Source organism: Theropithecus gelada, chromosome 12 (genome assembly GCF_003255815.1).
Source record: "Theropithecus gelada isolate Dixy chromosome 12, Tgel_1.0, whole genome shotgun sequence".
Taxonomy (NCBI): domain Eukaryota; kingdom Metazoa; phylum Chordata; class Mammalia; order Primates; family Cercopithecidae; genus Theropithecus; species Theropithecus gelada.
The window spans coordinates 10,365,730-10,437,818 of NC_037680.1; the positions used below are offsets into that span (position 1 = coordinate 10,365,730).

At 38.3% G+C, this 72,089-nt stretch overlaps 1 protein-coding gene across 3 annotated transcripts; it reads left to right on the forward strand.

Annotated features, from left to right (window-relative positions):
- The first annotated feature begins 1,210 nt into the window (after positions 1–1,210).
- Positions 1,211–44,484, forward strand: SLC35F5 (solute carrier family 35 member F5). 3 transcript variants are annotated; one of them, XR_003122131.1, is made up of 17 exons: positions 1,337–2,170; positions 2,481–2,568; positions 2,718–2,859; positions 7,038–7,181; positions 11,259–11,321; positions 13,786–13,867; positions 14,717–14,904; positions 22,066–22,147; positions 23,250–23,337; positions 25,108–25,172; positions 27,268–27,372; positions 31,537–31,696; positions 33,882–33,972; positions 37,814–37,968; positions 39,121–39,214; positions 42,103–42,140; positions 42,257–44,484. XR_003122131.1 is itself a non-coding variant. In XM_025404609.1 (16 exons), the coding sequence occupies exons 1-15, from the start codon at positions 1,617–1,619 to the stop codon at positions 39,194–39,196; spliced, it is 1,569 nt and encodes a 522-aa protein (XP_025260394.1). In that variant the 5' UTR covers positions 1,211–1,616; the 3' UTR covers positions 39,197–39,214; positions 42,103–44,484. The 3 variants fall into 3 exon arrangements, 2 of the variants coding, with proteins under 2 accessions (XP_025260394.1, XP_025260395.1); XM_025404609.1 differs by having other exon boundaries at positions 1,211–1,656; positions 42,103–44,484; XM_025404610.1 differs by lacking the exon at positions 39,121–39,214 and having other exon boundaries at positions 1,352–1,656; positions 42,103–44,484.
- Positions 44,485–72,089: the final 27,605 nt, after the last annotated feature.

The window sequence follows — 72,089 nt, forward strand, 5'->3', positions numbered from 1 at the left end:
AATATGATTAATGTCTGCAACGAAATTTCCCCTAAGTAGTCATACCAAGTAGTTGGTTAAGGTTTTTTTTTTTTTTTGCTTGCACAATACGTTTCTGAATGATTTATTAGAGGTGTTTGATGCTTATAGTTTATTTGAAACTGATTCGATCAATTAAAATGCTCATTGGCATTGTTTTATTAGTCGCTAGAATATGCATTCAACTTCACTGAAACAAGACTTAAAAGGTAAGAGGTACACTAAATCGTGACTATAAGAGTAAGAGAACTTAATTTCTTCACACCATCTGAACAAGATGTTAAATTACAGAACCCTTTAGTCTTGTTTTTGTCTTCTAGATAGAAATCAGGATGCTGGACAAACCTTTCCCATGGAATAGTCAAAATATTTAAGGAACAAGTCTATATACAGTTTAATAATCGCCAACATTTGGCAGGGCGTGGTGGCTCACGCCTATAATTCCAGCACTTCGGGAGCTCGAGGCGGGCGGATCACTTAAAACCAGGAGTAGGAGACCAGCTTGGCCAACATGGCGAAACCCCGTCTCTACTGAAAAATATAAAAATTAGCCTGGCATTGGTGGCTTGCGCCTCTAATCCCGGATACATTGGAAGCTGAGGCTGGAGAATCGCTTGACCCCGGGAAGCAGAGGTTGCAGTGAGCTGTGATTGTGCCACTGCACTCCAGCCTGGGTGGCAGAGTGAGACACTGTCTCAAAACAAACAAACAAAAAATTGCTAACATTTGTGAGGTTCTTATTATGTGCCATGAATGGATCTAAGCCCTTCACATTTGTAAACTCATGCAATCCTGGCATATACACAAAAAACAAATGTGGCAGGTACTATCATCATGTCCATTTTGTAGATAAAGAAACCGAGGGCCAGAGAAGTTGAAGTAGCTTGCCCTAGGATGTAGTTTGTAACTCCTAGAGCTGAGATCTTGTTTATATACAAAAGGTTTCAAGAATCAAAAGTACTCTAAGCCACTTTGCGTTTCGGCTGTCGAGAAAGGGATATCCAAAGTTTCAGGTTCGCAGTTTGTGAAACGGAGCTGCCAGCTTTCGTTCTAAGGCGGGCGGAGGTTTGGCACTCCCTCGTCCAACGCTCTGCCCTAGACACCCACGCTCGCTTTCCTCTTCTTCCTCCACCTCGCCCTACTTCCCTTCTTCCTATCTTCGCTCTTCTTTCGCCTCGCCGCCGTGTATCCTCGTTCGCTGCGGAGCGCCTCGCATTACTTCCCTAGCCTCTGCCACGCCACGCTGGATACGCGCCCACTCGCAGTCCGCCGTCGCGCCTCTGTGACGTGTCGCCGCTTTCGCCGGGGGGTGGGGGGGGCGAGGCTGCGCGGAGGGCAAGCCGGGGGCGGGGCCGGGGCCAGAGCAGAACCCCGGGTCTCCGCGGCCATCGCTGACTGAGCTGTCCCTTCCCCTCAACCGCTCCACGCCCTCCTGGGCCGAGTGGAGTTGGGTGGTGTCAGCAGCCTCTCCCTGAGGGGCACCGCGGCTTCAGGAGCTGGGCCTCCAGTGCGGCGCGATGTCAGGCACCGTGACAGCTCTGTGAGTCCGAGGCCGCGGCCGTGGCGCTGGGCGGCTGCGGGGCCTGGCCGGTCCGCTCATGGTGCCGCCACGACGCCATCGCGGGGCAGGAAGGCCAGGTAGGCAGGCAGGGAAGGGCCCCGACATCACCGGAGCCCAAACCGGGACGGAGTGCCCACCAACAGCACCACCTCCTGCCCTTGGTGGCAGCCGGAGCGCCTTGACCGAAACCGTGACGGTCTCCAGGGGCGGAGGGACGGGAGCTGACAGGGGCGCCCGAGCCCTGCGCCCACCCCTGGCAATTGAGGAAGCCGTGCGTGCGCCCTCGCCTCGGCTCGCCGGGGAGGCGTCACTGCCTTAACTGTCTTCCCCGCTCCAAAACAGAAGGAGGATTCCTTTTCCCAGCTGTTTCTTTTGAAATGACTGGATGTTTTGACAGAGGTGGGTGGGGGAGCGTGGAGAATCCTTTTCTTTTACCACTTGAGGATATTGGAGAGGTGCCTTCAAGATCCACAACAAATCACTTACTCTCGGATAACCAAATTCCACTCCAGGAGATCAGGGACAGAAAAGATACTTTTAGAAACAGTGTCTAGACGCTGTCCCCGGGGATGGATTCCTCTGGGTGGAGAGGTGAATGGAGTTCTGTGTTTGTGAAATTCAGAGAAGCTATTTTCTAGTAGTTAACTATTCTTAAATGTGCCGTATGTTGTATATTACTCCCCCTCGCTGCCCGCCCGGTATCGCGTATCTCTCTAAGGATAATCTGAAGCGTACAGTGGATACCATGAAAGTACTGAGAAAGGTGGCAAGTATGTTTAACACATTTTGGTCCTTTTCTTTGATTTGCTTTCAGTTTGAAGGCGAAGAGTAAAAAACGATGTGATGAATCTTACCTTGAGTTACTGACGTTTTCATAGCATAATTTCATGGTTGTTTTTAGGGGTGCTGAGTTCTTCACCTTTCAGACTGAGATCTGCCAAGTTTTCCGGCATTGCTCTTGAGGATCTCAGAAAGGCTCTTAAGACCAGGTAGGTTCCACATGCTTATCCACTATGTAACTTTCACACTGAACATTAGCTAACACATGTCAGATGTGTCTGTTATACTAATTTTCTGATTTTTAATGGTTATTTTTCTAAAATCATCTCTAATGTGATCTGTATTTTCTAAAAAACAGACTGCAAATGGTGTGTGTGTTTATCATGAACCGAATGAATTCCCAGAACAGTGGTTTCACTCAGCGCAGGCGAATGGCTCTTGGGATTGTTATTCTGCTGCTTGTTGATGTGATATGGGTTGCTTCCTCCGAACTTACTTCGGTACGTACCTTCGGTCCAGGAATGATGTTACATTACAGCCACGATGTTACTGTTAACCTGTAGTAACTCTAGCCATTACAGTCTCCTGCTTTCTCAAAGCAGTATCTTAAATACTATCGAATTTTTAAAAAATATCGAATGATTGCCACTTGAAGTTAAAACTGAAAGGATGATCTTTTTTATTGTTTCATACAGTTTTCTTGCATCTTTTAGGGAGGGTTACTTAGAGAGACTATGCATATTTTCTTATATTTGAAAGTGTTACTTTTGGCTTTTTTTCTAAATTCAAATTCTTTCTGTGAATATAATTTTCTAGTGAAATAACTATCAGGATGCAACACAATGTCACCATTTACTAGAAAGTTCAGCTTGCTTTTGGACAAATGAGTAAAAATAATGAGTTTTCATGTGTAGGTCACTGTTATGCCCATGAGTGGTTGCATCCACATTTATGCTTGCTGACTCAAACCTTATTATGAGGTGCTTGGTATACCTCATAATTTTCCTTCAGTTAAGTTGTATCTTTACAATTTCCTTCAGTTAAATTGTATCTTTATTGATGACCTATTGGTAGTAATGTGGCATTTTGAATTTGCAAGCTAGTTTTTCTTTCTACTTGTATACTTTATTCTGCTTGGTTAATGATCCCTGTAAAAAGCAACTTTTATTTTCAGAAGTCTGCATTTCAACTTCTATGTTGCAATTTTAAGGCGAATATACAGCAGGAAACTGGCATTTATAAAATGAATTTAACTTTCAAAAGAAGCAGTTTAATACTCAGGTCTTCTCATATTGTAGCTAAGTAAATATTGACATTGGCATTGTATTCTATGAGTATATAAGTTTTTTTTTTTTTTTGAGATGGAATCTTGCTCTGTTGCCCAGGCTGGAGTGCAATGGCGCGATCTCGGCTCACTGCAACCTCCGCCTCCGGGGTTCAAGCGATTCTCCTGCCCCAACCCCCTGAATAGCTGGGATTACAGGCGTGCCCCACCACGCCAGGCTAATTTTTGTATTTTTAGTAGAGACGGGGTTTCACCATGTTGGTCAGTCTGGTCTCGAACTCCTGACCTCGTGATCCGCCCGTCTTGGCCTCCCAAAGTGCTGGGATTACAGGTGTGAGCCACCGCACCCGGCCAAGTATATAAGTTTTTATACTTTTTGGAGTTAGTCTCTGGAATCTAATAGGCCATATATTTTTCGCTTTAAAACTCTTCTATAACTTTCTTTTAGATGAACATTTTGTACTTTTACCTCAAAGAAATGTCTTTGATATTGACAGGGAACTAAATCTATCTTTTAAATTTTATTTTCATTTAAAATAAATAGTTTGTTTTTATTTATCAGTTAATAAAATTTAGGAACAAATAGCACCTGGTTAAGTTATAATTTAACCATATCTAAGCAAAGTAGAAAAGAAAAAATGTGTTGTTTGTGGTAATCATTTCACAATGTATACATATATCAAAACACCACGTTGTAAAAAGTACATATATTTGGTATTTGTCAGTTGTACTTTAATGAAACTGGAGAAAAAAACTCAACTTATCTTTATTGTTTTAAAGTAAAATATTTTAGTAAGAGGATATTTTATAATCTCATTATTCAAGAGTATATGTAATGTCTCTACTTCTTCAACCAGATATGCTCATTAAACTTTGGAGATAGGGCCGGCTGTGGTGGCTCATGCCTGTAATCCCAACACTTAGGGAGGATGAGGTGGGTGGATCACCTGAGGTCAGGAGTTCGAGACCAGCCTGGTCAACATGGTAAAACCCAGTCTCTACTAAAAATACAAAACTTAGCTGGGTGTGGTGGTGGGTGCCTGTAATCCCCGTTTCTCAGGAGGCTGAGGCAGGAGAATCGCTTGAACCTGGGAGGCAGAGGTTGCCGTGAGCCGAGATTACGCCATTGCACTCCAGCTTGGGCAACAAAAGTGAAACTCCTTCTCAAAAAAGAAAAAGAAAAAGCAAACTTTGGAGATAAAGTGTGTATTTCAAAAATAAAATCAGTCTTTTTATTATGGATATTTTCTAACGTATACAAAGTAGAATATTATAATGAATCTCCTTGTGTTCATTACTTACCTTTAGCAGTTAACCAAATTTGCCAACCTTATCAACCTCTCCTCAAAACTTTTTTTCCTGGAGCATTTTAAAGCATATTTTAAAGCATATGTCACATGTCATTTCAGCCACAATTTCTTTCCTATATACTTGAAACTGAAAAGGACTTTTAATTTTCTTAAACATAATCACTATGCCATTAACATAGTTAACAAAATTAACTGTAATTCCTTAAGATCATCTGACATCCAGTTCATGTTCAGTTTTCTCCAGTCTAGTTTTCTGCAGTGTTGTCAAGGACTTTTTTTTCCCGTTAAGTTTGTTAGGATCTAAACAAAGATCACGCGTTGCATTTATGATATCTTTTAAGTCACTTTATTCCTTAACTGTATCTTCCCTCCTTTTTTTTTTTTTTTTTTTATCATTAATTTGTTGGAGAAACTGGGTCATTTTTCCTATTGGGTGTATCACACATTCTGGATTTAGCTGATTGTTTCCTTGGGGTATCATTTAACTTGTTATTTTTCTCTTTATTTCTTGTAAAGTGGTAGTTAGGTATAAAGTCGATTTGGGTTTAGTTTTCAGGAAAGAATACTTTAGGGGTACTGAGTACTTCCTGTAACATTCCAGCATGAGATTAATGACTGCAAGTCTCAATTTAGATGATGCCATTTAAGTACTATAAAGTTCCTCATCACCTTTTAGGTAATAGTTGAATATCCACGTTTAAGTTGTCTAGATAAAGTATTTCATTAGGGGTTGCAAAATGGTGATTTTTTTTTTTTTTTTAGTTATTCCCTCTGTATTTATTAGCTGGAATTCTTTAAGTCTTTTTAATATGGCCTTATTAATCTTTTTTTTTTTTTTTTTTGAGATGGAGTTTTGCTCTTGTCACCTAGGCTGGAGTGCAATGGTGCGATCTTGGCTCACTGCAACCTCTGCCTCCCAGGTTCAAGCAATTCTCCTGCCTCAGCCTTCCGAGTAGCTGGGATTATAGGCACCTGCCACCATGCCCAGCTAATTTTTGTATTTTTAGTAGAGACTGGGTTTTACCATGTTGGCCGGGCTGGTCTTGAACTCCTGACTTCAAATGATCTACCCATGTTGGCTTCCTAAAGTGCTGGGATTATAGGTGTGAGCCACTGTGCCTGGCCAGAGCCATTGTTTCTTTTAGTGTCAAATGGCGTGGACCACCGTTTACATCGTAGAGTTGCACTTTCCTCCTGGATTATCATTTTTTTCTATGCCTTTTTAGTGGCTATAACTAGGAATTTTCTTAGGATATAAAAAATTGTGAGTTTATATTCACGATACACTAAAAACAAACAAACAGAAAACACCAGTCTCCCTTGGGAAACGTCCATAACGTTGAAATTTGTCAGTTTCCTTTTGGTGCTCCCATGGTATCCTAAACCCCTCTCTTGTTACTTGGCACAGTATGCTTATTGTCTTCACATATATGTCTCCTCTATTAGATGTTAAGCTCCCCAAGGGCAGGATAACTTCCCTTATTTCTCTCTTTTTTTTCTTTATGAAATAGGGTCTTGCTCTGTTGCCCAGGCTGGAGTGCAGTGCCTTGATCATGGCTCACTGCAGCCTCAACCTTTGTGAACTCAAGGGATCCTCCTGCTTCAGCCTCCCAAGTAGCTGGGACTACAGGCGCATGCCACCTCGCCTGGCTAATTTTTCTATTTTGTTGCAGAGACAGAGTTTTGTCATGTGGCCCAGGCTGGTCTTGAAATTCTGGGCTCAAGCAATCCGCCTGTCTTGGTCTCCCCAAGTGCTGGGATTATTGGCGTGAGCCACCATGCCTGGCCCTGTCTTATTTTTCTTTAGCTCCTAGTATAGGCACTGTTTCATAGTAGGTTTCAATGAATGTTAAACCAAACTTATTTTAGCAGGTTGTTGCTGCTTTGTTTGGTGATATCTTTTTGTATGCAAGGTAAATACAGTATTCAGAAATGAATCTAAAATATTTTTGTAATCCCTTTGACTTCTTCTTTCCAAGTGAACTTCTGAAGAGTTAAAAATCATGTAGTGACTTTATTTTGGAGACGAGTAATAAGGTTTAAGATCATCTCAAAGTTGTCTGTGTAACTTTTTCCTCTGCAGTACGTTTTTACCCAGTACAACAAACCGTTCTTCAGCACCTTTGCAAAAACATCTATGTTTGTTTTGTACCTTTTGGGCTTTATTATTTGGAAACCATGGAGACAACAGTGTACAAGAGGACTTCGCGGAAAGCATGCTGCTTTTGTAAGTTTTTAATTTTAAGTGTCTGTTGGGAAGGGGGTATACGTATGTTTTTTCAAAGTTTAAAGACATATTAGTTTCTTTAAGGAGAATCATATTTTAAGTTGTTCAGTTAAGTGAGTGAAGATGATATAAGGAAACCTGCTCTTGTCCAGAATTTTAAATGTATTCTTCTAATCAAGTAGTATCAGAATATTTTGTGAGAACTCTTACTCCATGATGTTTTCTGAGTTGTTAAAAATTGTTGAATTAGTCCAAATCAATTAATGTGGCGATGAAGATGAAACTAAGGAATAAGAAGAATGTCAAGAGTCTTTGCAGATTGGATGAGTATCCTCTAATTGTTAGGTGGATTCTGGAAACAAAACAATTCAAAGTTTTATGTATTAAAATGAAAATCTCATATTTGCAGACATATTTTAGATGTTTGGCTAATCAAACTATATTCTTTGATTGAAGTAATATAACATGCTCATTCATAGTGTTGAAAGAAATATGAGTTTATATAATGATATATCTTCTTTATAGAAGTAGAAATTTTGAATTATTGAGAATGAAGAATTATAAAACTGTTTCTTATATTAATCCTTTTAAAAAATTCTTTATTATGTTAAAATATATATAATGTGAAATATACCATTTTAACTATTTTTAAATGTATACTAGTGGCATTAAGTGCATTTTCTTTGCTGTACAACCATCAGCTCCAGAATTTTTTATCATCCTAGACAGAAAGTCTGTACACAGACTTAAAAATAACCCCTATTCATTCTTCCCTCCAAACCCTAGTAACCACTATATTATTTTCTGTCTCTATTAATCTTTTCCTTTCATGTGTATTATTTTTTGTGGGTTAAAATAGTATTGTTTGTTTCTTGTCTTATCTAATAAGTACATTCTTTTTAAAATTACTGATTTATTTTTAGAGACAGGGTCTCACTTTGTTGCCCAGGCTGGAGTGCAGTGGTTTAATCATAGTTTGCTATAACCTTGAACTCCTGGGGTCAAGCAATCCACTTGCCTCAGTCTCTCTAGCTGAGTACATAGCCACGCAATACCACACCCCACTAATTTTTGTATTTTTTGTAGAGACAGTGTCTCACTATGTTGCTCAGGCTGGTCTCAAAGTCTGGCCTCAGGCAGTCCACTGTCTTGGCCTCCCAAAGTGCTGGGGTTACAGGCCTGAGCCACTGCACCCTGCAGTCAGGGGCTTTCAATAATTGTATTTTAAAGCTGGGCTTGGTGGCTCATACCTGTAATCCCAGCACATTGGAAGGCCAAGGCAGGCAGATCTCTTGAGCCTCAGGAGTTCAAGACCTGCCTGGGCCATAGTAGCTCATGCCTCTTATCCTAGCACTTTTGGAGGCTGAGGTGGGCGAATCATGAGGTCAGGAGATTGAGACCATCCTGGCCAACATGGTGAAACCCCGTCTCTACTAAAAATACAAAAATTACCTGGGCATGGTGGCATGCTCCTGTAGTCACAGCTACTCAGGAGGCTGAGGCAGGAGAATTGCTTGGACTCGTGAGTCAGAGGTTGCAGTGAGCTGAGATCACGCCACTGCACTCCAGCCTAGTGACAGAGCGAAACTCCGTCTCTAAATAAATAAATAAATAACATTAAATTTTTTTTAAAATTTAGGTGAAGCCTGCAAATGTATACTTATGTGCACACACAAATTTAACTTACCAAAAATATAAGTACATATTTCTTTACTTTGCAAAAGTAATACATATACATTGTAGCAATTATATATACATCATAATATCACATGTAGGGATAAATTGTATGTGTATTAGCGTAGGTATATTGTTGAAAATTTAGAAAATACAGAGAAACAAGAAGAAGAAAATAAATTCTACCATTCAAGGAATAACCACTGATAATATTTTGACATATATCCTACCATTCTTTTCATGTGTGTATTTTTTATTTTTTACAAAAATGGAATTGGGCCTGGTGCGGTGGCTCATGCCTATTATTCCAGCACTTGAGGAAGCTGAGGTGGGTGGATCACTTGTGGCCAGGAGTTTGAGACCGGCCTGGCTAACATGTGAAACTCTGTCTCTACTAAAAATACAAAAAATTAGCCAGTAATGGCAGTGCATTCCTATAATCCCAGCTAGTTGTGAGGCTGAGGCGCGAGAATTGCTTGAAGTCGGGAGGTGAAGGTTACAGCGAGCAGAGATTGTGCCACTGCACTCCTGTCTGGGTGACAGAGTGAGACTGTCTCAAAAAAAATAAAAATGAAAATGGAATTGTTTCTTTTTAAGGTTTATCCATGTTGTAGTGTTTCTGTACTTCATTCATTTTTTGTTGTTGTTGTTGAGACAGAGTCGCCACTCTTGCCCAGGCTGGAGTGCAGTGGCGTGATCTCGGCTCACTGCAACCTCTGCCTCCTGGGTTCAAGTGATTCTCATGCCTCAGCCTCCTGAGTAGCTGGGATTACACGCGCCCACCACCATGCCTGGCTAAGTTTTGTATTTGTATTAGAGACGGGGTTTCACCATGTTGGTCAGGCTGGTCTTGAACTCCTGACCTCAAGCAATCCACCCACCTCGGCCTCCCAGAGTGCTGGGACTACAGCCGTGAGCCACTGCATCCGGCCAAGTAATGTCATTTTTAAAGCTTTTAATTATTATTGCTAAATTACTGTCTGTAATGGTTGCATTAATTCTTATCTCTGTTAGCAGTATATAATTAAACCCTTGTTAAACACTCATTAAATCTCATGATTGAACCCTTACCAACATCCCAACATTTGGCAACTTGACAGGTGAGCAATGATGATAGCTTGTTTAATGTGCATGTGTTTGGTTACTTTCTCATATATTTTTTGGAAAGTAGAACTCTTGTGTTTGTTGTCTGCATCTTATTTTTCTACAATGACTCCCTTTTTGTTATTGATCTTTTAGGGTTCTTTTACAGCATGGAGCTCTAGTGTTTGAATCTTATTCTATCACTTGCCAACTTTTGACCTTGTGCAAGTTTTTTAACCTCTTCAGACTTTCAGCAGAGATAATGATAGACTAGCTATGGATATGAAATGGAATCATACTTATATAGCATTAGCGCAGTGATTCTCAAAGTGTGGTCCAAACCTTGAAATTCATTCAGGGTTTTTTTCTTTTTTCTTTTTGAGACGGAATCTTGCTCTGTGGCCCAGATTGGAGTGCAGTGGCGTGATCTCGGCTCACTGCAACCTCTGCGTCCTAAGCGATTCCCCTGCCTCAGCCTCTTGAGTAGCTGGGATTACAGGCACACGCCACTGTGCCCAGCTAATTTTTGCATTTTTTAGTAGAGATGGGGTTTCACCATGTTGGCCAGGCTGGTCTCAAACTCCTGACCTCAAGTGATCCACCCACCTCAGCCTCCCATAGAGCTGGGATTACAGGTGTGAGCCACCACGCTTGGCCTCATTCAGAGGTTTTTGAGGTCAAAACTAATTTCATCATAATACTGAGATACTGAGATGTTTCTTCCCTTTTTTTTTTTTTGAGATATAGTCTTGCCGCCCAGGCTGGAGTGCAGTGGCACGATCTTGGCTCACTGCAACCTCCACCTTCAGAGTTGAAGTCATTCTCCTGTCTCAGCCTCCTGAGTAGCTGAGATTACAGGCACGTGCCAACACCCTTAGCTAATATTTTTGTATTTTTAGTAGAGACAGGGTTTCACCATGTTGGTCAGGCTGGTCTTGAACTCCTGACCTCAGATGATCCACCAGCCTTGGCCTGTTACTTGCCTTTTTAACTAACCCATCCCTCCTTTCCCTACTTACCTGAAATATTATAGTAGTGTTGTGAAAAGGGCATAAGCTTTTGTTTTAGACTAACTTGGGTTTTAATCCTGACTGTCAGGATTAAAAATCTCTCAGCCTCAAATTTTTCATCCATAAAATGAAGATAATACCTACCTCACAATGGTGAATATGTGGCATTAGCTGCTATTATTGTTAGTAACAGTTATACTCTTGTAGGTTGATTCTGGATTTTTGCTTCTATTTATTTGAGTCATGTCTGACTAGTCCTACAGTGTAATATAAATTGAATTGGATTTTATACCTTGTTATCTGTATTTAGTTTGCAGATGCTGAAGGTTACTTTGCTGCTTGCACAACAGATACAACTATGAACAGTTCTTTGGTAAGTCCTTCTTTTTTTGTCAGGAATGGAGAGGTGGGGTTGAGCCATGGTAGGAAAAACTGAAACAGTTTTGATGTTAGCAAAGCTATGTTACAACATAGATATGGCTCAATATTGGGTGCCCATCATGAGGATTGTAATTTGGTACTTTTTTTCTCCTTAGGGATACCTGGGGCCTAGAGGTAAGCAATTTAGCTGCCTCTGAAGAGAGAGGGGAAGGGGAAACTGGTTCAGGAGTGAAAATAATAAAGGACAATCCTTTGTTACTAACCAACTTTTTTACTTCATGCACGTTATTATTATCATTTAGAAACACATATTTTTGACACTGAGACTATATAGGCAAATTGTTTGTGTATTCCACAAATTTTTTACAGTGACAAATATGTGTTAAACACTTGTTCTAGGCTCTGAAGATACAGCTTTGTTCTAGTGTGTGAGTGTGTGTGTATTTGCGAGGGGACAGGTAATAAGCAAGTAAAGTAATTGACGTAGTCAGTTATTTTAAGCATTTGTAATCTAGTTGGAGAGGTAGTATATAAAAATCTGTTTTTTTTAAGATGATCACTCAGGCACCTCTTCTTTTATTTTTTATTTTTAGATTTCTTTAGAGACAGGGTCTTGCTCTGTTGCCTGGGATGGAGTACAGTGGCAGTGTTATGGCTCATTGTAACTTTGAACTGCTGGGCTTAAACGATCCCCTTGTCTCAGCCTCCTAAATACAAGCATACTCCACCACTAGCTTTTGATTTTTATTTTTTAGAAACATGGTCTTGCTGTGTTGCTCAGGGTGGCATCTCTGTAAAATGTATTTTTAATGATACTTGTTTTCTTTCCAAACATGGCATTTTATCTGAGAAAAATTATAATTACTCTAAAATTTAAAAGCAATTTGTGAAGCACTGGCTTGGTGACCTTACTCCCAGCACAGTTTTCTTGTTTGCCTCTCTGTTTTTTAGTGTAGGCTACAGTGGCATGCAGAGTAGGTTAATAGGTACTATGAAGAATTTTTTTTTCCTGGGATTTTAAGCATCAATAACATAATTTAGTATCATTTGTCTCTATCAGTACAGAAGACAGAGTTGAGATGACAGCCTGCTCTTCTGACTACTCTTGTACTAATTCTTGCTATTATCTGTAAGATGGATATGTCAAATTGCTCTAGGCCAGATGCTATAGTGAAAACTTCAGTATAACAAAGAGATTATGTCTATTTCCAAACCTACTGTCCCTTCATTTACTGAATATATACATTTTTTTATTAGTAGAGCTCTATACCAGGAGTTAAAAGAGAAATCAAAGAAATAAAAAAAATTCTGTTAATTTTGAACAATTAGCCTAGTTGGAGATTTGTACCTTAAATATAGATCATCTGAAGAACATTTGTAAAAACAGTTGAGGAATTTATAACTACCTGAAAATATGGACCTTTGGAGCATGGTTAGACAAACCTGGCTTTAATTCTTTTGTCTACTACCTGATTACTTTATATCTCAGCTTTATTCTCTAAAATTATTAATATTATTATTATTGTTTTGAGATGGAGTCTCGGTCTGTCACCCAGGCTGGAGTGCAGTGGCAGAATCTCAGCTCACTGCAGTCTCCGCCTCCTGGTTTCAAGCGATTCTCCTGCCTCCACCTCATGAGTAGCTGGGATTACAGGCACACACCACCACGCTCAGCTAATTTTTGTATTTTAGTAGAGATGGGGTTTCACCATGTTGGCCAGGCTGCTCTCGAACTCCTGACCTCAAGTGATCTGCCCGCCTCAGCCTCCCGAAGTTCTGAGATTACAGGCATGAACCACTGCACCGGCCATATTCTATAAAATTATTGTGAGGACTAATGAGAAATATATGTTTAACTGCTCTAGAGTTGGTACTCAATACATAGTAAGAACTGGTAAGTAGTAGCTATTTTGTGTAAAGGTCTTCAAGAATTTTAGTTAATATAAGAGGAGACAATTTAGTAAATATTAAATACATACTATATACCTGGTTATCAGTTTGTTATCTGCCTTCCCTATTAGACTGCATGATCACTGAGGAAGAGACTGCTTTTATTCACCCTTATATCCCCAGGACGTAGAACAGCATCTGACCTAGTAGGAGCTCAATAAGCATTTGTTAAATGAATGAAAAGGAATGAGACATAATCTGTTAGCTGAGATAGAATCTGTTAGCTAAGAAAGAGATATGTTTTTATGACATTTAAATATTAGATATCATAATATGCCAATGCTGTTATATTACGTTTCTAAACTGTAAACTGGATTCTTTTCTGTCATTGTACCTGTATGGATCTGTTGAGTTTCCTTTTTTAAGTCTTGAAAATTGCTGTTTAAACTTGGTGGTGAACAACCATGTTTTAGATGGTATTTGTGTTTACGTACCATCCGTTTAAATTTTAACTAGTATATTAGCTTTTATATTTGTTGTTTATTTTTTTTTCTGTTATATTCCAGAGTGATCCTCTGTATGTTCCTGTGAAATTCCATGATCTTCCAAGTGAAAAACCTGAGAGCACAAACATTGATACTGAAAAAAGTAAGCAAAACTTAGAAATGGGTAGAAAGTTTAGCTTTATCCAAGCCACTTCAGAACTTAGTGATGATGTGGGTTGACTGAAACACCCAGCAATTCTGCTCCATGTGGTGTTGTCTCAGCCTAAAGTCTTCTAGAAGTTTGACTGGATTGTGAATCTAATATAGTATAATCATTTTTGTATTATTTCAACTGGAAATATCTTCTGAATACCAGAGATCTCTATGGTTTCATCATATATATGTATACACACATATACACACACGCATCACACGCATATACATATATATATATATACTTTTTTAAACAAATAATATCCTCTTAAATATGCCCTCAAAGAGCCTAATAGCAAATTATAAGAATTTTGCTGCTTCTGTGAATTTAGTGAAGAATGCCACCTTTAACATAAGGTGCAGTATTTATCCTTAATTTCCCTTGCAAGGAATGGACCTATAGAGAATTGTTCTGTGTGCTTGCCCAGGAAACGAATTCTCATAAATTGGATATGCATGAGGAAAAATCCAAATAAAGTTTTACTAGAAATACTAAAATAGTAATCAGCTAAAATCCTGAAATAGGCAGTTGTGTATATACAGTACACAATTGCAGAAACCTTGTTCGAATATTGGTTTCATTTTAAACCTTTTACAACATTTTTGTAGATGAAAACATTTTTCCTTTTAGCTCTTTTAAGTGAACAAAGTTGTCTCAGGTAATGATATACCTCTGGTTTACTTTGACTGTCTTACTCTGATCATAGATGAACTTATACGTTTATCAGTAAATTAAAACTTGTGACTTTTGTTGGAGAGGAATTATTTAGTTATTTCGTATTGTGCTTTTCCTTTTAAGCCCCCAAAAAGTCTCGTGTGAGGTTCAGTAATATCATGGAGATTCGACAGCTTCCGTCAAGCCATGCATTGGAAGCAAAGTTGTCTCGAATGTCATATCCTGTGAAAGAACAAGAATCCATACTGAAAACTGTGGGGAAACTTACTGCAACTCAAGTAGCAAAAATTAGCTTTTTTTTTTGCTTTGTGGTAGGTCTTTTTATGATATGTTTGCATATGGTATTTGAAACTTGAATTTTAAGACAGTATATATACCAACAATATAGGATGGAAGTGTGAGACAATTAGGTTGTTTAATCATGACTTTAAACTCTGCTATTTGAGACCTGTAGGAAGTTAGGGTATCAAAATTAGTAAATGCTTGATATAACTCAAAGAGTTAGCATTCCATAAGTCCTATAACACTTCAGCTATTTATATATATGCACAAACTTTTGAACACGCACAGTTTGGGAAGTTCTTCAGAATTTAGCATTGCCTCATGGTCAAAATTATGAATAGAGTTATTTTCCACTGTGATGTATGTATATACAAAGGTTAGTAAATATCCAGATAAGAGTTTACTGTATGCATTGATTTTTTTCAAATAAGTGTTTTGCAGTTTTATATTCAAATAAATGAGGTTAAGTATTATTTTGTCAAGTACTCAGTATATTTCTACAGAATTTCTGGTTGTATTATTTATAGTTTCTTACTTTTTTAAGATAGAAACTGAAAAATGTGCTTAAGATTTCACATAGAATAATGATGGAGTAAATAAAGTATTGTTATTTTGGGCTAAGCTGGGATTAGAGACTTGTCTGAGTTAGTGAGAACTCTAACATGTAGAATTTAAAAAATGAATTTCTGTGCTATTTTATGTATACATCATTGGAAGTGGCCTAATCCAAGGTTTTTTCATATGAGCCTTTAAGATTCAAATTTATACCGAGCATCTTAAAACCCTAAATAATGAAATGCTAATGTCAATGTTATTAGCCTGATTATAAAATTTTTTTAATGTCATGATTTTGCCTTTCATACTCAAATAGCCCATTTTTCTCCATTCCCTGGCTCTACTAATAACACTACTCTTTATAGCAGATTTAAAGGTATGTGCAGATAATAGCCTTTTTAAGAATTAATTTTTGAAATTATAATAAAGTATACATAAAATACACCATTTTGATCATTTTTTCTTTTTTTTAAACGGAGTTTTGCTCTTGTTGCCCAGGCTGGGGTGCAATGGCGCGATCTCGGCTCACCACAACCTCTGCCTCCTGGGTTCAAGCAATTCTCCTGCCTCACCGCCCCGAGTTGCTGGGATTACAGGCATGCGCCACTACAGCCAGCTAATTTTGTGTTTTTGGTAGAGACGGGGTTTCTCCATGTTGGTCAGGCTGGTCTCAAACTCCCGACCTCAGGTAATGTCGCCTGCCTCAGCCTCCTGAAGTGTTGGGATTACAGGCATAAGCCACCGCTCCCGGCCCTGATCATTTTTAAGTGTACAGTTAGTGGCATAAAGTACACTCACATTGTTGTGCAACCATCACCCCATCCATCCACAGAATTTTTTCATCTTATAAAACTGAAACTATCCGTTAAACAATAACTCTTCTTTCCCACCACCCACAGCCCCTGGCAACCTCTATTCTATTTCTGTTTCTATGGATTTGACTACTCATAAGTACCTCATGTTGAGTGGAATCATACAGCATTTGTCTTTTTGAGACTGGTTTATTTCATTTAGCATAATGTCCTCCGGGTTCATCCAGGTTGTAACTTGTGTCAGAATTTCCTTTCTTTTGAAGGCAGAATAATATTTCATTGTACAGATAGACCATCTTTTGTTTATTCATTATTCTGTCAATAGATGCTTGGGTCACTTAGACCATAAATTGTCTTTGAAAAATAGCACCTTAAAATACATGATGAAAGCAGAAAGCTAACAGATAGTTTCAGTTTTATAAGATGAAAAAATCTGGCCAGGTGCGGCAGCTCATGTCCATAATCCCAGCACTTTAGGAGGCTGAGGTGGGGAATCACGAGGTGAAGAGATCAAGACCATCCTGGCCAACATGGTGAAACCCCGTCTCTACTAAAAATACAAAAATTAGCTGGGCGTGGTGGTGCACGCCTGTAGTCTCAGCTACTCAGGAGGCTGAGGCAGGAGAATCGCTTGAACCCAGGAGGCAGAGGTTGCAGTGAGCTGAGATTGCCCCACTGCACTCCAGCCTGGGTGACTGAGCAAGACTGTCTCAAAAAAAAAGAGAAAAAAATTCTGTGGATGGATGGGGTGATGGTTGCACAACAATGTGAATGCACTTTATGCCACTAACTGTACACTTAAAAATGATCCAAATGGTATATTTTATGTATATTATAATTTCAAAAAATAATTTTTAAAAATGCTATTATCTGCACCTACCTTTAAATTTGCTATAAAGGCTAGTGTTGTTACATAACAATTTACATAATACATTTCTCTCAGAGTTTTAAGTTAGGAAAAAGTTTGCTTTTTCCAAGGAAGGGAGATAGTTCCTTTTAACAGACAATGAGCTATGTAACTCAGGTTTTCCTATTGCCTCCCTGCCTTTTTGCCTACAGATGAGTTGTATGCTCGCCTGAAGTAGCTTTCTTCCTTTAAACTGAAGTTTCTGATATAATCATCACGTTCCACAGCCAGCTCCCACTGCATTACCCATTTAATCTGGCTCTGATCTTTTTACTCTTGTTTTAATTTTCACCATATACAATTGGTCCTTGAACAACATGGGTGTGTATTGCGCAGGTATGCTTACACACAGATTTTCATCTATCTCTGCCACACCTAAAACAGCAAGACCAGTCCCTTCTCTTTCCCAGGCTTCTTATGCAACATGAAAATGACAAGGATGACGACCTTTATATGATGATTCATTTCCACTTAATGAGTAGTAAATATATTCTTTCTTATGATTTTCTTAATAGCATTTCTTTTCTCTAGCTTTCTTTATTATAAGCATATAGTATACACTACATATAACATACAAAATATCTGTTAATCATTACTTATGTTATTGGTAGGGTTTCCAGTCACCAGTAGTCTATCAGTAGCTACATTTTAGGGGAGTCAAAAATTATAGCAGATTTTTTTTATTGCCTGAGGGTTGGTCCCCCAATCCCCATGTTGTTCAAGGGTCAACTATAGAAGCTTTTATTACACATCTCCTTTGAAAACTGGGTAGCATATAATTAATACGTTTTAGTCCTGCCTTACACTCATTTAAAACAAGCAGAGACCCCAACTAATAAAATAACATGAATATATGAGACTTTAAACTATTTTTATTACATATGTAATTATCATACTGCAAATTCCAAAGATTTTCTTTTGATTTACCTAGCAGAATATTATTAATCAAGTTATCACTAAAATAAAGGCATTCCTTTGGGAAGTCAGAGGAATATAGTCCAGACATACAGTTTGTCCTCCAAATCCTTGAGTTCTGCCTCCTTGGATCCAACCAACTTCAGATCAAAAATAGTGAAGGTGAAAAAATAGAAGAACAGCAATATAACAATAAAAATAATAGAGATTAAAAAACAATAGCACAACAACTATTTACGTTGTCTTAGGTACGAGTAATCTAGAGATGATTTAAAGTATATGGGAGGATGTGTGTAGATTGTATCCAAATGCTATGCCATTTTATGTAAGGGACTCGAGCATCTTTGGATTTTGATACCTTTGGGGTTGGGGTCCTGGACCCAATCCCCTGCAGATACTGAGAGAAAACTTACCTTTTTAGAAATCTAGCTTAATAGAATGATAAGCTTTAGGTAAGGTTAAGAGCAGTGCTGTTCAATAGAAATATAACATGAGCCTCAAATGCAGGCCACAAACATAGTTTTAAATTATCTAGTAGATGCATTTAAAAAAGGAAAAGGAAACAGATGTTATCAATTTCAATATTATATTTGTATTTAACCCACTATATGTAAAAAATTATTTCAACATGTTATTGATGTAAAAATTATTGATGAGATAGTTTACATTCTTTTTTGTACTAAAATCTTCTAAACCCAGTATGCATTATACTTAAAGCACTTTTCAGTTCAGACCAGCCAATTTCAATTGCTCAGTAGCCATGAGTGGCTAGTGTCTAATGTACTGGACAGTGTAGATTAAAAGGAGTTAATGATTACTGTATTTGCCAATCTTCTTTGAATATCTTTTGTCTTACTAGGTTTTTTTTTTTTCTGTAAAATATAATTTAGGTGATACTGGCTTTATCAAGAATATCTCTTACTACATATCCAAAGTAAATGAAATCAGTATCTCATAGAGATGTCTGCACTTCCATGTTTATTTTACAGTATTCATCATAGACAAGATATGGGAATAACCTGAGTGTCTATCGATGGATGAATATATATAGTACATTTTCATGGCTGAACATAATGTAATATTATTCAGCTGTAAAAAGAAGGAAATCCTGCCATTTGCAACAACATGGACAAACCTGGAAGACATTATGCTAAATAAAATAAGCTAGGCATAGAATGTCAAATACTCACAAATATGATCTCACTTATGTATGTAGAATCTAAAATAGAAGCAAAGAGTAGAATGGTGGTTGCCAGAGAGTAGAATGGTAGGGAAATGGGGACGTGTTGGTCAAAGAGTACATAATTTCAATTATAAGATAAATAAGTTTTGGGAACTAATGTGTATGGAGACTTCAGATAACAGTACTATATTCTTGTAATTTGATAAGAGCAGATTCTTCAGTGTGTTCATCACATATACACACAGAAAAATGGTAACTATGGGTGATGATGGATGTGCTAATTTGACTATGGTAATCAGTAGACAATGTTATGTGTATATTAAATCATGTTATATACCTTGAACATACACAATATTTTGTCAAATATTAATGTTTTATGACAATTTATAAATGAATTACTACTAATGAAATTATGAAATGTATTATTTGCTATAATTATTCATAAATCGTTGTCCTCAACTCTGAAATAATGAAGGCAGACGTTGTATGGACAATTTTTATTGGAGGATGGTTGAGATGGGTCTTCTTTTGTGATGAGGGTGCCGTGGAAACAATAGCCAAAGAATGGTGTTTGGTGAGAGGTAGAAAATGGAAAGGTTATTCTGGAAAGAGTTCACAGCTAATGAAGGATTCTTATGACCTTTGAATGCTTCTTATCTAAGTGATCTGTTTTTATTTATTTACCTTGAATTAGCATGGACCAGTGAGGTTGTTTGGAAAATGAGGACAATATTTAAGTATAAAAATAGTAAGAGAAGTGGGTCAAGAAAGCTAATAATCACTCTGTGAGCATTGTCTGTTCATGGAGAAAATCTTTGACAGAGAAGATTAAGGGTTGAGTCTTCCTTTCTAGCACTTCATCTGCACGCAGATTGTGGCTTCTCTTGCCATATATGTTTGATATTGCCCATCAGTTGTTACCTCGTTTTATCTAGATAGGCATGTGAAATTATCTAGGAAATTAAAGGATTGCAGATGGAATCAGAGCCACGCTGCCATAATTTCATTCTGGCTTTAGCCTTGAGTACAGTATAGACTGAATGGAGACTACTAGGCTCTCAGCCATCTGCTGCCTTCTGATAGTGCTCTACAATCGTGTGTCTCTACTGCTTCTTTGCAGTGTGAATACTAGTGTAATACTACTCAGCCACAAGCTCTGAGAGAGTTAGATGTTCCTGTCTTAATAGAGATAAGTCATTTAGTGGGATAGCTCTTCGAGTCAACCAGTGTAAGTAGCAGAGACACCAAAAACAATTAGTCTAGCTGTTAGTTTACTTTGCTTGACCCAGCAATCCACCTCTTAGTATATGTTTTGGTGACACTCATGTACTTATGTACCAGGTGGCAGGCACGTGCTAGAATTAAGATATTCATAGTTGCATTGTTTCAGATAGTAAAAAAAGTGTTATCCATAAAAAATGGATGAATTATCAGTGAAAATTACTGAACTTTGGACACACACACATCCTGCCAGCCTTCATCAAAAAAAGTATTATTTCCTTTTTTTTTTTTTTTTTTTTTTGAGACGGAGTATTGCTCTGTCGCCCAGGCTGGAGTGCGGTGGCACGATCTCAGCTTACTGCAAGCTCCGCCTCCCGGGTTCACACATTCTCCTGCCTCAGCCTCCTAAGTAGCTGGGACTACAGGCGCCCACCACCACGCCCGGCTAATTTTTTGTATTTTTAGTAGAGACGGGGTTTCACCATTGTTAGCCAGGATGGTCTCGACCTCCTGACCTCGTGATCCGCCCGTCTCGGCCTCCCAAAGTGCTGGGATTACAGGCGTGAGCCACCGCGCCCGGCCAAAAGTATTATTTCTTATTCTGCATCCTAACCTAGATAAGTGGAAGAGAAGAAAGAATTTTTTTAAAAAAGATCCTGATAGCTGGAAAGCTTCCTTCACTGTATCCAAAGTTATGAGAACTCTTTGGGTTGTGTCTCCAAACTGAGATTCAGAAAAACAATCACAATTAACCAGTAAATTAACAATTTTCATAGGACATGTCTAAATTTCCAAAGTGAATATAGCCTTTTATTTTTCAATCCAGCTAGCTAGCTAAGACCATCCATATCCACGCACATCATCTGGTTTAATAGATTTCTCATTATGCTGTATTCATCTGTACATATTCTAATGTCGGAGAATTTTCCCAAATTTAAATATGATTTAGATAAACTTCACAGAGTGTCAGCAGTACTTAGATAAAGCAATTTTTTTTTTTTTTTTTCTGAGACATGGTCTCTCTGTCACCTAGGCTGAAGTGCAGTGAGGCAGTCATGCCTCACTGCAGCCTCAACTTCCCAGGCTCAAGTAATCCTCCCACCTCAGCCTCCCGTGTAGCTGGGATTACAGGTGTGCACTACCACGCCTGGCTTATTTTTGTATCTTTTTTTGTAGAAATGGGGTTTCACTGTGTTGCCCAGGCTAGTCTTTCTGGGCTCAAGCAATCCACCCACCTCAGCCTCCCAAAATGCTGGGATTACAGGCATGAGCCACTATGCCCAGCCTAGATAAAGCAAATTTTTAAATTGATTTGATACTTGATTTTACTCTCATTTAAAAAAAAAAAAAAATCTGAATGCTAATTGTTAACCAACTATTGTTAAATTTTAAGGGAAACTGGGTAGCGGGGTCTTAGGTCTGATTATAAATGTTTGTCTTTTTTGGGAGCCTGTGATTTTTTTCAATACAAAGCAGCTTTTAAAACATCTTGTGAGAATAGTATTTAGGAGGAGAACAAAAGAGGGAATTCTGAATTGTAATGACAGATGTAAACATGTCTTTCATTAGGGTTCACTTTGGTTTTCTTTTCCTTTAGTGGTTTTTGGCAAATTTGTCATATCAAGAAGCACTTTCAGACACACAAGTTGCTATAGTTAATATTTTATCTTCAACTTCTGGTAAGAAATTTGTCTTTAAAACTCTGCATTGTAAATCAGTGTATATATTTCTGGTGTATATGTGTGTACATATACAGCATTTTTATCTCGTTATAGCTTCTTATATTAGTTCTAATATACATTAGTCTATTATAACTGCCTTTTAATCTGTATATAGTCAGGTGCCGCATATGATGTTTCAATCTACAACAGACTGTATATACAATGGTGGTCCTATAAGATTATAATACTATATTTTTACTGTACCTTTTCTATGTTTAAATATGTTTGGATACACAAATACTTACCGCTGTGTTACAATTGCCTAGAGTATTCAATACAGTAACATGCTATACAATTTGGTAGCCTATAAGCAATAGGCTATAGCATATTGCCTAGCTGTGTAGTAGGCTATACCATTTAGGTTTGTGTAAGTGTGCTCTATGATGGTGGCACAAGGATGACATTGCCGAACGACACGCATTTTCTCTGTATTTATCCCTGTTGTTAAGCATGACTGTAGTTTCATGCCTTAGCCTGTGCTATTTATGTTCCTTCAAATAATTTATAATTTTTTTTAATATAACAATATATTACAGTTTTATAGGCTGGCCTTTTGTATTGTAGTTGCCTTTCCCTTCATACATACTTTTCCGAGATCTTTTTCTAGACCCTTTGGCTAAAATGTAATTGCTTATTTCAGAACTATAATTTGCCCTATGATAGGTGTTTTATTTTTAAGATTGAATCACTTTTCAAATCTGGAAGACAAAAGTATTTTTGAAGCTGTAAAAATAACTTCAGGACACAAGCTTGATTATGATGAAGTCAACATGTTACTCTGAATAAGATTTAAGTTTCCTATTAGTTTAAAATAAATAGGACTGTACTTGATCTGTACTGTTGAAATAAACATGGTTTAGTTTGGAGGCTATTTTATGCATGAACTTTAAACATTTCAGTCTAGTCATTACTTAACTGCAGTTATTTTCTTAGTTAAGAGTGACAAAAATAATTTGAAAGTTAGGTATATAATTTGCTTATTTAAACAATGAAGTTGTTAGTAAAAATGTTGACAGTATTTAAACTCATGTACCATTTTTAAATTCTTTTCTCCTGATAGGACTTTTTACCTTAATCCTTGCTGCAGTATTTCCAAGTAACAGTGGAGATAGATTTACCCTTTCTAAACTATTAGCTGTAATTTTAAGGTAAGAATATACTGTGATAGCTAGTTTACTCTGCTTAAAAATACAATGTCACAATTTCTGATAGTGGCACCAGGGTAGTTTATATTGTAAGAGCAAAGAAAGATGTGGATAAAAGAAGGCTTTAAATGGGCATGATGCTACTCAGCCCTGTCACATCCAAATTTTATTGAAACACAGCTACTCTCATCTATTTGCAAATTGTCTATGGCCATTTTAGCACTACAGAGGCAGAGTTGAATTGCAACAATGTGGCCCACAAGCCTAAAATATTTACTATCTGTACCTTTAAAAAAAAGTGTTACTTAGAAATTTTTTGTGTAAGTGTATGTTCTTAAGAATTATGTATTAAACATTGTTTAATACTTTGCTTTGAACTGGCATTTTACTAAGAGATTCAATTTCTGAGAATATAAAAAGAATTTTACATAGCAACAATCTGGAAGGAAATCTAAGCAAAGAAATCTCATTTCATCAATTGAGAGACAAGAGTGTGGCCTCAAGCCAAACCACTTGGAATCCAATCCCATCTCCATCATTATTAGTTTTGAGATCTTGGGCAAGTTCCTTACGTTTCTGTGCCAATTGTCTCATCTGTATATTGGGGATAATAATAGGATTTCTCTCATAGGATTATTATGAGGATTGAATGAGTAGAACTTCTAAAGTGCTTGGAACAATGTGTGATACACAACAGGAGGTGCTCCCTATATTTAGCCATTATCATAATCATCATCATCTAAATGGAAACAAAACCCCTGGTTTCTAAATATATTGTGGATACTCAATAAATAATAGCTGAATCTGAATATGAACAATGATTATTACAGAAAATTGTGATGATTTAATTGAAGGGTATGCATATTTAAGGACTACATTTAAGTTCTGATGACATCTTTCCATAAGGGAATACATATTTTCTTTCATCTTCTCCCACTGCCACCCTGGTCTTTCTGATCAGGGTGAGAGAATTAGGCTTTTTTTTTTTTTAATTAGGAATATCTCATCTACTTGAAAACATGTTACAATTTATAAGATTCATAGAAATAGAAAGACAATGTAAGTTCCCTGAGGACAGGAACCACATCTGTTTTGGTCACTTCTGTAACCCTGTGCTTTGCTCATATTAGATGCCCAGAAAATAACAGTTGAGTTTATGAATGACCTCTGATATCTCTACAACCTTAATTCAGTCTTATTTTTATCCACTAAAATCATGAGATTAGTGAAATTGTTTAAGCACATAAGGATAGTTTTACCGTTAATTTAGATTTTTACCAATAAGCAAGAGTAAGTACTGTTACATTGCTGGATTTATATGGGTTTGATATATTTGTGTAATCCAAAAGAAAGATTGGAAAGGGATGACAAGTTGGTTAATTCATTCCTAATTGAAAGACAGTTGATAGCATAGCACTTAAGAGCACTGGACTGTGGAGTAAAACTGCCTGCGTTTCAGTCTCGGCTATGTGATCTTGGTCAAGTTACCTTACCTCTTTGTGTATTAGTTTTCACATGTAAAATGGGAATGGCAGTAATAATACTTCCTTATAAGGTATAATATTGTACATTTTATGAGGATTAAATGAGTTAATACGAATATAACACTATATTATATTGATATTGTTAGATATTGTTATTGAAATTGCTTAATTATTTGACAGTGTTACCCAAAGTTGAGATTAGTCTTGATCACTTATAAATAATTTTTATCTTTATGATTAGCCTTTTCAGAATTGTTTAGCTCATCATTAATGACTGTTATTCTCATAGCATTGGAGGTGTTGTACTGGTAAACCTGTCAGGGTCTGAAAAATCTGCTGGAAGAGATACAATAGGTAAGTACTTGACTCTGCGTTCTCTCTGTTAAGAGTATACAGGAAAGTTTTTTGTTAGAGTAAACAAGAAAGTCAAATGTGCATGCTCACGCGCACAGATACACGTACAAAGTGTAGGCACTAGCAGGGTGTTTTTTTAAACTTTTCCTTGGGAAACAATATTAAAAAATGCATAAATATTTTAGTGAATTCTCATAGCCTTCACCCAGATTTTTCAAATGTTAACAACGTACATAACTATTATACAGTTATAAAAATCAGGAATTAACATTGACTATAATGCTGTTATCTACAAAGCCTTTTCAAATTTTGCCATTTTTTACACTAATGTTCTTTTTCCGATCTAGGATTATTTATTGCATTTAATTGTCATGTTTCCTTAGTTTCCTTTAAATGCAGAACTGTTTCTCAGTCTTCTTTTATGACCTTGACACTTTTGTAGGGTCCCACCTAGTTGGTTTGTAGAATGTTCCTCAATTTGTATTTGTCAGACATTTTCTTTGGTTAAATTGAGGTTGTGCATTTTTGGTAAGAATATAATGGAAGTGATATTGTTTCCTGATAAGTGCATTCTACCAACAGGCATTGATATTGATTTGTCCTGTTGCTGGGAATGTTAATTTTAAGGTGGTTAAAATCAACTACCTTATTCTAGTGTAAAGTTATTAATTTTTCCCATTGTAAGTAATAAGCATCTTGTTGGGGATTCTTTGAGGCTATACAAATTTCCTGTTGCTGTCATATCGCCCAGGAATATTGTCATTCACTCTTGATTCTTGTCTGAAACAGTTACTGCTATGATGAACACTTAGTTTTTGATCCATTGCTTAGACTTAACAAAAACAAAAATAAATAGAACCTAGCTGGGCTGAGCATGGTGACTCATGCCTGTTATCCCAGTGCTTTGGGAGGCCAAGGTGGGAGGATTGCTTGAGGCCAGGAGTTCAAGACCAGCCTGGGCGGCATAGTGAGACCTCATAATAAAAAATAAACCTATATTAATTATTTCTCTTTGGATACTTCTTTAGATATTTGAGGTTTATTGAATAGAACAATGCTTTCTAAATTATTCCTAACTACTACCCAGTGAGCTGTGCTTTGAACCTCCTCACCTCTTTCTCACCCAGAGCAGCTTTTTGTATACAAATACATAAAACAATATATGTATTTGGTATGTGCATGTGTGTACAAGATTTTGTTGACAAAAGCTTTAAAAAAGTTTGAAAATAATAAAAGATGTAATAAAACATTCATCTTTTGAATAATTGATTAAAGTATTGAATATGACCACTTGGCAGAACATTATTTAGCTGTTTTAAAAAGTTTAAATGTTTTTGAGAGAGAGTTAATGAAGAGAATCAGTATTTATTATTCATGTACTGTGAGAGCTGTATTATGTTAGCTATTTTGGAACATTAAAAAGTATAAATTATGTGTTTGTAGTTTTCAAGGAGTTCTTGATTTGGAACAATATGAGATTTATAAAATGAAGCTACTAGGGATTAAACTAATACCATACTTGACAATAGTAAGTATTGTCTAAAACAGAAGACAGAACGGAAATGCAGCAGATTAGAAAGAGGATGCTTTGTGGAAGAAATGAAACTTTAACAGAGCCTTTAAGATGGGAGTGGTAGTGCAATACATATTAAGAATGATATATGGGGGTAAGGAAGACAATACAAGCAACAGCTTAGTGATGGAAAGAAACATTTGTTAAGTTGGAAAATGCCAGGTGTCAAGATTGTTTATGTAGGGTAAAATAAGAAACATGCATTTCCAAATTAAAAACAAAGTGTTACTTTTTAGTTGTATTACTATAATATGTATAGGTTTTGGTCAGATCATTGAGGTGAATGCTTTTGCATTTATTTGTTAACACACTAAACTCCTTCCTGTACTACTAAAAGACGTGGATGGGGTAGGCTATACCTTTTCATTATATATCTTTGTATCAATATAAAGGTGATTTATCTAATTATATATCTTTTCACTTTTGTATATTCTTGCAATATTATCTGACACATTATTGGATTTTAAGTGTATATTGAATGAATTAATGAGTGGTTGCTTTAAATCATGTTGATTTTTACAGGTTCCATTTGGTCTCTTGCTGGAGCCATGCTCTATGCTGTCTATATTGTTATGATTAAGAGAAAAGTAGATAGAGAAGATAAGTTGGATATTCCAATGTTCTTTGGTAAGAATATGTTTAACTTGTGAGGCTATTTACTGTAAATGTCTAACACAGGGTTTTGCTTTTGTTTTTTTGGACGGAATAGGGAACGCTTTTTTTTTTTTCTTCCATATGATTCTTCAAAACCATTTAAAGATTATGAAGGCCAATCCCAATGTTTACTTTATCCTGCATGGTTGTGTACCTATGAGGGAATGCCCATCTCCCTAGTGTGTGACAGAAACTCCTAACACTTTTTTTCAAATTGATGTCTTCAGACTGCAAGTCAGATATTTATCTCAGCGATATGACAGAGTTATGCTCTTATAAGCATATGAGAGTTTACCTGCTGTATTTTACATTTTGCCAGTTTTGAATAGTTAGCAAAGGATTGGGGAGACTGCCCCCAAATTATATGTTTAATGCTCTCACAGTCTATGTACTTATTTACATTAAAAATTGTGGGCCATTTAAAGGGTTTTCATTTGCATTTTATCTTTAAGACACAGACACTTTTTTTTTTTTTTTTTTTTTTTTGAGGCGGAGTCTCGCTCTGTCGCCCAGGCTGGAGTGCAGTGGCCGGATCTCAGCTCACTGCAAGCTCCGCCTCCTGGGTTTACGCCATTCTCCTGCCTCAGCCTCCCGAGTAGCTGGGACTACAGGCGCCCGCCACCTCGCCCGGCTAGTTTTTTGTATTTTTAGTAGAGACAGGGTTTCACCGTGTTAGCCAGGATGGTCTTGATCTCCTGACCTCGTGATCCGCCCGTCTCGGCCTCCCAAAGTGCTGGGATTACAGGCTTGAGCCACCGCGCCCGGCCGACACTTTTATAACATAGATTCCTTCTCAAATTACCCAATTATAGTTTCTAGATATGGTTTATAAATTTTCCTTTGCCTAACATCAGTTCAGGAAAGAACTTGCGATATCTGTAGGACTGCAGAAGAACACATTGACAAGCTATCTTTCAAAAGATATCTGAATGTAAATAGATAAAGAAGCTCAGTGATAAGAGTTCAAAGTGCAGCTTACAAGGAGTCAGGAGACCTGGAATCCAGCTGTTGTAACTTTATCTATCTCATAGACATCTGGAATATGAGGAAATTGGACTAGATGAATGGCCTCTAAACTGTGATTTAGGGAATAGATAGGCTCCCGGGATGGTTGGAAGGAAATAGAGTTGCATGCAGGGGTCTAGTTCTTGGACTCCTTTGCTGCTTCACCTGTGGAACAGCTCTACTTTGTTGAGCATTTTGCATTAGAATTTAATTTGTAGTAAAGATTTTTCTTATGGTTGGGCATGGTGGCTCACTCCTGTGATCCCAGCACTTTGAGAGGCTGAGGCAGGAGGATTGCTTGAAGCCAGGGATTTAAGATCAGCCTGGTCAACATAGGGAGACCACATTTCTATTTAATTTTTTTTTTTTAAAAAAGACTATTTTAAAACTAAAAATAGTTTAAATACCTGTATCTGAAGACTAACAAAAATAAAATGTTTGAAAAGCCATGAGGCTGAGTGATTGCTTAATTTCTTTTTAAATACAGAATTCAAGAAATATAGCTTAATAGCCAGGTTTGGTTGCATGTGTCTGTAATCCCAGCTACTTGAGAGGCTGAGGCAGGAGAATCACTTGAGTCCAGGAGTTCAAGTCTGCAGTGAGCTATGATTGTGTCTCTGCACCCTAGCCTGGGTAACAGAATAAGATGCTGTCTCTTAAAAAAGAAAAGATAATTTTAATGATATTTTATTTGGCAGTCATAGAAAATTTTATTTGGAAAGGAATAAAATGCTAGTTTATTTTAGTGTTAGAGGTAGGTGGTTAGGTCAGTGATACTTTTTGAAAATTTAAACATTGACAACTTGCAAGAAAAATTGCTTAATTTACTCATATTAGGGAGAGTGCATATAGACATGTAGCTTGTGTTGGTCCTGTTCATATGTGATGTGATATGTAAAGCAATATTGATCTGCCCTGGGCTTTAGAATAGACACGATTCGGAGAAGTCAGGATTGGGATATTGGGGGGTCTTCAGGCAAGGGAGTTTGAGCAGAGGCTTAACGCGGAGCAGTGAGTAGATCTGAATGATTGTGCTGGAACTTCGCTTTGTGGAAGAACAGAAAGGTGTGTGGTGCCAGATTCTGGGCAGTCTAGGGAATAGGTGGAGTCATTGGGACTTTTGTCTTTAGGTCAAAGGATGTTAATTTATGTGGGATTTCATAGACTCAGCACTTCAGGGACCAGAAAATAGATTCAGTTCTTGGTAATGCCACATTTTGGTGTTTCATTAAAACAACTTTGTAATGTTATTTAAGCATTTTAGGTCATGTGTCCTGTATATGTGTTCTTTTGTTGTTGTTTTTTTAATGAATAGATGTCTGAAGGTTGTGTATTAGTCTGTTTTCCCACTGCTATAAAGAACTACCTGAGACTGGGTAATTTATAAACAAAAGAGGTTTAATTGACTCAGTTCTGCATGGCTGGGGAGGCCTCAGGAAACTTACAATCATGGCGTAAGGTGAAGGGGAAGCAAGGCATGTTTTACACACTGGCAAGAGAGAGAGAACTTGTGAAGGGGGAACTGCCAAAGACGTTAAAACCATCAAATCTTGTAAGAACTCACTATGATGTGAACAGCATGGGGGAACCGCCCCCATGATCCAGTCACCTCCCACCAGGTCCCTCCCTGACACATGGGGATTGCAATTCGAGATGAGATTTGGGTGGGGACACAGAGCCAAACCATAATAGTTGGGCTCCCTAAAACAGGATATGAGATGGGGAATTTGTGTAGGTGATTTATTGTGGGGAGTTCACTGAAGGAAAAACTTGGAGTGAAGGAAGCAAGATAGAGAAGGGGAAAGAACCATGTGGCACACAAGTATAACTGAGGTTTGGCCCAATTCATTGCAGGTGCTAGGGCGGGGAGCAGAGGGAGAGCAGCTAATATGTCTGGGCCTTGAGCCATGATGGCCGGCCTCATAAAGCCTCCATCAATTAGTCATGAGCTGCAGAAGATGGGGTGGGGTGGAGGGTGGGAACTTGCTGGGAAAGGCAGACTTATTTGCCCCTCCCTTCACAGAAGTGGGGTGGCTGTGAGTCTTTAGCATCAGATAGAGAGTGGGTGCTCCTGCCCTGTTAAGATTTAATTAGGCATCCTAATTACCGGTTTATTATTTAGGTGACATAGTATCAATTATATATCTACTGTAATTTAATTTTCTTTTAAGAAAGCTATAGGTTACCGCATAAATCATATAGCAAATTTGTGACATAAACTACATAGAAAGTACAACAAAATTTATTATACAGTTGTAATCTTTTTTCTTTATAGTCTTTACTTTCACATGTATATAGTCATATATAAACTTAATTTCTATAGTAATATTTGCTTTTATTAAATGCTTACTCTGTGCCAGATACTATGCTATATTTTATGTGTTTAATCTTGCCAGCAACCTAATTAAATATTATTAAATTTTATTTTATGTTTATAGATTGGAAAACTAAGGCTTAAAAGAGGTATAGGTTTGCATTACTATTCAATGATAGATGGAGCTGGGATTGGACCCAGGCAGTCAGACTGCCGAGCACACACTTAACCACTATGTGGGATGGCTTTCCTTAATAACTGGTCAGTCTGTACTTTGCTCATATGTTGAATAGCTCTTTGTGTGTACAAACTTTCTCACTAACTAGCTAGAGGTCTGGGAATGCAGGAACCAAGAGTTTTATCTCCTTTGGAACTTCTTCCATTACTGCTCGCATAGCACAAGTGTTTTGGACATAAATACTTGAATCAGAAAGCAAACCATCCAATTCTTTAAAATTAATTTAGGCTGAATACACAAACACATACATACCAGTTATTTCTTTTAAGTTCTAGGGCACTATATTGTCAGTTGCTAAGGCTAACAGCCCTTCTTGTTGAGTTGTCCTAAGTGGTTTACTCCACAGTAGTTGCTCCCATACAGTGGGATAGTTGAACTGACTGATCACCAGTTGCTTCAGACAGTTTTCTTTTTATGGCTATTCACAGGAATGACTTAAAAACAAACCAACAGAAGGTTTAGCTAGTGAAATCTCCCAGAGTGCTTTTGTGCAAAATCTAATTTTGATTTTAGAGTTAATAAGCTTGGAGAATAGAAATAAATCACAATTTTAACTTTTGTTTCTTTTATACATGTTCAGGTTTTGTAGGTTTATTTAATCTGCTGCTCTTATGGCCAGGTTTCTTTTTACTTCATTATACTGGATTTGAGGACTTCGAGTTTCCCAATAAAGTAGTATTAATGTGCATTATCATTAATGGCCTTATTGGAACAGTACTCTCAGAGTTCCTGTGGTTGTGGTATGTACTGTTTATTCTCCAATTATTAATTATCAGTTGATTAATTTTTGGATATTTTAAGCGTTTATATTTTGTCTGTTTGCTGGTGGCCCTTCCTGTGCACCCCATTCTGCAACACACGTAAAACTGAATACTTTAACTCCACTAGAGCAGGGACTTTGTTTTTTAACTTCTGGGTGCCCATTCCAGAGTAGTGCCTTGTCCACAGGAGGAGCTCAATAAATACTTGTTGAATGAAGGAATGAATATGAATGGTCTAAATCTGTAAAAATGTTTTAGAGAGTGGAGTATTATGCAAATGAAAGTAGTCATTATCTAAGGGATATCCAAATGTATGAGTTATGTATGCCAAGTGTGAAGGCATGAGTTCTAATTGAGAATCCAGGAGATGGTGCTTATTTAAGAGGCTTTGGAATACCTGTTTGCTTGTTCATAGGTGTTTTTGTTTTATTTATTTTCAGGACCTTTCATATCGGTGAGCCAGATATGTAAACCTTAAACTCTGATTGATTTGAGATGTTGACATACTTTGATATGCTATATATCCAATATATTGATATGCAATAATAAACTTAAAATAATTCAAAGACAGTATCATGTATGGAGTTTGAGAAACCTTTCAAATAACAGAGCTTTATACTTAGTCCTATTTTTATTTAATAGAAATTTAAATAAATAGAATGAATAAAACATAAATGAATAAAATGAATTTTATTACATACCCATTGAAACTGTTAACTAGTTTTCCCTTGTGAAAGACTGCAACAGAAATGGACTTTTTTTGTGGAGTCTTCCTTAATGCTCTGCCTATACTGCTGTGCCTCCCTGCCCAGTTAAGGAGTATCTGTTTTCTTGGATCCCCCATATTCACTCTCTTTTGTGTAATACTTGAAGATTTACTTTGTGTTGTAGTAATTTATGTTCTTATCTAAACTCCTTTGCTGATCTAAAATTCTTTAAAATCATAATCCATTAATTCATTAATTTTTTCATCTTTAATTATATATATTTTAGATAGTCGATTGTTTTAACCTGAACTATTAACAGATGACAAAAGGCTTTAGCCATCAGCTAAATTGGATCCACCTTAAAAGCTGGATTAAGTCAAACAGGCTTTATAATTCTACCTTCCAGGTTTTTTATTATAGTACTCTGCGTGACAAATATCCAAGAACATATGCTATATTTGACCCCGAACGCTCTTTTCACAGAGCAGCTAAGTAGTGGGAACCACAAGTACTTAAATTCCCTTTACCTCATCAAAAAGGACTAATTGTTCAGCCTCTGTTCAGTACTTCTAGTGACACTTTATTGAGAGATAGCCCCTTTTATTGCAGGACAGCATTATTAATTCTGACATATACTGAGCTAGATTTTACTTGCCTATAACTTCCATGGATCTGTAGTCCTAACGATATACATTATGGTTTTGTCTTGGCTTATAATTCATTTTCTCCTTATAAACCCAAATTATCAGTCTTTATAAATGGCTCATCTGTCTCCATTGGGTATAATATTTTCTTTCAATTCAACAAAATTATATGCAGATAGATATTTCAAAATTTCATACCCACATTGATAATTCAAGGTGAAATTAAAGAACTTAACTTTTGGTTAGGACAATTGTTAGAAAAATGGAAAACAACAAGAAGATATTTTAAAAGAATATTCAAGCCTTTCTTTTTTATGCCAAGCCAAATCAAAAGAATAACACACTATTTTAGTGTTCATGAAGGTGAGATATTTTTGCTTGGTGACAGAATCACATGTTGGCTTATCACTTCCTTAAAGTCTATGTGTGAAGTATTGTCCTGCAACATTAATATTGCTGTTTTCTTTGTTATCTACGTATCATCACAAAACTGTAATAACTGTTCAACAGTTTTTTTAAAAAATTAATGAAATATAAGCTATAAACTCAAAGTTGAATATCTGCAAACAGATCTTGAAAATAGCATAAAATATTTTGAGCTTTTTATACTTACATATTTGTATTTTTAATATTTGAAGAAAAACTTTGAGAATCATCTTAATGACTTTATTATATTTTATGTCTCAATCTATCCTAACCTCTTATCTTTGCTCCTGATCTCACAAGCCTATATTATAAGAAAGTCTTTGTTCAGTGTTTTTCTTTGGTTGTTTAATTTTTTTAATATAGAAATGTCTATTTTCTTTTTTTTAGGGGCTGCTTTCTTACCTCATCATTGATAGGCACACTTGCACTAAGCCTTACAATACCTCTGTCCATAATAGCTGACATGTGTATGCAAAAGGTAAGGAAACTATTATTCATAGATATTTTAGGTATGTTATTAAAACAAACGTAATGAAAGTTGAGATGTGATTAAATTATAAGGATACAAACATAAATAATACTTGATGCTTTCTCTCCCAAGGTGCTTTACTACACAGAAATATAAAAAGTACCAAAGAAATAGATAATTTCCATTTTTAGCTTTTCCATTTTTTTCCCTAAATTTCTAAGTTAAGGGCATCATCTTCATATGTAGTTCTCCAGTTTTAGAGCTGATTCTGTTCCAGATGTTCTTTGGTAAGTCACATTTTATCATATAAGCATTTCAGTTTCTGCGATGAACCGTATCACAGGTTCCTTAACACTGTGCTGATACTACCGAAGATATGAGCAGTACGTGAATAATGTTGTTTGCAGTGAATGTTAGCCATCTCTCTCTGGACTCAGCAGAGTGGGTGTCCCATCCCTCTTCTCTGAAGGCCTAGTATGGATGCGGGGATTCTTGTAATAATATTGGCAATGCTAACACCACAGAAAAGAGAATCTGGGATGTTTCTCCCAACAGCCTAGAAGGGAAGAGTTTATTCAGTGCTCCTAGGTGTAGCAGGAAGAACAGAGGTATGCTGTTGCCCACACTGAAAGATGGAGCATAGCCATTTATCACACAGTTCAGTAGATGTAGGCATTTAACTACAACTACTAAGTCATAGAAGTGTGTGTGTGTGTTTTAGTCTAATATAATTTGAAGAGGGAAATATTTCAAGGCCCAAAGGTTTATAATGTGTACAAGCAATAGTCAAATTTTTAAAGCTATTTTTCTTTAGGTCTTTGTGCAGTTTTTAAGATAAAAGTGGCTGGGCACCATGGCTCATGCCTGTTATCCCAGCACGTGGGAGGCCAAGGCAGCCGGATCACTTGAGGTCAGGAGTTCGAGACCAGCCTGGCCAAAGTGCCATACCAGCCTGGCCAGACCAGCCTGGCCATAGTGAAACCCCGACTCTACTAAAAATACAAAAATTAGCTCGGTGTGGTGGTGTGCACCTGTAATTCCAGCTACTTGGGAGGCTGAGGCAGGAGAATCACTTGAACCTGGGAGATGGAGGTTGCAGTGAGCTGAGATCATGCCACTGCACTCCAGCCTGGGCAACAGAACAAGATTCTGTCTCAAAAAAAAAAAAAAAGATAAAAGCGAAATATGCTTAGTGCTATATATCCTCTCTATTTATAAAACAATTCTTTACTGATATTTAACTTTGTTTTATGGTTCAGTAAATTCTTATTTATTTGTCATGGTTAAAGAACTGAGATTCTCTCCTTAATTGAGAATTAATTACCTTACATAACTTGCATTTTCATAGAATGTGGATATTCTATATAACACTAACATTACACATTATTACAAATCATTCTTTTATAGATTTAAGTAATATCTAGGTCCTTCTTCATCTTCAGGTCGTAATCCTAAATGGTTGTGAAACTGGGAAAGTGCTACTTGCTAGAGGATTTTCGTAGACTACTGTGTAAATCATCTTTATTGTACTGATATTTTAAAAACATAAGCTTTCGTAGATTGAAAAAAATTGCAGGTTAATGTTCAGGAATTTTTAAGAGAATAGTCACAGGGGACCTAAATTTATTAAATGATTAGTCATTTAATAATTATCATTACAAATAATAATGGTTATAATTTGTTTAATAAAGCATTTTAGGATAAAGGCAAAACGGGAAAATGTATGTACAAGCAATTAATTATGAAAACATAACTAAACTTTAACTGATTGCCGAGTTCTAGATATGAAGACAATCAAGAAAAAGATCTGGTTTTCTTGATTGTCTTCATATCTAGAACTGGGCAATCAGTTAAAGGAGTAGGCTGTGCGTTGGTGTTGGGATTGAGGTTAGGGAGATTCCATCTGGAAAAAGAAGCAGGGTGTGTCCAGAACTGTGACAGAAACATGATAAGAGAAATCTACTTTTATAGGGTTTTAGGTTCACTTAGCTAACTGTATTTATTTATAGCTTCTGAAATGTTAGCATTTATTAACATTATTGTGCTTGAAACAAATTGGTTATTTAAGTCTATTTATAATTATTTTATATAATAGGAAGCATCCCTGATCATATTCTATTTTATATTCAGATATATTTAGGAATTAGAAAACAATTTTTTGTTTACATAGGTAATTGTCTTTGTTGTAATAAGTGGCTTCATTTCTTTTGTCTTAGCTTGTTGGAAATCAAATTAGAAGTTTTTTATTATGAGACAACATATACACAACTACATTGTTGCAAGCGAACTTGCCTTCTAAAGTCTTCTAGGGCTTTATCTGTCTTTATTAAGTTTGCTTTGATTCAGTTATGAAAGAAGGGTTTTAGTTGAATATTCATGAAATCATTCTGTCAACTATAGCTACATTTTTAATTGCATTATTTATAACTTCTTAATACCTTTTCTGATCTTGGGTAATTTAAATACAGCATGGCTTTTCCTGATTATTAGTCGTTCTGGCAAATATTCCAGGAATATGTTAAAATATATTGGTAATTTCATAACTAAATGAAGACTTTTTAGTTTAATGACTATTCTTTCTGGGGTGTTCTCAGGCTGACTCAGTCACCATGGATGAATACCATACAAATAGGGCCTGCATGTTAAAAATCGCCAGTTATTATTCTTGTGTTATGTACTGTGAGTTCCCTCATAAAAGACATTATGCTCACAAAACCCCTTTACTCTGACTAATGGTGCTATGAAATGGAATAGTATATGTTTTCCACCAGAGGGAGTCTTGCCTGTGATTCCAGACTTTTTTTTTTGGAATTCTCAAAGAGGGCAAACACAGTTTTCCTTCCCTATTTTACAGATAGAAGTTACTATTTTCATCATTTTTTTAAAGCAAACCTCCTGTGTGCTGCACTTAAGTCTCAGTAGCTGATTGGTGTAGGCTTCTTTGACAATTGTTTCTGATCTTTAGTTGAGTCTAGATGGTAAAAGTGAACTAGTGAAAGGGAAGAATTAGTTTTGTTTTGGTAACTTTATGGCATCTCATTATTTTTTATTTTCTTTTTATGTATATATTTGTTTTCTTGTTTTTTTTTTCTTATTTTTTTTCTTTTTGATTTTAATACCTCCACCTTACTTACAGATATTTTTTATTTTCTTGACAACCCTGATAAATGATGGATTGGAGGATCACACTTGCTGACATCAGAGGGCCCTTCACTGATGAGGCTTGTCTTGTTGCTTGTCTTCTCTGACTAATATTCCTTAGTAAAAATATTCCTATATTTTTTTCTTTATTTTACTCAGTCATTATTTCATTTTGAGGTTTTTTCATTTATTGCTAGTTTTGAGTGTCATACATTTGCACTTAATTTGTTTTTGGTACTGTCATAAGAACTGTAGCATACACAGGATAGCACAACTATAAGTTTTTACGAAAATGTACATTTTTTGAAGATGATTGTGGAAATTGAGGAAGAGGGAACTATTTGAGACCAGGCAGCAAACAGTGAAAAAGGAATGAGCAACATGGTGTGCAGGACCAAAGTTTCATACTGTATATCGCTACTCTCAGTGTGCAATGCCTATAAATGGAAAGTATGTTTTTTTGGCTTTCCTTTAGCCTGTTTTCCAAGCAAGAACTATTGTTGTTGGTAATTTAGGTACATGGAATTGTAAGTTGAAGTCTTGAATTCTTACTTAATAATAATACACTTAATATACCGTCAGTGTTTAATTTTGTCTTCCCGTTGTTCTTATTCCTGCTAGTTGTCACAAATAGAAAACTTACATTGAAGGGGGAAATTGCCTTAATGATAATTGTGGGTGTGTTTTTTCCTCTATCTTTTATTTTTAGGTGCAGTTTTCTTGGTTATTTTTTGCAGGAGCTATCCCTGTATTTTTTTCATTTTTTATTGTAACTCTCCTCTGCCATTATAATAATTGGGATCCTGTGATGGTGGGAATCAGAAGAATATTTGCTTTTATATGCAGAAAACATCGAATTCAGAGGTAAGTTTAGTCCCAATACACATTTTTTAAAATAGTGTTTGCTAGATAACTGAGAATTGCATCATGCTGGCCTAGCTTTTAGAGATTTTGTGAGGAATTATTGAAAGATGATAACTTATATGTTATGGCAGATAAAAATAAAATAATTTGTTTAGATCTTTTGGGTAATAAGATTCTTTCTCTTTCTCTCTCTCTTTCCTTTTCTTTCTCTCTTTCTTTCTTCTTCTTTTCTCTTTCTTGACAGAGTCTTGCTCTGTAGTCCAGCCTGGAGTGCAATGGTATGACCTCAGCTCACTGCAACCTCTGCCTCCTGGGTTCAAGTGATTCTCTGCCTCAGCCTCCTGAGTAGCTGGGATTACAGGCACACACCACCATGCCCAGCTAATTTTTGTATTTTTAGTAGAGACAGGGTTTCACCATGTTGGCCAGGCTGGCCTTGAATTCCCGACCACAAGTGATTTGCCTGCCTAATAACTACAATTTTTAAAAAAAGTTTTGATTCACAGGTAATACCAAAAGGTTTACTGTTTTGCCATAACAAACTTAAATATAGAAGACTTTTATTGGTTTGAACATAATTCGTGATAGAATAGTATTGCCTCAATTTTTCTTTCCAATTTCTTTCTATTTAAGAATGAAAGCTTTTTATATTTTGCTATGAAAAGAACTTGATTCCGGTGACTCTGGAGGCTGAGGTGGGAGGATTGCTTGAGGTTAGGAGCTCGAGACCAGCCTGAGCAACATATCAAGACCCTGTCTCTAAGAAAATAAAAAAAAATTACCCAGACATGATGGCATATACCTGTAGTCCCAAGCTACTTGGGAGGCTGAGGTAGGAGGATCACTTGAACCCAGGAATTCAAAGCTGCAGTGAACTATGATAGCACCACTACACTTTAGCGTGGGTGACAGAGTGATACCCTGTCTCTTATTTAAAAAACAAAAAGTGAGACCCTATCTCTTATTTAAAAAACAAAAACAAAAACTGCTAACTTGGTACAACTTCTTGAGAAATTTTATCCTAGCGTTGGTTCTGCCACTGACTTGCATCCTGCCCACATAGCTTCAGCCAATGGAATAAATAAGGTTTAAGGTTCCTTTTCAGCTCTAAAGCTTTCCTTAATTATTGACTTTTTTTTTTTTTTTCTCAAGAGTTCCAGAAGACAGCGAACAGTGTGAGAGTCTCATTTCTATGCACAGTGTTTCTCAGGAGGATGGAGCTAGTTAGCTGTTGTCTGTAGCCCAGGTTTGTATGTGAGCTGGGTTTACTATTGAATATGGTTCTTATTTGTGTAATATTCAAACAAAGGATTGATTTTTTTTTTTTTTTTTGAGATGGAGTCTCACTCTGTTGCCCAGGCTGGAGTACAGTGGCACAAACTTGGCTCACTGCAAGCTCCGCCTCCCAGGTTCATGCCATTCTCTTGCCTCAGCCTCCTGAGTAGCTGGGACTACAGGCGCCCGCCACCACGCCCGGCTAATTTTTTGTATTTTTAGTAGACATGGGGTTTCACTGTGTTAGCCAGGATGGTCTCGATCTCCTGACCTCGTATCTGCCCGCCTCGGCCTCCCAGAGTGCTGGGATTACAAGCATGAGCCACCGCGCCTGGCCAGGATTGATTTTTATAATTAGTTGTTTGAGAGGCCATACAGCCTTAAAGGCTAAAGGGGCTGAAGCCTGGGCTCCAATTCTATCTTCTGCACATACTAGCTGTGTGGCCCGATGCAAGGTTCTTAATCCCTTGGTGCTCTGGTTTTCTTATTTGTGAAATGGGATTACAATAGAACCTCCCTTATAAGGGTGTTAAAATAGTAAATACTTGGTAAATATAAAGTATGTACAATAGTGCCTGACTCAAATGATCAGGAAGTTTTAACTCTTATTTTTATTCATGCTAAGGGTCATTTTATTTAATAATATGCTTTAGAAAAATATTTTTTCTCTGATGATAAAAGTAAGAAAAATGTAATATTCTGGTGTACAATATACTGGTTGGAAAATACTAGTCTTTTATGTGTGTGTTTTACATAACTGGCACAGTGTATATCCTCATTCTCTGACATTGCTTTGTCATTTAATAATGCTTCTGGAATATTTTCCCATTTTTTACATTTTAAGAAATAGTGTCTTCTATATGTCTTTGATGGTAGAGTACATGACATTTTGCTGAATGGATGCTTGAATTAAATGCAACATACATATTTTGCAGGTACAAAAGTGATTATTTAGAATGAAAGATCACAATAAACTACTAGAATTCTGAAGATCCAGGCCCCTTTTTCTGAGACATCTTTAGGCAATTTATATTGAAATGTTTCTTGATTGCTACTGAGTTTTCCCTCCCTATCTAGAACATTGTACCACTCCTGTCAATTGTTAACACTTATGTTGGGCTTGAAGTTTAAGTTTCATCATCCTCATGGTAAACTTGCTTCTAACCTACGGCTAACGGTCCTGGTTATCTGTTTTTCCTGAGTGGGCTGTTTTTAAATCTAGTTTATACTGCACATGGTTTAAGCTCTAGTTCTCCAAGACTTTTTGTACAAGGCAGCTACCCCTGCCCTTCCCTGCCCTGCCCATCCTGCTTTCATTCTCTTCCCACTCTGAGGAAATTAAACTCTTAGCTGATTCCTTTGGTGTTTTCCTTCTTGTCTCCCTAAGTATCATGCTTATGACTTCTGTTCCATGAGTTCTCAGTTTTCGGCATCTTCTGCTGACTTTTCCACTGAGATCAATGAAGACAGATTATTTTCAACTTTACTCCTCCTCTGCTCCCACCTCACATGCCTCCTATCTCCATATCAGTTCTGCCTCCTCATCATCCCTGTATAGTTATTGCATAATTTTGGATAGATCTGTAGTCAGTGTTTATACTGCTGTCACTAAAAAATTGTTACTTATAACTGAGCCATGTAGGATCTGTCCTGGTATTTCCCTTATGCAGAGATCCTCTGTTACTACCCTTTTTGGAGAATAAACCTTAAAGTTTTCTCCTGGGTTAGAGAAAAGGCACTTGGCCAACTGTGAAAAGTAAGAGAGGGCATCTGAGTGTCTCTCTGCTTTTGCTATAGACATTATACCAGTCTTCCTGTTTGTAGTTGTTTCTTCATCCCTCCTTACAGAGATATCTGGTCCTATTTTTCCATTGCTAACTAAGAGTTGGCTGTTATTTTCTCATTTCTCTACTTTTCTTTTTGTCCGTGTGGTTTATTCCTTTTAAGAAAAAAATTCCAAGCTGGGCACAGTGACTCATGCCTGTAATCCTAGCATTTTGGGAGGCTGAGGAGGGAGGATCACTTGAGCTCAGGAGTTTGAGACTAGCCTGGGCAACATAGTGAGACCTTACTTCTATTGAAAAATATATTTTTTAACCCTTTATTTTCTTTTTAGTGAGGTTTTGGAGAACAAGTGGAACTAAATATGTGTTTATGTGCCATCTTTAAATTAAAAAAACCCATAAACACAATTATAGTAAGTCCTCACTTAACATCATCAATAGGTTCTTATAAACTGTGACTTTCAGCAAAATTACAGCAAAACCTTTTTTTTTTTTTTTTTTTTTTTGCATCAACATTATAATGTAACAACACTGAACAAAACAATGTTATTCGGGGACCTAAAGTCAGTTTCCTAGAACCTGTGACATTAAGTGAGGACTTTGTATTCTTGAAAGCTTTTTAATGCTGTAATTTATGCCTTATTTTTCTTGGGTATGCTGTGCATTGTTCTCATACTCACACTTAAACCCACCCATATCCAGCAAGGTTTCAGTATTTTTAGAAGTGAGAGCTGGGTAAAGAAGAAAGAGTGAAGACTAAAGAAGATGGATTGCAACAGAGTAGAATAGACTGGGCAAGTGTCTTTGTCTTTGCAGGAGTAATGGTGGAATATACCAGGAGTAAAACTAACTGCTAATACACAATCTCTCGTGTCGATGTCAGCTTTTGACATTGCTATAGAAGTCACATTCATAAGTTCTTAGTACTCCAAATTTGAGTATCCAGTTATTAAGTATGTATACCATGAAAAGAGGTATTTCATTTTAAGATAATTTGCTTTTTAAAATGTAAACTGTAGAAAACTAAAACTATGAAATTATAATCTAATCACATTTCTGTGGTTTTTGTTTTTAGCACGATAATGGAACTATACAGCGAAGAGACAATCTCTGGCAAGTTTTTGTAGAAAAAATGTTTCAGTGCCTAGTCTGAAAAATAACAGTTTCAGTTCTTTGAAACTCTAAAATATATTTTTCTCATACCTGTTTTCTTCATTTTCATAATGAAGCACTTTGCTATGTAGCTGTGTACATATCACTACAGTTCTAGGAAGTTCCAGTCTACAGTCCATCCAAAGGACCAACCTGCCTTACACATCTCAAGGAATTCAGCTGTTGAAATCATCTGAACTAATCAAGGAATAAATCCTAATGTTCCGGGACTTTATTTTCACATACTTGTTAAATGCTGGAATATATTATAAAAATGTTTTCAAGAAATCACTTAAGTGTTCATAGACCAGTGTTTCTGACAGGTAAAATGCTAAAATAAGCTACCTGTAGTAAGTATGGATGGTATTTTTGGGTTTTGTTGAATATTGCAAATTAACCACACAAAAAACGTTTAATTTATGCAACAAGCATGTTTGTGCAAATTTCGTGGAACTTTAAAAAGAATAAATATTTGAGAAAATATCTGATTCACTTACACTACATTTACTGTATTATTCTTTTATAGCATTAGGTGCCTTGTATTTTAAATCTGTGACAAACCATGGCAAATTTTTAAAGGGGAAGTATTATTATAAAATGAAGAAATATGTATTTCTAAAGGCTATATTGCTGTAAACTTAATTGATAAAGCTCTGTTTAATTTAGAGTTTTGAAGAAATAGTCTCCCTTCAATTAAGAAATTTTCATAATGGAATGATTTAAATTGAAGTGACAAAGTATTATTAAAATACAATGTTTATATGTGTATTTGTGTATTATAGATGTATCAAGTGATTTCTAATTTTTTCTCATATGAATATGCCAGATTACTCTAGAACTAGATGCCTCTTCTTTAAATAATTTTAGTTTTCCTGAATAAATTTGTAATGGTTAAAGTACCAAGGAAGGAAGGCGAGAAGGGATTCTGTTTTTAAAATCACATCTGAACTGTTCCTCTACTAAGATTAAATTAAATGTGAAATACTCGTAATTGCAATTCTTAAACTTAGGCACATGTGCTCACTGTGCACCTGCTCCTGGACTCTATTCACCATAGTACCAGTAAACGTGTGTCCCAGGATTCACAGGCTTTTGATTAATCAATATTCTTTTCAAGTTTTCTGTGAATAGTTTAGTTCTCTTCAAAATTTCTTAACTAATCTGATTTTTAAGAATTCAGTTTGCAGTGTTTAGCTTCCTATTCACATTCTTAAAATTGCTTTGGTGTTACCATGAGTTGAAAATGAAGTTTAGCCTTCCTTCTGCTTCATTCTGAGAACTTCTTTATTACCTTTAAAAATTGTTTATGATATTAAATTTAAAATACAAACAGCTCTCTCTCTCTCTCTTTTTTAATCATCCAGCCCAAAGTGGCAAAAACAGCTCTTTTCTCATGTGGCACCACCAATAACGCAAGTTAAAAATAATGTTGAGTTTATTATACTTTTGACCTGTTTAGCTCAACAGGGTGAAGGCATGCAAAGAATGTGGACTTCTGAGGAATTTTCTTTTAAAAAGAACTTAAGGAAGTAACATTTTAATTACTAAAGGACTACTTTTGGTTGAAGTTTATTATCTAGATACCTCTACTTTTTGTTTTTGCTGTTCGATAGTTCACAAAGACCTTCAGCAATTTACAGGGTAAAATAGTTGAAGTAGTGGAGGTGAAACTGAAATTTAAAATTATTCTGTAAATGCGATAGAGAAAGAAGCTGAGCTTAGAATCTTTTGGTTGTTCATGTGCTCTGTGCTCCTCTCATCACACAGGTCATGTGTTGTCACTCAGGATTCTGGAAGTACTAAGCCGTAGTTAACAGGCTGGATAGATCTTCAGGCAATCTTCTTCCAGTATACTGCTGCTTTTCTGTTTCTTAAAACAAAAAGTCAAAGAACAACTTCTTTAGAAGGAAGCACCACCACTCAATTGGTTAACTGAAAGTATGAATCACTGCTGCTTCGCTTGCCCACCTGTTCTCTTTTTCTCACAGGTTTTATTTCTCGGAATGATTGTTGCATTTGAATACTGTAGCCATGGTGAGTGAGCAGTTGAAGACTTCCTTTCTGCACCTTCATAGTTAAGGGTTCATCTTCTCACGAAATAAAGTTGTGCTGGGTTGCTTCAATTCTGTGGATTGCCTGGAAACTAGGTAACAAGGCCCTTAGATCACAACAACCACGTTGCAGGTCTTTGGAAATGCTGGGAAGGGGTTACATTCAAGTAACTGCTGACATCCTTCCTGTCTATCAGAACCATGTTGGCCTGTAATTATATTTTTCTGAATCTAAAAACAAATAGAAATTTCTGGTATCTTTTCAGTCTCCTACTTTTCTTTCTATTCATCACTTAAATCTCATTATTGTATAATGTTTCAAATTATGACCTGGATTGAAGGAAGTCTGTTTTGTCGGAAAGACTTTGTTAGGTGAACATCAGAATCTCAACCAAAACAAAGCTGAAAAATGAGGCAGCCTTAAAAGTGAATGCTTTTGAAATGAGTGCTTTTTGGAGCTTAGGAGAGCCATTAGGTTTATGTAATGCACCCATACTTATTCCTTTAAATAAATTTTAATTTAAAAACATTGAGATATTGGCTTCTGTCAGCCTGATTTAATTAATTCTTTACATTAAGCTGATTTTCCCCCTGGCAGCTGACAAATAAGTTCATTGTTCTTGTAGAAGTGAGCTCACAAGGTTAAATGTGAATGTTCTCACAGGTAGACGGCCCTGGTTCAGAAGAATTTTAATGCCCACTTTAAAATCAGTCATGCAGAGCCAATTTGGGGTTGCAAGGTATGACTCCTCTGGAAGCCAAGTTTTTTCATAAAGCACTGTGGTAATACCCATAGCACTAATCCTCAGTGTGCTGGTTGAAGAAATCAAATGTCTTTAAAGAAGGATAAAGGAGAAATTAATTAGAAAATGGTTTTTTCCACATATTAGCAAATAAATGAAATGTTATTTTCATATTGACTATAGTTATGATCTTACTTCATTTCTCCCTCTTCTCCTTTTGAAATATTCTTTATTACTAAATAATATTTTAGGAGGAATTAACAGAAATAATTACCTGTAACATCTGCAGATAAACTTACATAGCTAACATTGTGTGCTGACTTTTTTAAATGGTGAAGTGGCATTAATGAGATGTTCAGTTTACAGAATTTGAAGTTTGAGTTCTATTTTAATAGTCTGCTGTGTCCCCAAAATCCCATTTAGATAAATTGAGGTTCATTTTTCACATAGACTTGCAATTTTTAGACACTACATTTCCTTTTTTATAGTAACAGCCTCATTTGCCTGTACAATAAGTAATAATACAGTATTTCATAGGTACATTGTATGTGCACAGGAATTTTTTCTTTAAATCTTAAGAGCCTTTAATAAACTGGGGATATTTAAGTATTTTAATGTTACTACATTTAAAAAATAGTGTTTTCCTACAAAAGTTTCTGTATTCAGTATACGTTAACTATGAGAATGTCAAACAGTGAAATCATTGAAATATATTTAAGGAAAAATTACCAACCAAAAGTCATGAGTACCTTCTATATGCATATTTACTGGAATGTTCATGTGAAATGCCAGCATCTCCAATAAGAGAATTTTGAGTCAGGGGTGACACAAACATGATTTTTATTTTTGAGCTGGGGATTTTGATGGAGAAGCACCTAGATGAAGACACCATTTCATTCATGATATTTTAAAATTAGAAAAGTAAAGCTTCTAAATTGAAACTCTTATCAGGTCACTTCATGAAATTTTTAGTTTTAAATTTAATTTTACATGAGATGTCTTTCGGAAGAGCTACTTTTATTAACTTTCACTTAGATCCTTGTGTGCTAGGCATTCCGTATTTCTTTACTTGATTTTCCTGTACCTAGTTTTGATTACAGCAAGTATTTAATAATAAAGTCAGTCATGTGAGAGTATCCATTAATTTCAGTGGGTCCTTGCAAGGCAGGCAGAAGATTTCTTTCCAAGAGTCTTATTTTTGACATGAGGTGAAAATCTTTTTTTTTTTTTTTTTTTTTTTTTGAGATGGGGTCTCACCCTGTCACCCAAGCTGGAGTGCAGTGGCAGGATCTTTCTGCAACCTCCCAAGCTCAAGCCATCCTCCCACCTGAGTCTCCTGAGTAGCACTACTGGCATCTGCCACCATTCCTGGCTAGTTTTTTGTATTTTTGGTAGAGATGGGGTCTTGCTATATTGTCTAATTTTTGTGTTTTCAGTAGAGATGGGGTTTCACCATGTTGGCCAGGCTGCTCTTGAACTCCTGAGCTCAAGTAATCCACCCGCCCTGGCCTCCCAAAGTGCTGGGATTACAGGTATGAGCCATCATGCCTGACTCAAACCAGTTCTTTAGATTGTTTTTGCCACCATTTACTTACTTGGAATAGTTTTCATATTTATTTTTCTTATGAAGAAATCCAGTATCAATCAGATCATGTAACATCAAAGCAAAATTTCATTGAAGGCTATCCTTGTCTTAATTATTCTAAAATAAAGTACAATAAACTAAATTATTTTGACCTTTGTAGTAGCATAGTGTTAAGTTTTATATATATATATAAAAAAATAAATATGCATACTCCCAAGTAAAATTTCAGAGACAACATGCTGGAGAGCAGTGGCTCTCAGACAGCATCAGTATTACCTGAACGCCGTGTTAAATACACATTATTGGCAGAGAGGGGAGAACACAGTGACTCATGCCTGTAATTCCAGTGCTTTGGGAGACTGAGGCAGGAGGATCACTTGAGCCCAGAAGTTCAAGATCAGGCTGGGCAATACAGCAAGACCCCTGTCTCTACCAAAACAAAAAAACAGGCATAGTAGTGTATGCCTGTAGTCTGAGCTGCTTGGGAATCTGAGGCAGGAGGATCACTAGAACCCAGGAGTTCGAGGGTGCAGTGAGTTGTTATTGGACCACTGCAGTCCAGCCTGGGCGACAAAGTGAGACCTTGTCTATTAAAAAAACAAAAGCAAAAACTTGATTGCTGGGTGCCACCCTAGAGTTTCTGATTCAGTAGGCCTGGAGGTGGGGGTGGTGGGCCTGGGAATTTGCCTTTCTAACAAGCGTCCAGGGAATGCCCCAGCTGCTGGTCCCAGGACCACACTTTGCAAATTATTACTCTGAGAAGAGCACTAACTTTGACATCGGATTCCTTCTGTTCCTCATTAGTGAATTTATTTGGGGGAGATTATTCAATCTGGTAGATCCGCATTTACTTAGCTGTGAAGTGGGGGTTAATGCAACCTGCCTGGGACTGTGAGAATGAGAAACTCTATTTGAAATACCCAGCCCAGCATGCCTGGGTGCTTGAAAAATGCTGAGTCCCATGGTCCGTCCTCCCCTCACTCTTCTCAGCTATAAAGTGAGGAGCGAAATTCAGTATCTTCTAAGATTCCTCTTAGGTGTAAAATGCTGTGATTCTAAAAGTTTTGTAGTTCCAGAGACAATGCCAAACAGCTATGTGTACTTAGTGCTTTATAAAGAGTGGTAATAACGTGATACCACATAGGCCATAGTTTTGTTTTTGCTTTTGTTAGGGTGTTTAGCATCTTGACTCCTTACAAGTTTTCAATCAGATTTATAAAGCAGCATTGAAGAAGTTGTATTATATCTGAGCACAGTTTGAATCCATGGCAGTTTTATGGAGGCCGAGTATATCAGATGAATAGGCTAATTTCCCTGAGTTGCTGACCTTATTAGTCCCTACCATGTTGCCCCCTGGTTACCTAATGCATGTTCAAAATGTATAGTTTTCGTCACCTGCTTGATCTTGATTTTCAGACAGCATCAAATCAGCTGCAAAACAAATCCAAGCTAAAATTGTGAGCATATGATTAATTTAATATAGCATGTAATTATGTAGTATTTTATTTATTTATTTTTTGAGATGGAGTCTCACTCCCTTGCCCAGGCTGAAGTGCAGTGGCATGATCTCAGCTCACTGTAACCTCTGCCTCCTGGGTTCAAGTGATTCTCCTGCCTCAGCCTCCCTAATAGCTGGGATTACAGGCATGCACCACCACGCCCAGCTAATTTTTTGTGTTTATATAGAGATGGGGTTTTACCATGTTGGCCAGGTTGGTCTTGAACTCTTGACCTCAAGTGATCTACCTGCCTTGGTCTCCCAAAGTGCCGGGATTACAGGTGTGAGCCACTGTGCCCAGCTATCCAGTATTTTATTTAAAAGTTGTCACCAGGGTGTTCACTATTGTGAACTTATAATCTTAAAAGTTGGGGATGCTAAAAGTACCAGGCTAAAATACTACTAGGTTTTCTCCTCGTAATTCCATTTTGTTAGAAAAAAATAATCACAACCAGGGTTCTTTTGCCTTTCCCCAGCCATCTAGACTGCTTTACTGCAATGTCGGGAAGATTGCATACAATGAAAAGTGTAACTAGTTGATTGGGATTTGGAAAAATTGAATCAAGCATTTGCATTCATCCAGAATGGTCTTAAACTACTGACTAGGGGGTGCCCACAGGATGAGCACTGGTGGTGTGGGTGGGAGGAATTTCCTTGGGTACTGCAATTGCATTTGAAAGATCTATTTTCCAAAACCTGAGCAGAGAGAGGCTAGGAGGAATGCAGACAGGACATTCAAAATGCTAATTCCCTTTGCTAGTAGAACATGAAATATCTGGTAATGGTTTTAAAAAAATAAGTGCCAGGATTCATTGTAGTATAAAGGTTCAACTAGTATAATTTAAAATGAGTCTTTATATTCAGGCCAGGCACGGTGGCTCACGCCCTTTAATCCCAGCACTTTGGGAGTCCGAGGCGGGTGGATCACCTGAGATCAGGAGTTCAAAACCAGTCTGGCCAACATGGAGAAACCTCATCTCTACTAAAAGTACAAAAAATTAGCCAGGCATGGTGGTGCACACCTGTAGTCCCAGATACTTGGGAGGCTGAGGCAGGAGAATCACTTGAACCCAGGAGGCAGAGGTTGCAGTGAGCTGAGATAGCACCACTGCACTCCAGCCTGGGTGACAGAGCGAGACCCTGTTTCAAAAAAATAAAAAAAATAAAAAATAAAAAGTGAGTCTTCATATTCAAATTAGTATATGAGGTTAGACAACCATTCTTATGTGGGACCAGGTATATTTAATTTGCCTTTCTTTGTAGTCATCCTAGTAAATCCTTGTAAAGGGTTGTTTTAAATACAATTTTATAGTATATTCTAAATCCCCTTTGGCAAATAAAACTGAAGTTATCTAGTGTCAGCAGATTGTGATTTGTATACTTATATAAGACAAGATTATATCATTCTGATCAAGTTGCAGCATTTTAATTTTATATGATAGGTCTGTATTGAGTAATCAGTACCTATGTGCAAATATTAAGTCAACTTAATTACCAGACCCAGAAGGCCAGAGCTAATCAAAGAGTACTTTAGGAAGATGAAATATTTATAATGAGTTATGGAAACAATGTTTTAGAAATGTTTTTCTTGGTGTAATTTAATGCAGATTTTTACCTCAATTTTGTTAGAAAACTTGGTAATTTTATCCCTCCATCTATTTAATATTTAATATTTTCAGATTCTAGAGTATTTAAAATTTAAACACAATTATAAAATTAATTATAATTCCTACTTATGTTAGCAGCTATGATTTAGGGCCAAAACTATCCTGGTTTTGTCTGCAACTTGAAACATTGTGTATTTTAAACTATATAATTTGGGAACATTATTTTATAGACTGTGGATAACCAAATATAGAGGATGTGATTTTTTAATGCTTTATTTGTATAAAATCATTTGTATATTCTATTTATAGTATGCATTTTCTAGCTCATTAAAAGTACATAAAAACTTCAAATCTATCCTTATACAAATATTTGATTTCTAGTTTCCTTTTATTAAAACATTTTCACTCATTCATTCTTTCACACCTTAATCTCTAAGATGTGTCTTGGGTATTTGATAAAGTAGGTCTTCTTGTGGAGCACGTCACTCAGCTTTGGAGACCAAACATTAAACACACTGAGTTGCATCTTATGCATGTTAAGGTCTAAAGCCAACAGAAAAGGTGAAATTTTTGAATAATCAAATTGCCCTGGGGAGGGTCCTGAATAAGAGACCTACATCCATCATGAGATGGAATGTAGGTCATTGAACTTTTCCTCCAAAATTGGAATAGAAATTAGCAACAGCAGAAAGCTAATGCTATCCCTAGGATGGTGGGGTGGAGGGAGGAAGCCATCATAAAGCTCAAGGCCAGGGTCACACAGAGGAAGCAGAACCCCCACAGCAGAGCACGGGGGCCTTCAAAGTGCTGCAGCTGGAGGCAAAGAAGGAGGGAAAGAAATAATCTTGCTTTTCTTTGCTTTTTGCCATTGACTCCCATTGGCAGGACCTGACTGGAAGCCAGCTGGCATGGGAGCTTGGGAGACGTATCCCTCTGGTGTATCCCCTGACTTAGAGCAGAGCAGCAGATCTCAGGTCAAGCAGGCTCAGAATTGGCACAGACGCTAAGTAACTGGCTTGCACTGGGGACCATATTGTATGGACAACACTTACTTTCAACGATAGAATCACAGCTGTGAAGATGTCACAGTACAAGAAATATTCTGGAACCAAGATCACTTTTATCCATCTCAAGTTCACTCCGGAAAGTGGAATTAGGGGCAAGTGCCTGCCCTGGACTAGTATTTCGAATCCCATCCCTCCTGTTCCTCTACTTACTCCCCTTTCCCTTTTTCTTCTCTCAAGCTGGGCTAAAGGGAAATGTGAAAAACATTATTGTCTCTTTAAAACCAAATACATATAAAACATGAAAAATATTTTTCAGTGACAAAAGATAAGAATGGAAGCATTCAGGATAGTGTATTCATAGACGCTTTGGGAAAGACGAAAGAAAATAATTTCTTAAATTTTTTTCTTGAAAGACTTAAAATAGAATCTTAAGGAGATAGTGTTCTTCAAGCCTTGCTCTGACTACTTATAACGTCTTTCTTCATCCACTAATTATTTTGAAAACTCACTTAGTCATTTGTCAATCCTAACCTTTAGAGAGAAACATTTAAAATCAGTTCACTAATCACAGCATCTTTTTTTTTTTTTTTTTTTTTTTTTTTTTTTTTTTTTTTTTTTTTTTTGAGATAGAGCCTTGCTCTGTTGCCAGACTGGAGTGCAGTGGCAACATCTTGGGTTACTGCAACCTCTGCCTCCTGGGCTCAAGTGATTCTCCTGCCTGAGCCTCCTGAGTAGCTGGGACTACAGGCGCACGCCACCACGCCCAGGTAATTTTTGTGTTTTTAGTAGAGACAGGGTTTCACCATGTTGGCCAGGATGGTCTCGATCTCTTGACCTTGTGATCTGCCCTCCTTGGTCTCCCAAAGGGCTGGGACTACAGGCGCACGCCACCACGCCCAGGTAATTTTTGTGTTTTTAGTAGAGACAGGGTTTCACCATGTTGGCCAGGATGGTCTCGATCTCTTGACCTTGTGATCTGCCCTCCTTGGTCTCCCAAAGTGCTGGGATTACAGGCGTGAGCCACCGCACCTGGCCCACAGCATCATTTTTCAAGGGTCTCTAGGGTGACCATGTGTCCCGGTTTGCCAAGGACAGTCCCAGTTTCTACCTGCTGTCCTGGTACAATCATGAATAGTGCCCCTTTCAGTTTCAAAAGTGTCATAGTTTAGACAATAAATTACCTGACCACCCTTATATGCCCCATGTTTCTTAACACCTAGGCTGCTGACAAAACTCACATTTTCTGACTGTCAGTCTAGTGTTCTTTATACTAGACAGATATGGTCCACAAAGGAAGCAATATTGGCCAACAATTAATCTTGGGTCTTTGGATTAGGATGTTAGAGTCCTACCTTCAAAGCATTTTCATCCTGGAGCGGTCTTTGCACAAATGGTAGGGTGATTTGTGGAGCCAGTGAAGAACCACGCTAATCCAGCTTGTTTTATTGGCCCCAATTTTTCTTCTCAGGGCCATAAGCCAGTTATTACCAGGAAACAAAAGCGAACAAGCAAGTATTTCGTTTTAAATTGGTATAAGGAGAAGCATCTAGAATTAAATCTTGCCACATAAACCCAAATCACCCCCAAAGCTAAGGGGATCTACAATATACAATGAGTGCTGTTTTCATAAAGATGATGGAAAAGCCTTAACAGGTAAGTTGCTGTACCTTCACACAAAGAAAATAGCAGGTTATTATGCTTTTGTTAAAACAAGTGACTACTACATCATCTCTAAATCATTCCAGAATTAAGATGAGTCCTAAAAAATATACATATAGTGCCTCTGATGAGTGCATTTTAGATTTGCTTGAATGAGGGAGCAGTTATTACTAGCTGCTAAAATGCTCTGGAAACTCTGGTGCATACTCCAAAAACATGCAAATAGTTAGGCCTAAGGAGGGCATGATACATGAACACTGGCAAAGAGCCTTAAAAGAATGTATGCTGTGGAGAGTGTGACCAGGGCTTTACAAACCATTAATTAATAAAGTTCTGTACATATAATAGAAAAAGACTTGCCTTGACCAACAGCATCAGTCTGGGCTGCACTATTCTCGATCTGAAAGAATCCAGAAGTTTAAGAGTGCATTGAAGCCCTTCAATAATCAAAATGAGAGAATATTAATGGGACTTCTTTTTTCTGTCAGGTACATTTAATCTGGGAGACCTATTAACCCTGTGTTCTTGAATAGTGTTTGTGAATCAACCACTCAGTCTTCTATAGGACATCCGTGTATGTCCTATAACCTGAATTTTTAAGTCAGATCATTTTTGTTTTAACATTCATTTTTAGATGGATGATACAAGCATACCTACGTGAAACCATTTCTCAATTAAAACCAGTACTAGTGGCCCAGAAGATAATGGGTGTTCCAAAACAAAACATAAAAACAAAAGCTAATTCTAGGATGGAAAACTTGGGAAACATGTTCATAGATTTCACTGTAGCAGTGAAACAGGACTCTTTACTGCAGCATTGTGTGAAAGATTCGACGTGTATATAAACAAAGGGGATTTTAAAGAGGATGAGAGGGTTTAAGAGAGGATGTGGCCTAATTTTCAGTTTTCTTCATGCTCATTTGATCACTGATTCCTCACACTCCCCCACCCCATAAGTCCTTGCTTTGTTGCTAACCATCTATTCTCTATGCAGAGACACTCGCATTCCATAGAATACAGTTCAGAAAATGCTGGCAAAAGGACTCACAAAAGTTCGGGAATCTTTATGTGTTTTTGTGTTATTTTGCATTTTTGGGGGAAGAAATGTTTCCCTTTCTGAGATAATGAAGAGGGTGAATAGATAATATGTTTTCCTAGGCACAGATGGCAGATTTGAAGTGCTTTGGCAATCAACTTTGTGTCCCTAATACGTGTGTAGTACTTTTACCTTCAGCTTGTAGTAAAACATCACACAGCAGAAGATTGATAAGCAGTTCAAAAATAATGTCTCCTATCCTTTTAAAATTAGATTCCCAAACTGAAAGAAGCTTTGCAATTCCTGCCAAAATGTCTCAGAGGGCGTTAGGTTAATCGAAGCTGGAGAGGAGTGGGAAAAGAGGCAGCTGCTAGTCACTGAGAATAAGGACTCTATTTGCTGTGAGGGTTGTAGGGGCAGCACTTTGCTGTTGGGGTTTGGCAAGGGGATTTGTTTTAAAATTGGAATTATATTTTGTTGGCTTTTAATCATAAGCAGGGAAATACATTTTTCCTATGCCTAAGAATATACAGAAGCTAATTTGGTCCACAATTAGAAAAATCATTGCCTTTAGCATATGGACCGTAACAATAGCCGTCATAACTCTTGAGTCGTGTGACATTGTTTCCCTTTGGTGAAGTTTTACTTTAAGATCTGTTGGGTATATCCAGGGAGAGAAAGAGATGAAGGTCAAGACATGCTTATTTTTACAGATGAGAGAGAGAGAGAGAGAAAGAGAGAGAAAGAGGTTCATTAAACTTTGAGTTATACTTTATTTTTATTTATTTTTTTTGAAATGGGGTCTTGCTCTGTCACCCAGGCTGGAGTGCAGTGGCATGATCTTGGCTCATTGCAACCTCCACCACCAGGGCTCAAGTGATTCTCCCACCTCAGCCTCTCAAGCTGCTGGAACTACAAGTGCACACCACCAAGCCTGGCTAAGTTTTTTATTTTTAGTAGAGATGAGGTCTTGCTCTGTTGCCCAGGCTGGTTTCAAACTCCTGACCTCAACAATCTGCCTGCCTTGGCTTCCCAAAGTGCTAGGATTATAGATGTGAGCCACTGTGCCTGGCCTATATTTTATTCAGTAGGAATCTTTGCTATTTGCTATTATTTTTAATTCTTCTTGCATCTTAATTTTGCTTCCCCAATGAGTATATGTTCTTTAAAATCTTCCTATTAAAAAATCATAAACATATTAAACAATTCTCTAATTGAATGTGCTAATTTGATAAATATTTGAGTGGATACCTACTATTTGCAAAGCTTCAGGGAATACATTGATGAATAAGATAGTCTTTTTTTTTTTTTTTTTGAGACAGAGTCTTGCTCTGTCTTCCAGGCTGGAGTACAGTGGCACGATCTCAGCTCATTGCCACCTCTGCTTCCTGGGTTTCAAGCGATTCTCCTGCTTCAGCCTCACAAGTAGCTTAGATTACAGAAGCACATTACCATGCTTGGCTCATTTTTGCATTTTTAGTAGTGATGAGGTTTCACCGTGTTGGCCAGGCTGGTCTCGAACTCCTGAGTTCAGGTGATCCGCCCGTCACAATTTGCTCCGCTTATAGGCGTCAGACACTGCGCTTGGCCAGTAAGATCGTCTTTAATCTCAAGGAATTTATGATTTTTTTCTTGGGGGAGGTGACAAGAAAATACGTAAAAACAATAAACATAGGTTACAGTAGTTGCCATTATAGAGGGTGGGTCGGGGGTACTCCTAGGCCATCAAAGGAATGGGGAAAGGCTTTTTATCAAGCTTGTCTAGCTTGTGGACCGTGGGCTGCATGTGGCCCAACACAAATTCGTAAACTCTCTTTAAACATTATGAGATTTTTGTTGTTGTTGTTTAGCTCACCAGCTATCATTAGTGTTAGTATATCTTACGTGTGGCCCAAGATAGTTCTTCTTCCAGTGTGGCCCAGAGAAGCCAAAAGATCGGACACCTCTGCACAGAGAAAGGAGCACTTAAGATGGACTTGAAGGTTGAAATTAAACTTCAAGAGGTGTTTTTGGCAGGCAGGAGATAGGAAGCAAATAACTGCACAGAGTTGGAGAAATTTGTTGGTCTTTGGGGAAAAGCAAGTAGTTCAGTCTGGCAGGAGTTGGAATAAGTGTTAGGGAATAATGGGAAATACAGTTAGAAAAGCAAATTGTGAAATACTGTGTATCAGTCGGCTTAGGCAGTTAAACTGCAGTAACAAAGGACTCTCCAAATCACAGCAATACTACAAGCTTAGTTCTCTCTTACATTACATTTCCCTTGTGGGTATCTGTAGCTCTGCTCCGTGGCTCCTTTGTTCTGGGGTCAGGCTAAAGAGGCAGCTTCGATCTTGGTTATCATCAGTTCTGGCCAAGGGAAAGAAAATATGGCAGAACTGTTCAATGGTTTTCATAGTGTCCGCTTGACTGTGGCTTATGTTACTGCTGTTTACATTTCATTGGCCAAAGCAAGTCACTTGGCCATGCCTGCCATCCCTGGGAAACGGGAAATATAATCCTCTTACAGGAAAGAACAACAGTTAATATATAAAACAATTTGCCAAAAGCCTTGAAAGCCAGTGTGAGTCTTTTGCATTTAAATCTTTATATGGTTTGGAGCCATAGCAAGTTTCTGGACAAGATCATATGGCTTAGTAAAACAAACATACAAATAAAAACATCAGGGCGGTTTATATATTGTCTGTGTGTGTTTGTGTGTATGTGTGTGCATGTACATAAAAATGATTTAGGGTGTTTATTACAAATGCAGGTTCCAGGGTTCCAGAAAGTCTGATTCAGGGAGCTCAGGAATCTGCCCTGTAGCAAGCAGCCAGGTGGAGAGCATGTAGATTGTCCACAGACCTCATTTTAAAAAACCCTGGATCAAGGAATGAATGGAGAGCACTCAGGCAAGTGCAGGTGAGAGGGGGCAGTGAGTGAGTGCAGAGGCCCAGGTGCAATGTGGGCACATGGTAAATGGCCAGTACAGAGGCAGATAGATACAGAGAGAACAGATTGAACTAGAATTACTCAAGGAGGGAGGCTATGGTGCAAACAGCCAGGAAACAGGGTAGTGGAAGGGGCAAATCTTAGGAGCTAAGATTAGGAAATATCAGGGGATCTTGATCTTCCCTGAGAAGGAGGAGGCAAGCCTAGTTGATGCAAGAAAAAACTAAGAACTTGAGGAGAGCAGAGGCAGTGAACAGGAAGTCGCAGGAAACTCAATGCTTGTAAGCAGCTATGGAAAACAGTGTTGACCAAAAGCGACCACATAAATTTGATTTTGCATTCGGCCAAAAGAGGGAGCTACAGTAGCACATATGCTGATGTCTGGGCTTGGCCACCCAAACTGAGTATAGCCAGCTCCTGTCCAACAGGATTATTAACCCGACCCACAGTGCAATATTTTGGGTGATTCATTTATTACTTTTATAGCCATGAACCTTTTTAGAAGGAACTTTAAGGTTTCTATTTAATTATTAAGGAATCCAGCGGTTTTTTTTTTTTTTTTTTGAACTGCCTATCCTATAGTCAAGAAGAAATTAATTCCACAGAGTTTAAGGGAATTATTACCCATTTATTGGCTTCACTTGAGGCATGGAGTGGAGATTAGGACAGAGAGAAGAAAAGATCTAGAAGAGAGAAAAGTGCATTTGAGGCATGACTTCTGGAAGTATAATTGCTGAGCCCAAGGGGTTGGAATCTTACATGTTTTTTTTTTTTTTTTTGAGACAATGAGAGTCTGGCTCTGTCGTCCAGGCTGGAGTACAGTGGTGTGATCTCGGCTCACTGCAACCTCCACCTCCCAGGTTCAAGCGATTCTTCTGCCTCAGCCTCCCGAGTAGACGAGATGACAGGTATGCGCCACTACGCCCAGTTAACGCGCCACTACGCCCGGTTAATTTTTGTGTTTTAGTGGAGATGGGGTTTCTCCATGTTGGCCAGGCTGGTCTTGAACTCCTGACCTCACATGATCTGCCCACCTTGGCCTCCTAAAGTGCTGGGATTACAGGCGTGAGCCACCATGCCCAGCCGCATCTTAGGTTTTGTTAGATGCTGTCTGATTGCTTTTCAGAGACATTGTGCCGATTTACTTTTACACCAATAATGCATGAGAGTCTTATTTTTTTAACACGTTTGAAAATGTTTTAATCTTTGCCACTCTGACGAGGAATTATGGATTTGGGGGGTAGTTTTAACTTGAATCTCTTAAGGTGCCGAAGAGGGTAGACACTTTTTCATACTTAAATCCTATTTTCACATTTTTTCCTCTCTGTGAATGGTATGTGCATGTTCTTTGCCAGTGGGTCTTTTACTTATTGATTTGTAGGATCTTTTTTTTTTTTTTTTAATGAGGTCAATCCAAAGATTCAGTGAACAATAGGATAAATAAATTATGCTCTTCAGTAGATGTTTAAATGATGAATGGCTGTCAGGTGTTGTCTACTATACCTGCGTATTCGATGCATGAATCACCTATCTTGTGGACACGGGTCTAAGACTCCTGTTTCAGATCACCTTTGGGTAGTCTGCTTTGTAGAATCATTTGCCTCAAGAATGCCATTTTCTTTGATTTTATTCTTCATTTCAATATGGAGAAAAGCCAGAAGTTAAATGGTGATGAATCAGCTGTATGTAGTGGTTGGAATATTTTTACTGGTTTAAAATCACCCAATGGCAAAGTGGTGGGCTCCCATTCCCAGTGCTTAAAATGGGGCATTTTCAGAGGAGGCCTAGGCATGCTCGACTGTGATATGGATCAAGATTCAACAGGCTCTTGAGTGAGGAAAATCACGAAAGCCCCGCCATTGATTTCCCGCCCCTCCCAGACACGCATTCCTTAGTAATGAGATTACATTTGTTTTGTAACAGCTTCATTGAGATAGATTCACATCCTACGTAGTTCACCCATTTACAGTGTGCACTTAAATGGTTCTTAGTGTTTTCATGGAGCCATGCAACCATGACTGCAGTCAATTTTAGAACTTTTCCATTATTCCTAAAGAAATCTTGTACCTCTTTAAAATTGCTCCCCAATCCCCTCCTTGTCCCCAGCCCTAAGCCAATCACAAATCTACTTTCTGTCTCTATACATTTTGCCCATTCAGGAGATTTCTCATAATGGAATCACACAGTAAGTAATCTTTTGTGACTGGCTTCTTTCACTTAGCATAATGTTTTCATGGTTTATCCATGTTGTAGTGTTTCTGTACTTCATTCACTTTGTTGTTGTTGTTGAGACAGAATCTCACTCTCTTGCCCTGGTTGGAGTGCAGTGGTGCCATCTCAGCTCACTGCAACCTCCACCTCCTGGGTTCAAGCGATTCTCCTGCTTCAGCCTCCCGAGTAGCTGGGATTACAGGTGCCCGCCATCACGCCTGACTAATTTTTGTATTTTTGGTAGAGACGAGGTTTCACTACGTTGGCCAGGCTGGTCTTGAACTCCCGAACTCAAGTGATCCACCCGCCTTGGCCTCTCAAAGTGCTGGATTACAGGCATGAGCCACCGCACCCAGCCTATTTTTATGACCAAATAATATTCCATTGTGTGGACAAACTACATTTTGTTGACCTATTCACTAGTTATTGGGTGTCTGGATTGTTTCCACCTTTTAGCTATTATGAATAGTGCTGTTGTTAATGTTTGTGTTCAAGTTTTCGTGTGGATACGTTTTTATTTCTCCTGGATATATATCTGGGAGTAGAATTGCTGGATCTAACGGTAACTCAGTATTTAATGTTTTGAAGAACTGGTCAACTGTTCTACAGTGGCTGTGCCGTTTTCCCTTTCCACCACCAATGTATGAGCATTTCAGTTTCTCCACATCCTCACCGACATTTGCTATGGTCTGTTTTTTAGGGGCTTTCTTGTTTTCATACAGCCATACTCATAAGTCGAAGTGGTATATCACTGTGATTTTTTTGGTTTTGTTTTTGTGGTCTATGCTTGAGATGGTTACTCATGTGTCAACTTGACTGGGTGATGGGATACCCAGCTGGTTGGTTAAACCTTATTTCTGGTGTGTTTGTGAGGGTGTTCCCAGAAAAGATTAGCATTGGAATGGTTGGACTGAGTAAAGAAGATGGTCAACGTGGGTGGGCATTATCAGATCTACCAAGGGCCTGAATAAAACAAGAAGGCAGAGGAAGGTTGAATTAACTCTGCTTGACTACTGAGGTGGGATATCAGTCTTCTCCAGCCCTCACCATTCCTGGTTCTCAGGCCTTAAAAGAACCAGTTCTCAGGCCTTAGGGGAACCAGGACTAGAATCTACACCATTGATTCGCCACCTCTGGGACTTTCGGACACCATAGGCTTTCCTAGATGTCCAGTTCACAGGTGGCTCACAGCGGGACGTAGCCTCCAGAATCATGTGATCCAATCAATATCTATCTTATTTTATTTTACTTTAAGTTCTGGGATATATGCATGGAACATGTAGGTTTGCTACATAGGTACACATGTGCCATGGTGGTTTGCTGCACCTATCAACCTGTCATCTAGGTTTTAAGCCCCACGTGCATTAGGTATTTGTCCTAATGCTCTCTCTACCCTTTCCCCCCAACCGCCCGACAGGCCCTAGTGTGTGATGTTCCCCTCCCTGTGTCCATGTGTTCTTATTGTTTAACTCCCACTCATGAGTGAGACATGTGGTGTTTGGTTTTCTGTTCCTGTGTGTGTTTGCTGAGAATGATGGTTTCCAGCTTTATCCATGACCCTGCAAAGGACATGGATAAACGACCCATGCAAAGGACTCATTCTTTTTCATAGCGGCATAGTATTCCATGGTGTATATGTCCCACATTTCCTTTATCCAGTCTGTCATTGATGGGCATTTGGGTTGGTTCCAACTCTTTACTATTGTAAATAGTGCTGCAGTAAACATACCTGTGCATATGTCTTTATAGTAGAATGATTTATAATCCTTTGGGTATATACACAGAAATGGGATTGCTGGGTCAAATGATATTTCTGGTTCTAGATAAGCCAATCGATATCTTATAAATAAACAAGCAAACAAATTCTATTGGTTCTGTTTCTCTGGAGAACCTTGACTAATACAATGCTTTAATTGTTTTTTCTTACTGTGGTAAAATATGCAGCACATAAAAGTTATAATTTTAGCCTGTTGTTGTTGTGAGACAAAGTCTCACTCTTGCCCAGGCTGGAGTGCAGTGGTGCAGTCACAGCTCACTGCAGCCTCAACCTCCCAGGCTCACGCGATCCTCCCACCTCAGCCTTCTGAATAGCTGGGACTACTGGCATGCACCACTACACCCAGCTAATTTTTTATTTCTTGTAGAGCTGGGTTCTCCCTATGTTGCCCAGGCTGGTCTTGAACTCCTGGGCTCAAGGGCTTCTTTCACTTTGGCCTCCAAAAGAGCTGGGATTATAGGTGTGAACCACTGCACCTGGCCTGTTTGAGGCATTTTTAATTATACAGCTCAGCAGCCTTCATTACATTCACACTGTTCACATTACGGTGGTTTTGGTTTGCGTTTCCCTGGTGATTAATGATGTTGGGCATCTTTTTCCTGGGCTTGCTGGCCATTTGTATATCCTCCTTGGAGAACTGTCTGTTTGAGATCTTTGCTCATGTTTGATTTGGGTTGTGTTTTTATTGTTGAGTTGTGACTATTCTTTATATATTCTGGATACTTGTCTCAATTGTAACAGCAGGATTTTAGTTTATGGAGGTGACTGAATGATGATGCGGAGAGGTCAATGCTACTGAAAGAAGAGTTTTCTTACTTACAGTTCCTGAGCAGAGGGGACACGCCACAACACACAGGGCCACAGCGGAAGCATTAGGATGGTCAAGAAGCAAAAGACGAGTGAGAAGGCATGAGCCAGAGCCCTTGCTGGAGTTTCTGCAGGAAAGGCGAGGCCGGGCCGGGCCATCAGTTTAGGACTGGCTACTTTGAATAACATGGGCGAGCCTGGGCTATAGGGGTGGCTCTAGTTGCTTGGAACCTGGCCTTGGGATGATTTAGGATAAGGGAAATATTGGTTTGGTGTGTGAGAGTTATGTGGAAGGCGGGTGGAGGTACAGACTTGGATCAGCCTGTCTGCACATGACAGGAGAATTCTAGTCAAGTTGACGTATATTTGTCCAATTGTACGATAATGAATTTCCATGTTTTTGGAAACAGTGAATCAGATGTGGACGGGAATAACTCTCCCTCACTTGCCTCCCGCACCCAGGCTTGCCTCGCTGTGGGAATGCCCCATCCTTGGAGAGGAATGCCCCTTCTTGGAGGAGAGAGGTAAACACTTGTTTGCTGGCCTTGCAGTTACTAGATGCCAAATGGACGTAAAGAATCTCAGGTCAGGTGTGGTGGCTCACGCCCGTAATCCCAGAACTTTGGGAGGCCAAGGTGGGCAGATCACTTGAGGTCAGGAGTTTGAGACTAGCCTGGTCAAAATGGCGAAACCCCATCTCTACTAATAATACAGAAATTAGCCAGGTGTAGTGGCGTGTGCCTGTAATCCCAGCAAACTGGGAGGCTGAGACAGGAGAATCACTTGAATATGGGAGGCGGAGGTTTCAGTGAGCTGAGATCGCGCCACTGCACTCCAGCCTGGGCAACAGAGCAAGACTCCGTCTCAAAAAAAAATAAAAAATAAAAAATAAAAAAAGAATCTCTGAAACCACAGGACATCAGACAGACCCTGAACAGATACATACAGTTGGCAAACATATTCTCTGATTCTGTGGGTTGTCGTTTCTCTTTTTTGATAGAGTTCTTCAGTGCACAAAAGTTTAAAATTTTGTTGAAATTCATTGCATCTCTATTTTTCTCTCGTTGCTTGAGCTTCTGACACTGTGAGGAGAGTTGGCATTCTCAGAACAAAGAACCTATTGCCAAACCTAAGATCATAAGGATGTATCCCTCTGTATTCTCTTACATTTAGGCCTTTGTTTCATTTTGAGTTAATTTTTCATATGGTATGAGGTAAGGTTATATATTATAGAAATTTTTATGTTATAAAGTGATAAGCCAAAGCCTACAGAGGACAATTTGGTGATATTTATTGCAAATGTATATCCCTCCCAATTCTATTTCTAGGAATTTATTCTATAGATAAAAGGCAAAAGATATATGTGTAAGGTAAATCACTGCAACATTCTTTTTTTTTTTTTTTTTTTTAATAATAGTAAAGCATTGTAAACAGTCTACGTGTCCCTCAATAGAGGCTTTGAAATAAATTGTGCAAAAATAAAATACTATAGGGCTACAAAAAAAATGAATTTCTATATGTGCTGCTTTGGAAAGCTCTCCAAAAAATATTGTTCAATGAAAAGAAAAACAAGGTTTAGAACAGAATGGCTTTTTGGTGTGTGAAACATTTGGGACAATAAGACACATATTTATTTTTGAAGTTTTTAGATTTTTTTTTTTTTGAGACAGAGCCTGTGCTCTGTCGCTCAAGCTGGAGTGCAGTGGCACGATCTCGGCTTACTGAAACCTCTGCCTCCCGGGTTCAAGTGATTCTCCCGCCTCAGCCTCCTGAGTAGCTAGGATTAGGGGCACGCGCCACCACGCCCAGCTAATTTTTGTATTTTTAGTACAGAGGGGGTTTCCCTATGTTGGTCAGGCTGGTTTCGAACTCCTGACCTCAAATGATCCACCCTCCTCAGCCTTCCAAAGTGCTGGGATTACAGGCATGACCCACTACGCCTGGCCTAAGTTTAAAAAAGTTTTTAATTAAAAAATAATTGCATGCATTTATGGGATAAAATGTGATGTTTTGATACACATAAACACTGGGGAATGATACAACCAGGCTAATTAGCATATCCATCACCTCCAGTAGTTACCATTTCTTTGTGGTGAGAACACTTAAAATTCTGTCCTTCAGGTCTTTTGAAATATACGATACATTAGTATTAACTATAGTCACCACGCAGTGCAATAGAGCACCAGAACTTAGTCCTTCTAACTGATAATCACTTTGTACCCATTGATCAACCTCTTCCCTTTCCCTGCCCACCCCTCCCTCCAGCCTCTGGTAACCATCATTTTACTCTCCACTTCTGTGAGTGTGACGTTTTTAGAGTCCACACGTAAGTGAGGTCATGCAGAATTTTTGCTCTGTATATGCACATGTCTTACGTACAAGTAAAGAAGCTCTGCAAATTTTAAGACACCAAGGATGGGGCATTCCCACAACGAGGCAGGTGCTGGGTGCAGGAGGTGAATGAGGAAGAGTTGTTTCAGTTCAGATTTGACTCACTGTTTCTGAAAACATGGACATGCATTACCAAACAATTGCACAAATATACGTTAAAATTTAAAAAGAACCTTCTGCAGAAAAGAAAGGAGCAGTGGGGATAAAACAGCCACATAGTCATGGGTGTTGTACACATATTTTGTTCCAGTTGAAGCTCCGTGCTTTCTTAGCTGGTTTTCTCATGACCACTGATGTACTAAGTACAATCACACCAGAGCTGGCTGAGGTTAGACTGCAGGCTATGGGCATGGAGCAGAGCGGCAAGCTGGCCCCAGGATGTCGAATAACAGCCCTGGCCTCATCCACACAGTAAAGAGCAGACCTCACATGGGATGGTTTACCATCAAGGAGTCCAGACAGAAAGGCTGTTCTAGAACCCCTCTCACTTAAAGAGCACAAATCCGAATGAATATGTAGTTTTATTATTTTACCAGTAAGGTTCTTGACACTGGATGACTTACCTTCCTATCCCCAGGCAACAGACGGTAAGTGTCCTTGAGAAGAATATCCCTTCACAGCAAATTCACATCTGTCCTTCAGCCTAGAGAGATCGGACAGAGATGAAGACCTCACCACTAAAGACCCACTCTCCTAGCTGTTTTGGAGAGGTCACTCTTGTCTTCATAAAGTTCTGAAGTTGTCTCTTGGCATATTTCCCTCCCCTCAAATCCTTATAAAAACAGGTGTGGCTAAAGCCTGTCTTTGCTGAAAGAACACTCTCTTCCTTAATAGAAAATTCTCTGTTGAAAATGTATTTTCCCAGGCCCGGCGCGGTGGCTCACGCCTGTAATCCCAGCACTTTGACAGGCCAAGGCGGGTGGATCACACGGTCAGGAGATCAAGACCAGCCTGGCCAACATGGTGAAACCCTGTCTCTACTAAAAATACAAAAATTAGCTTGACGTGGTGGTACGTGCCGGTAATCCCAGCTACTCAGGAGGCTGACGCAGGAGACTTGCTTGAACCAGGGAGGTGGAGGTTGCGGTGAGCCAAGATCATGCCACTGCACTCTAGCCTGGCGACTAAGTGAGTCTCCACCTCAAAAAAAAAAAAAAATGTATTTTCCTTTTCTGGCTTCTGTGGTTAGCAGTGTAATAGTAGCAAAACTGGTTCTAGACATGTGAGCATGCAGCAGGAAATCTGCAAACCGACAACGGTCACCATGTGTACTTTTCACCCTTTCTGTGTATGCTAGACCAGAGGCCGGTGCTGGCATGCCATTCTGACACGCACTGTGAGAACAAATGCCGCATGTGTGGAAGATGGACGAGTGCTGTGTGAAGGAAGCAGGCCAAATTCCTTCTGTTTTTATCTTCCTTCCAGTACGAGCCCCAAATATCAACTCTACAAGTGGGAAACTGTGCCTGACTAGAATGTGTAGAGAAGTGTTTGGGGAACTGTGGGAGGGGGAGAAGATAATATTGGTATAATAAAATCAAATTCGGGGCTGGGCATGGTAGCTCACGCCTGTAATCCCAGCATTTGGGAGGCCAAGGTGGGTGGATCACTTGAGGTCAGCAGTTCGAGACCAGCCTAACCAACATGGTGAAACCTGTCTCTACAAAAAAATACAAAAATTAGCCAGGCATGATGATGCCTACCTTTACTCCGGAGGCTAAGGTAGGAGAATGGCTTGAACTCAGGAGGTGGAGGTTGCAGTGAGCTGAGATCGCGCCATTACACTCCAGCGTAGCTGACAGAGTGAAACCCTGTCTCAAACAACAAACAACAACAACAACAACAAAAAAGAAAAGAAAAAAAGAAAAAAATCAAACTTGAAAAAGAACTCCATTAAAAAGAAAAACACTGTATAACTATAATAAAAATACACTATAAATATAATAAAATGCCATGGAGTCTTTGTCTAACTCTAGAGAAAAAAAATTGTCATCTAAAAGACAAATTCCAGAACCAGACACAGAAAAGTTCTCAACAAATGAATGGCTTCTTTAGAAGACAAAGAATAAGTAAGTTCAGTTGCAACTACAAGTGAAAGGGAAGTCATCTCCAGCTACGCTTGGAGATGTTGGTCTTTTCATAGCATGGTCTTTTTGTGGCATGCAGCAGTGAGGGCAAAGAAACCATTAGGGAACTTTGAAGCCTTGGTTTGCTGCTGCGAGGGTTCCTTCTCTGGTAGCGCAGGAGCTCTGAGGCAATGGAGCTTCTGAGAGCCAGGTGGCAGGAGAAGCTCCATTTTGAAAAATGGGGATGAGCTTTGCAGGAAAGTGAGGCATACAACCTACCTTTGTGGCTCCTGTCTTCTGGTTGGCACAAGACACCACATGCATCCTTTCCACTTTAACTCAAAGTCAAATCAGATTGTTTGCTTTGTTGTTTGAAAAAATGCCCAGTTGTTAAACTTGCCTGTTGGACCAGTTTTACCAACTGCATTCCATCCTCTGGGTTTGAAAACTTGGAGGCTATTTGACCACATTTCTTCACCCCATGTCTCCAGAAGTCACCAAAATGTAGCTAAATATTTCTTGGTGGAGTTAAAGCTTTTTTTTCTTTTATTTTTGCAGAAGTCTTGAAAGGTTAAAGGAACTCTACTTCTACCTTCTGTTCATTGCTAGGGTCCTCTTTGGTAAGAAACCATATCACCTTTTGATTAAAATCTCCAGAGATGTGAACTCACCTCCACCAAAGAGAAGTCCCATCATAGGTGGATAGCTCTCTGGTTTCACACATTTCTTTGCATTTCACTATTTTGCTTCCCTAAGAGCTCAGTGTTGCCCCACTGAGCAAGACCGACTCTTCTTTCTTTTGATGGTCCTTCAAATACGGGAAGTTAGTTCTCGTGTCTATGCTGTGAGCTAGTTCCAAAGTGAGTCACACCTTTCCCCTTTCCCCAGGGTTGTGGCCCCATCTGCCATTCGGATCTTCAGACTGCCAATGCCCCCTGCAATCAGACTTGCACATTGACGCTAGATTTATCTAAAAACAGCTTTTCCTTTGCGATCACTTGCTGAAACATCAACAAAGTGTTCCCGTTATACAAAAACACATTTCCTGCTAAGGCTTTTTTTTCCCCTCCCACAGCCCTATGATTGGTTTATAACCTGGGTCTCTATTTCCCAATAAAACCATCTCCTGCTCTGGTTAGGCGACCTTCACAGTGGTCCCTCCACTTACTTTGCTCATCTCTCAGCTTCTCACCGTATGCATTCCTGGGCTTCCTCATCTGGCAAGCTTTACATTGCTTTCTCCAAAATCATCATCTTTTTTTGTAATCTTAAATATCACTTTCTCCATAAAGCCTATCCTGAACAACATTAGCCTCAATTATGTGACCGGTATTTTGAATGTGTCCTCATAAGTGAATGTCTTCGGGCAGGTTCCCCAGGAAACAAACTATGAAATGGAGATTTGCATGCAGGATGTTTGTGGGGAGTAGTCTCAAACACAAACCTGAGAGGAAGTAAAGGGAGAAGGATTGGATACAGGGTAAATTTGAAAACTGCGATGTTGTTGCAACAGAAGCTTCAGTAAAGTCCTGGGGCACCCTGGAGCTGGGATTGCCTGTTGAGGCTGGGAGGCCAGACTTTCTATTGCTGTATGGACCAGTCATTAGATATGGGCTGCCTCCTGTGAGAAGCAAAATCTTGAGCCAGCAGCTTTCTTTTGCAGAGAGCAATTTCTGGGGAGGAACTGGCTGTGAGTTCTCAGCAAGCAACACTCCCAGCAGCTGGGAAGATGAAGACGAGTGTCTCAGCTCTGAGGTGGAGTCTGGGTGGCAATCTTTAACATGAACAATATGCAGTTAAGAACAACCTAGCTTGTGCTTGTCTAGATGTACAAGAGCTTCAGGTGATTTTGTTGTACCTTTTGGTAAGAACCACTGTTCTAGCCCTTCGGGTGACTCATGGACCCATGGATGTTTGTGGGTGTTGTTTGCTATCTATCAGAGGACAACATATTGAGAGGAGACAGGTAGATATAGGTCAAAATAGTTGAAAGTGGTTAAAAATTAAAATGCCATGAATATTGTAGGCAGTTTGGATATTTTTTTTTTTTTTACCCTACAAATTAGGAAATTTCTACAATTTGACCGTGAGAAAAATATTTAAATGTAACCCTATAGATTCCAGATTTTAAGAATTGATCAGTTAATTTTATTAGTAGTATTACTACATGTGGTAGTTAACAGTATATTACATACAGAAAAAATACACAGATCCTAAGTGTACAGCTTGATAAATTTTCACTTAGTGAATAAACCCGTATATCCAGCATGCAGATCAAGATTGAGAACTTTACCTTATCTGAGAAGTGTTCATGTACCTCCTTGCAGTTTCCCCAGCTGCAGTGCAGAGTAACCTCTCTCCTGACCTCCTGCACCGTAGGTTAGTTTGCTCCCTCTTAATGTTCATGTACATGGATTATACAGTGTGTAACTTTCACAAACTTGTGTTCAACATTATGAATGTGAGTCAATCATGTTGTTATGCACAGTTTTAATCCATTCATTCTCCACAATGTATTTTCTGTTCTACTATAGATGGACATTTGGTTGTTTCGAATTTGGGGATATTATGATTAGTGAGGCCACGGACATTCTTTTACCTATCTTTTAGTCAATACGTAAATGCACTTCTTTTGTTTATATATCTAGGAATACAATTGCTGAACTATACATATAGAAATGTTCCTTGACTTACAATGGAATTATGTCCCAATAAACCCATCTTAAGTTGAAAATACTATTAAATTGAAAATACATTTAATACACTTAATCTACAGAACACCATAGCCTAGCCTAGCCTACCTTAAATGTGCTCAGAAAACCTTACATTAGCCTACAGCAGGTCAAAATCATCAGGCAATGCAGTACACCACACAGTATCAGTTGGTTATCCTTATGATTATGTGACTGACTAGGAGCTCTTGCTCCCTGCACTGCCCAGCATCATCAGAGAGTACTGTCCTGCATATCACTAGCCCAGGAAAATATAAAAATTCAAAGTATGCTTCCAGCTGGGTGGAAATGACACCTATAATCCCAGCACTTTTGGAGGCTGAGGTGGGCAGATCACCTGAGGTCAGGAGTTCAAGACCAGCCTGACCAACATGGAGAAACTCTACTTCTAAAAACCTCATCTAAAGATTAGCCAGGCATGGTGGCGGGCACATGTAATCCTAGCTACTAGGGAGGCTGAGGCAGGAGAATCACTTGAACCCAGGAGATGGAAGTTGCAGTGAACCAAGATCATGCCGTTGGACTCCAGCCTGGGTGACAGAGCGAGACTCCCATTGCAAAACAAAACAAAATAAAACAAAAATATGCCTTCTACTGTATAACTTTTGCACCATTGTAAAGTTTAAAAATCATAAGTTGAATCATCACAAGTCAAGGACCATCTGCACATATGTTTAGCTTTTCTAGATACTGTCAAACAGCTTTCCAAAGTGGTAGTACCAGTTTACCTGCCCACCAGAAGAGTATGAGTTCTAACTGCTTCACAGTCTTGTCAACATGTGATTTTATCTGTTTCTCTCATTTTAGCTATTTTGGTGTATATGTAGTAGTATTACATTGTGGTTTTAATTTGAATTTCCCTGATGACTAATGAAGCTGAACATTCTTTTAATGCATATTGAGCATTTCCTCCAAAAAACTGTTTAACTCTTTTTTTTTTCTTTTTTTTTCGAGATGGGGTCTTGCCCTGTTACCCAGGCTGGAGTGCAGTGGTGCGATCATGGTTCACTGCAGCCTCAATCTCCTGGGCTCAAGTGATCCTCCCACCTCAGCCTCCCAAGTAGCTGGGACTACAGGCATACACCACCACACCTGGCTAATTTTTGTATTTTTTGTAGAGACAGGGTTTTGCCATTTGCCCAGACTGGTCTTGAACTCCTGGGCTCAAGCAATCCACCTACCTCAATCTCCCAAAATGTTGGGATTATAGGTGTGAGCCAACATGCCTGGGCTGCTTAAGTCCTTTGCCTGTTTTTCTATTGGGTTGTCAGAGCTGAGCAAAGGCTTTTATATGATACGATGTCATGGATTTATTTATATTTATTAACATATAAAGATGCTCATAATACTGGAAGAGAAAGTAAAAATTACAATGGCTCTAACACAGCTTGCTTAATATAATCATATTGTCTTAGTCCATTTTTTGCTGCTGTAACAAAATACCATAGATTGGGTAATTTGTAAAGAAAAGTATGTTATTCATCTCATGGTTCTGGAGGCTGGGAAATCCAAGAGTATGGTGTTGGCATCTGGTGAGGCCTCCTTGCTATGTCATAACATGTCAGAGAGCATCATATGACATGAAAAAAGTGTGCATAGCAGCTCAAGTCTCTCTTCTTCTAATAAAGCCACCAGTTCCATCATCTAATAACCTTATCTAATCCTAATTATCTCCTAAGGGTGCCACCTCCAATCAATGTATAAATTTGGGAATTCAGTTTCCAATACGTGAAATTTCGGGGACATATTCAAATCTTACACGTTTTTATTTACAATTATATAAACTTGAAGGATAATACACTAAAATATGATCCATAACTCTCTCTGATTGGGAAGATTATGAATAGTTTTAACTTTCTACTTTCTAGCTACCCTTATTTGTTTTGTCTTCATTTGTTTTAATAACAAGCATGGATTACTTTTATAATCTGGAAAAACAATAAAACTGGTTTTATTTTGAAACAAACAATCAAAACTCAAAATGAAACAAAACCTTCTCAGTATGTGCTGGTTTGGGTTAGCCATCAGCCCTGTCCCATCTGGAGCACCAAGAGACACTGAGGAAAAGTGTGCTCTCTGGGCATGTTTTGAAAGTTTGAGTTAGGAGAAGAGAGTGTAAAAATGAAGAATTGCTTTTATTGCACTATAGCCATGTGCTCCCTCCCACCCCGCTGAGCCTGGAAGATGATCAGGGCCATAAAGACTGGCTAATTACTTAAATTGCCTCTTCTTTGTGGGAGCGAACTTTCTCAGTGCAATCGACTGGGCTTATTTGGTCTGATGACTGGAGTCCTGCTGTTAGCTAGGGTGAGGAAAGCACATTATTACAGTGTGTAAGTATAATGCTTTTGTTTACATTTCACAAGGCAAACAGAGTGACTTCCAGTCTTGTGTAACCTGGAGTTCTACCAGAACCAGGGCTAGGAAGCACGTGATACTTCCCTCTGTTTCCCATTTTGTTCTATTTGGTCCTACTAACCCATAAACCAAAAACTAGTATGAAACCACCCTACCCATTAATATACAACTTCTAAAAATTTTTGAAGCAATTTTACATTTCTGGAAAAGTTGCAAGTGTAGTACAAAGAACATTTATCCCCTGGACTGCTTGAGAGGAAGTTGTCCCCATGATTCTCCATCACTCCAAATACTTTAATATTTTCCACAAAGAGGGGTATTCTCTTACATAATGAGAATACAACCACTAAAATTGGGAAATTGACACTGAAACATTAATACCATCCATATTCATATTTCTTCAGCTTTCCCATATAATGTCTCTTATAGCAAAAAATCCAGTGCAGAAGTATGTGTTGTATTAAATAACTGAGTTTTTGATGACTGTGTTGAAAACTTGCATCTCTTTAAAATCTGAACAGTCTTTGGCCAGGGCTTCTTGTCTCTGTCCCAGGAAGACTTCCTCCCTCTCCTCTACCACCCACAGGAAGGTGCTATGGATTCTTGGTCTTGAGGGGCACGGACACAGGAAGAGTGCTGATGTTGCAAAAAGGAAGGGCAGGCTTGGCATGGGGAAGCAGGGTGGAGACAGGGATGTGGGGCAGAGAATCCTCCCATGATGGGGATAGTACCCAGGAAATGTCAACTAAGCCTCATATAAAATTCTCCATCTGCCTTTTAATTTTTTCTCTGTATCTCTTCTATTGTCTTCCTTTTTCCTATTCCTTCGACTTCCTTCTTCATGCCTTTCTCATTTTCAAACTCTTCCATCGTTCTCATGTACTCCTCCTCCTGTGTTTCTTAGACATTTCTTTTTTCTTTTTTTGAGACAGAGTTTTCGCCTTGTTGCCCAGGCTGGAGTGCAGTGGCACGATCTCAGCTCACTGCAACCTCTGCCTCCAGGGTTCAAGCAATTCTCCTGCCTCAGCCTCCTAAGTAGCTGGGATTACAGGTGTGCATCACCACGCCCAGCTAATTTTTTGTATTTTTATTACTGTCAGGGTTTCATCATGTTGGCCAGGCTGGTCTCGAACTCCTGACCTCAGGTGATCCACCTGCCTTGGCCTCCCAAAGTGCAGGGATTACAGGCGTGAGCCACCACGCCTGGCCTCCATTTACAATCGCTATAAAAAAATAACCTAAGAATACATCTAACCAAAGAGGTGAAAGTTCTCTACAAGGAGAACTACAAAACACTAAAAACACTACTGAAAGAAATCATAGGTGTCACAAACAAATGGAAAAGCATTCCATGTTCATGGATCAGAGTTAATATCTTTTTTTTTTTTTTTTTGAGACAGAGTCTCACTCTGTTGCCCAGGCTGGAGTACAGGGACATGATCTTGGCTCACTGC

What these genes read in the sequence shown, in the direction of transcription:
- SLC35F5 (XM_025404609.1), top strand. Translation starts at nt 1,617, where the DNA reads ATGGTGCCGCCACGACGCCATCGCGGGGCAGGAAGGCCAG. An exon ending in CAACTATGAACAGTTCTTTG is followed by an intron (nt 11,322 to 13,785) that starts GTAAGTCCTTCT and finishes GTTATATTCCAG; the next exon opens with AGTGATCCTCTGTATGTTCC. An exon ending in AAACATTGATACTGAAAAAA is followed by an intron (nt 13,868 to 14,716) that starts GTAAGCAAAACT and finishes TTTCCTTTTAAG; the next exon opens with CCCCCAAAAAGTCTCGTGTG.